General features: G+C 42.4%; 8 protein-coding genes and 1 pseudogene across 9 annotated transcripts; 5 read left to right on the top strand and 4 right to left on the bottom strand.

The window, feature by feature from the left end:
* Positions 1-9263: 9263 nt before the first annotated feature.
* LOC127756330 (adenylate isopentenyltransferase-like) lies at positions 9264-11065 on the bottom strand. The gene has a single exon (XM_052281700.1). It carries the CDS (start codon positions 10767-10769, stop codon positions 9633-9635), a length of 1137 nt encoding a protein of 378 aa, XP_052137660.1. The 5' UTR covers positions 10770-11065; the 3' UTR covers positions 9264-9632.
* Positions 11066-27079: 16014 nt separating this feature from the next.
* On the top strand, positions 27080-30469 carry LOC127752823 (caffeoylshikimate esterase-like). Its single transcript, XM_052278254.1, has 8 exons — positions 27080-27435; positions 27917-27946; positions 28279-28408; positions 28506-28652; positions 28745-28875; positions 29319-29456; positions 29716-29814; positions 29949-30469. The coding sequence occupies exons 1-8, from the start codon at positions 27157-27159 to the stop codon at positions 30156-30158; spliced, it is 1164 nt and encodes a 387-aa protein (XP_052134214.1). The 5' UTR covers positions 27080-27156; the 3' UTR covers positions 30159-30469.
* A 2820-nt stretch (positions 30470-33289) lies between these two features.
* On the top strand, positions 33290-37781 carry LOC127752817 (L-gulonolactone oxidase 3). The gene is made up of 2 exons (XM_052278239.1): positions 33290-34297; positions 36560-37781. The coding sequence occupies exons 1-2, from the start codon at positions 33596-33598 to the stop codon at positions 37640-37642; spliced, it is 1785 nt and encodes a 594-aa protein (XP_052134199.1). The 5' UTR covers positions 33290-33595; the 3' UTR covers positions 37643-37781.
* Positions 37782-38995: 1214 nt separating this feature from the next.
* LOC127784701 (DNA damage-repair/toleration protein DRT102-like) lies at positions 38996-40431 on the bottom strand (annotated as a pseudogene).
* A 2086-nt stretch (positions 40432-42517) lies between these two features.
* On the top strand, positions 42518-45683 carry LOC127762099 (uncharacterized). Its single transcript, XM_052286465.1, has 6 exons — positions 42518-42649; positions 43345-43477; positions 43577-43680; positions 43808-43979; positions 44102-44242; positions 44999-45683. The coding sequence occupies exons 1-6, from the start codon at positions 42600-42602 to the stop codon at positions 45356-45358; spliced, it is 960 nt and encodes a 319-aa protein (XP_052142425.1). The 5' UTR covers positions 42518-42599; the 3' UTR covers positions 45359-45683.
* A 328-nt stretch (positions 45684-46011) lies between these two features.
* LOC127758033 (uncharacterized) lies at positions 46012-48677 on the top strand. Its single transcript, XM_052283652.1, has 6 exons — positions 46012-46638; positions 46743-46794; positions 47237-47335; positions 47759-47823; positions 47931-48101; positions 48179-48677. Exons 1-6 carry the CDS (start codon positions 46060-46062, stop codon positions 48245-48247), a joined length of 1035 nt encoding a protein of 344 aa, XP_052139612.1. The 5' UTR covers positions 46012-46059; the 3' UTR covers positions 48248-48677.
* Positions 48561-53502, bottom strand: LOC127758028 (uncharacterized). The gene is made up of 12 exons (XM_052283640.1): positions 53363-53502; positions 53064-53261; positions 52880-52982; positions 52324-52394; positions 52135-52239; positions 51701-51734; positions 51390-51490; positions 50674-50733; positions 50420-50617; positions 50101-50337; positions 49730-50014; positions 48561-48622 (listed from the first exon to the last, which is right to left on the bottom strand). The coding sequence occupies exons 1-10, from the start codon at positions 53477-53479 to the stop codon at positions 50245-50247; spliced, it is 1080 nt and encodes a 359-aa protein (XP_052139600.1). The 5' UTR covers positions 53480-53502; the 3' UTR covers positions 48561-48622; positions 49730-50014; positions 50101-50244.
* Positions 53503-58684: 5182 nt separating this feature from the next.
* On the top strand, positions 58685-59900 carry LOC127759116 (acidic endochitinase-like). Its single transcript, XM_052283959.1, is given in 2 exon segments — positions 58685-59299; positions 59302-59900. Coding segments are annotated over 2 exon segments (921 nt in total). The 5' UTR covers positions 58685-58713; the 3' UTR covers positions 59637-59900.
* Positions 59901-63703: 3803 nt separating this feature from the next.
* LOC127754554 (uncharacterized) lies at positions 63704-68903 on the bottom strand. Of its 2 annotated transcripts, XM_052280137.1 has the most exons (5): positions 68326-68903; positions 67733-67851; positions 65505-67070; positions 65213-65238; positions 63704-64744 (listed from the first exon to the last, which is right to left on the bottom strand). In XM_052280137.1, the coding sequence occupies exons 3-5, from the start codon at positions 67039-67041 to the stop codon at positions 64013-64015; spliced, it is 2295 nt and encodes a 764-aa protein (XP_052136097.1). In that variant the 5' UTR covers positions 67042-67070; positions 67733-67851; positions 68326-68903; the 3' UTR covers positions 63704-64012. The 2 variants fall into 2 exon arrangements, with proteins under 2 accessions (XP_052136097.1, XP_052136086.1); XM_052280126.1 differs by lacking the exon at positions 67733-67851.
* Positions 68904-69704: the final 801 nt, after the last annotated feature.

The raw sequence follows: 69704 nt of genomic DNA, 5'->3' as shown, positions 1-69704 counted from the left end.
TGACGACGCGAGAGAGAAAACTCGGCATTCTCTCTTGAAGAAACATGCATGGTGGATTGGTGGCTTGCCACCGGTACGTTCTGTCCTAACGGGCCAAGCCCACCGCTATACCGTGTTTGATAGGGGTGGTTCGACACGGGTAAGGTAGAGCCGAGACGAGCAGTGACGAGTTGTTGTCACAGCCCATGTCATGCCATGTACATAAGATGCAAATAAGTCTAATTTACTTCCCTCAACTATTGTCCTTAGTCGAATTGCATCTCTCAACCACAAAACTGGGAATATTGCATCCTCCAACTTCAAAAACGGGTGCGAATTGACTTCTTTGGTGGTTTAGAAAGTGATTTTTTTTTGTTGATGTGGCTATTTGATCGTGGTTACACTCGCTAAATCAGCATGGGCTACAGTGGGACACATGTGTCAGTGCCCACTCCTCTTCTCCCATCTCTTCCTTTTCCCCTTTTTTCCTGACCAAGCCAGGTTGCAGAGGTGATTGGCGAGCCCCTCCAAGTGTGGCCGCTCGTCCACCATCGTCCCAATAGAGGCAGCCATGCCACGGGAGTTCAACACACCGAGGATGGGCGAGCTTGAAGCTCCCAGCGACCCCCCTCCTATAAGCGAGCTGACGGGCTTTGGGAGGCCACTGCACCGCGGGAGGTGCGGGAGGTCGACAGAGTGCTTACCGCTCATCCCCCAAGCCGACCTCTCTCCCCATCTCCTCCGTCACGTGCGCGAGCTCGAAGCCCCTAGCACTGTAGCAGTGAGTCAAGGGGCTTTGAGAGGTCAACGGAAGCCACGACAGCATGGGAGCTTAAGGCGCTCGCTACGTCATCCCAAGTCAACCCTCTCTCCCTATTCTCCAGCGACACGCACGCGAGTTGCTTGAAGCTCCCAGCGACCAACGACGGGGTAAGGGACGTCGGAATGCCACTATCCTCTCACAACACCGACACAACTGCCGCCGCTGCCGACTCCACGGAGAGAGTCACTTGTGCATAAGGATACTTCCGCTACAACCAGAAGTTCCTGCCTCAGGATCGGAATGGGTAGGATCGATCCATTTATCCACTAAATCTATCCATAAATTTATCCTAACGGATTTTTAGGGTCGCTCCAAAAATATAAATGGATCAAACGGCTCAAACCATTAGAACCTAGGTTTAAGGAGTTCGGCACAAAATAACTTCACATGTATAAATGTTCCAAAAATTTGTACAAAATTGCTTCTCTATATAATAAATCATTCCTACAAAATTCAACTAAATTTAACAAGTTTTCATAGTGTGAACGTGAGTTTGAAATTTTTTGGTCCGAGTTTTACACACATGTAACTAGAATTTTGAATCTTAGTAATGCATCGTGGGCCCTACATGTCTAAATGACTTAAAAATTTGAACAAAGTTGCTTCTCCATACAATAAATTATCTCTACAAAATTCAACTAAATTTGATAAGTTTTTATAATGTGAACGCGTGTTTAAAAGTTTTAGGCCCAAGTTTTACATGCATGTAATAAGAGTTTTTTCTTTTTGTCTACTAGGAACGTAGATGATCCATTTGGATATTCATGGATAAACTATTGATATAATGGACTCACGATGGATTAACCCTATTAAACCATGGATCAATAAACTCAATTGAAACGGTTTAGGTTCGTTCCATATCCTAACCATTCCCATCCTGATTCCTGCCGCAACCGAGAAATCCCGACGAGAGGAGGCGGTTGGTGGGGAGAGAGGCTCGTCCCCTCGAGGAAGATGGAGGCGGAGAAGTCTTGGAGGAGTAGGTAGAGGCCCTAGGTGGTGGTGGGAGCTCGGCAAGGCGTCCCGTCAAGGAGCTTCGTGCATGTGCTGCGTCAGCGTCGGCACCGATGCATCTTGGTGCATCTAAGGAGGACGCCCTTTGCTTCGCCGGCGAGGATGCATTGGGCGGAGCGTAGCGTCGCATTGTCCAGGGAGAGCTCGTCGAGGTGGCTGGTGAGGACCTTAATGCACTTGGAGTTGTTATCGAGGAAGAATACAGAGATGAAGCGTTGTGGTTGAAAGCAACCGCCAGAGGAATTGGGTGATGACGAAGGTGATTCCTGATTTGTGGTGGCTACTGCGTGACCGTGGTGGCGTGAGCTCGCCGGAGTTGTTGGCTCGCAATAGGAGGATGAATACTTAACCGACATGTGGGACCCATTGTCACTATTATTACTATTTGTCTAAAATACCACCTATGCGCCATGTAGGATAAAACCATCAACAAAACCACCCGAGGAGTCAATTTGAAGCGGTTTTGGAGATGGGAGAGGCGTTATATCCAGTTTTGCGGTTGTGGATGCGATTCGACCAAGGGCAAAATATGAGGGAGGCAAAATAGACTTGTTCCTATAAGATGCCCAATCCAAATAAGAAAGCCCAATCCTACGTAGGCGCCACATCAGCCAAAACCACAATCAAAGCCGCTGAGGGACCTGCTTTGCACCAGTTTTAATAGTTGAGGGATCATTGTATCTGGTTTTCCGGTTGAAGGACGAAAATCGGATTCGTTGACAAGTTAAGAGACCTTAAGTGAACTTATTCCGTGCTAAAATTTGTCAAGGCCCATTTGAAACTAACACTCTAACAGACGACGGCCTGTTAAGGTTGCTGCCAATGTGGGCCCGTAACCCAGGGCTTATCAGTTTTGCAGGCTTAGAAGTACACTACGGGCCAACATAGCATGCTCAAATCCCCAAGCTTTCTTCGTGCCGTGTCATCAACTGCCACCGCCTCCGCCGGTTTACACACACCTACACCTCGTCCTGTCGTGCTCTCGTCGTGGAAACAAAAACCTTCGCGGTGAAACGAATAACGAAAAGTAGGAGTACGCAAACAGCCTCTGCTTATCACCGTCAATGAAATCCCGGTCTCACCGCGTTATTGCACATCAAAAGTTTTTACCGAGACCCGCTGGTCAGGTCACGGAATCACGCCTTCTTCGTTCTAGATGTACCCAACGGATGACACGGCGGTCGGCGGAGGCCCGGAGAGTGGGTGTGGGTCGTCGTGGACTGACGGGCGGCGCTGTCCTGATCACTCGCAATTCTTGCATCGTCTCGCCGCGCTGTCCGCTGCCATATCCAGGCAGGCAGGCAGCTGCACGCAGGCTGCATCTTTGCCGTACGGCGGAGGCGTTCGGAAGCCAAAAGAGGTCGGCACGGCACGGCCACCAACACCAAGTCCGCGCGTGCCGCGGGGATGGTTGTGATGTTGAGACGGCGAGACACGCGCAGTCGCGCAGGATGTCAAAGGGGCGTGTGGAGACGGTTTTGAGACAGATTGATCGATCCTCCGCGTTTGCCACGTGACGACGAGGCTACCGCCGTGGGCCGCCGTTGTCTGTTGGTACGATCCTGTGTCCTACCAATCGGATGTGTCGCCGTCGCCAGTCGCCAGTCGCCTCGGCGCGCATGCTCCCCTTGTCGTCCATCCCTCCGTTCTAAGCTAAACTTCGCGATCACGTCGGCATGGTGTTGGTGGTGGAGATTGGATAGTTTGCATTTGCACAAGTACAGATCGAAGAGAGCGAAACCACAAGAGGAGTAGAAGACGCATCTCGATCTCACGATCATTCAAGGAAGCCGTTGCGTCTTGTCTTAGCTTGAAAATTTATTGGTCTCTCGCGAAAAATGGAAATCGAATCGTCAATCTGTCTGGGTTCATTTGATCGCAAGTTTGTCGTCAATCTTTTGCTTCCAGCACAAATAAGTACTATTTCTGTTCTAAATATAGAAATAGAACATGCGTTCAGATTCATAATATGTGTTTAATCTAATCTTAGGGTAGTATATTTTAAAACGGATGAAGCAGCCACGACTATAACTATAGCTTCAATTATTTAATAGTATGCGTGACTGTATATGATTGAAGCTACTTTAAACATGATTTTTCTATTTTTATATATTTACATAAACTTTTGACAAGATGAATAGTCAAACATACGTTAAATGTCAATGGTGTCATCCATTAAAAATTATAGATTGGGTATTTGTTTTCGTGTTTTTTTTATGTAGAGACAATATTGATTTCATAATAAAAAAAACTTCCCTTGGTCACAAATATTTGATGTTGACGATATTATTTTATCAAACTTTTAAAATTGTGACTATAAATAATATCTCGTATGTCTATTTTCCTTTTTTTAAAAAAAAAGTATGCGTAAATTGGAATTGAAAAGTATTAATTTCATAAATTTATTACTCTCTACGTCCCAAAATATAAACATTTTTAGCATAGTGACAAGTCAAACTTTCTTAACTTTGACTATTAATAGAAAAAAATAAAAAAAAACATCAATCATATAAAATTGATGCACTAAATTTATCATTAAACAAAATATCATAACATGCAACTCTTTTTATTTAAAACATCTTACCTTTATAGATACGGTTGGTCAAATTAACATCTCGGAGACTGTGTAAGGGTTTAAAAATGCTTATATTTTAGAACGGATGGAGTATATTTTATTAACTTATTCCAATCTAAATTGATGGTCAAAGTATTAAAAATTAGACCGAATTTTCTCCTAATCGTCAAGTATCTATGCACGCAGGAGTAATCGAAATATGAACGACGGAAACAAATACGATCACGAAAAATTCTTGCAAGGTGAAAACATTTCGAACCCAGCTCCCAAAATCAACGAGTATCATCTACTTGATACAATTTAGGTCAGAGCTAATCTGCTAAATGTACATAGAGCCTGAAGATTATGGGGGTATCGGTTTGTAGCGTTACCGGGGATTAGAGAAACTAATCTTCAGGAGTGATTTTACAGTTTTTTATAAGTACTAGGAGGTATCATATTTTATTGTAGCATAAAATTTGGCATATCTTGATACCTCCGATACCAGGTCATATGAAAATTTACACAATTTTGATATCTTTCGGTATCTCTAAAAACTGTAAAATATCTCAATCTTCAGTTAACTGTGAACACCACATGGATCACACAATTCAAAGCGACATAAGAGGTCGGCTGAGCCCGGAAGAGTGAATGAATGACAGAAAAGTGTTGAGCTTAGCGGCAGCGGTCCCGGTTTCGTAAGACCGGGATCAAGAAAAACGACTTTTTTTTTTTACCCCATCAAGCGGTTGCAATCACGCCAGAGAGCGCGCCCCTCCCGGCCTTCTCCTCGCCGCCGTCGTGTTCGTCATGGCTGCACCAAGTCCAACGCCCAACCACCGATGCCAGTTTGCTACCATTGCTTCGCTCCTGTTCCAGTCACATCGCTAGGAAAATGTTCGCGGTTTTACTGGACTTGGAAGGTAAGAAATACTAGCAAGGAGCATGACCGTGGATGTGGACGTGATGGTCGGCAGGACGCAGGACGCGCGAGCGAAACCTGCCGGTTAGGGACGACGTAGAGATGTTCGCGCGCGTGTCGGCGGCGTAGCACGCCTTGCGAACGCTTGCGGTTGCAGGCGGCAGCAATGCGTGACCGGCGAAACCCAAAAGTGAGTAAGTGACGCACTGCGCGGACGAGGCTAACGACTTTAGATGCGCCAAGGACGGTAAAGTGTGCAACGCGCGTTGTGTCGTCTCCTCTGCGCGTGTCGAGCTTCTGCAGGCAATTGGCGTCGCCGTGTCGTCGGGGTGTCTGCTGCGTCCGTCGATTTCAGGGATCAGTGACTAGATTGGGCACCGACCGTCGTGTGGATGGGAGTTCAGAAATGTTCAGTTTCTCTAAACTGTACCCTTGGAGAGTATAACCAAACTTTTTTATTAGAGTACAAACCGTGTTTCAGTTAGGACAGAGATGTCCCTGCAGATATACTACTGTACGTTTGCTAGCATATATACATTGTGGGTTGTTTCTTTGTTTGTAGCCCAAAAAAATGCATATCCAACCAAATATTTAAATACTGGTGTGGTCTGGCGCATAGTAATATTATGGTCTAAGTTTTTTTTTTATGTGTTTGCTTTGCTAACATTTAAATACGCTGAGGCAGAGCTATGGCGCCTGGCAAAGGCGGCCGTACCGGCGGCTTGGTCTCTAGTTTGAAGAGTCCCTAGGCCGTCCTAATCGGTTGTGAGATTGTAGCCTAAGTCCTGTTGCACTCCGGTACCCCCTCCCCTTTAATCTAGTATTTGACTTGTAAATAGCTTTTATTCCTCTTAATACAAAAATATGCTCCTAGCGTATTCCCGAAAAAAACACTTGTAGCCCCTCGCACATTGCTAAGCCCAAACGGCGTAATGTGCAATTTTGTTTCTGTACATGAAAACTTTACTTTTTTTTTTTTGGGGGGGGGGGGGGGGGGGGTATGGTTGGACTAATTCGTTGTATTTTGTAATCGTTTACCAAACTTAAATTATGCCTGTAGGTCAGAACAATTCGTTGTTTGACCTTCTAACTAAGAAAATGATATTTTCTATATAGGAAATGGGAGGAGTGATGAGATCAGTGGATATAGATCTTTACTCAAGGCATAAAGAAGTGTCTGAATCTGACGAATAGTCAGCCTATGACACGAGGTTGGATGGAATAACTTAATAGACAAAGAACCGAATGTATCAGTATCAGTTAGACGATCTGTTTTCTGAGAAGAGTATTGAGGAGTTTTCTGAGGACGACTATATCTATATAGTGAAAGACCAGGCTGGATCATACTTGTTTAAGCGAGAAAGAGGGCACAAAACACATCATTGGATCTTTTTGAGGAGAAGCATCTAGGCACTGACCATGCAAGCAAGTGGAGCAGTTAATCATCTACCCTGTCCTAATGCGTACACAACACACGGAAGCAAAGGCTAAATTCCTGTCCAGCAGAAATGGATCTGGGGAGGCTTTTGGGGGCGCAGCCGAGAGGAGGCATGGCTGCAGGGTCTGCCCAGGAGAACAGGTGCGAGATTTAAAATCGTTACCCTGCTTGCTTCGATTCGCTGCGTTCATGCACCTCAGCTCAGTGCAGCACACGAGCCCAAGTGGAAATAAATCTAGTGCAGCCATGGGGAGGAGAGAATCAGTTGATCATGTTCTAAGCACACCTTTTCGTACAGCATAACCAGCATGTCGAGACGTTGAGTAGACTTGTTTAGAGTACATGAAAACAAAACTGGAGGAATGTGTTGGCATGAGCAAGAACAGGCCAAATTAAAAGATTAGGAGCAAACCCAACGCTTTGTGGTCTCGGTTTGACTCTGAATAAAACACGATGCACATACGTGATCAAGACAGACGACGAAAGAAGGGGCCAATTTAGCTCGAATCTAGCCAGAAAGACGTGATCCTAAGAAGGCAACGAGAAGGAGCTGGGTTTTGGCAAGGAGTGGCTGCACTTAATTACTAGTAAACGGGCTGCAAAGCAAGAGGATTAGCGACAGTTAGACAGCGCCTGGGCGCCATGGTTGAGCCCTGGGAGGACAAGCGAAACAGAGGCCAGTACAGTGGAGTACTTGTATATTGTTACGATGCTGGCCGTGGCCTAGTACATGCACAGACACGCGCAGCTGGAGAAGGAGAAGCCTCACCCCCCTCGAGCGCCAAAAACAAGGCAACATCAATGATGGCCTTTGCCGTCTCAAGGGCCCTAGAGACCAGCAACCGCAACAACTACCAAGGCGGCAAGGCGGGTTGGGCGAGAGGCGGGAGCAAGTGCATGCATGCAGATGCAGGCGCAGCTCCTCGTCACCGGAGGGGGCCGCGCGTGCGGCAGCTAGTGCAGGTTCTGGCGCAGCTCGTCGCCGCGCGCACGCGACGCACGCAGCAGCGGCCGGCGCCCAGGCGGCCCAGCGATGGCGAGAGCCAGCAGCCATCATCAGGGCCTCGTTGTCTCTGCATCCTTTTGCGTGCCACGCCTTCAACTGTTCAGGTCAACACTCGTGCATGCAAATGCACGCACGGTGTAGGAATATTGTAGGATGGGTAGTATAGCTTCTATAGTAGTACTTGTCATCGGTTCGTCCGAAAGGAGCTTTGGTTTCGAGGAGTTTGTTCGGGATGGCAATGGTGGCGGCCGGCTTCTGTTCTGATGTGAATTCCTGCTGAGGCAGGAGGCATCTGAAAGTCACGCAGTGTTAGTAGTAGCAGCAGTATTATATTTGCAGCACGCAGGGGGTTAGTTGTTTGCATTAAGTAAACACGCATGAGAGAAACAGCTTGGCTACTCCAGAGAATAATACTCCAGTACTAGCTAGCAGTATGGTGCCACATCCTAATCGAGCGCAGGCGAGCGACATCATCAACAAGTCGCACATGACAACAGGACGACTCGCCACTACTCGATCGCAAGTGCTTGCTTGTGGTGAACAGAGAGTCTCAGAGGATGCCAGTCTCTGCCTTCTTCTCGCTCAACATCTCCAACCCACAGCCAGGTGTGGCTGCAGAATAGAATAACGACATCACACGCAGCCACGTCACCCAGGGCCGTCAAATCCAGCCGACTCACCAATCGTGTAACGGTTGGTGTCTTGGTGAGTGTAAAAAGGAGACAAAAATACTCATGCAGGAGAGGATCGTCAGTAGCTAAGAGCAGGTACAGACTATAAACCAGCCATAAACACATTTCAAAGAGATAAAAGAGAAAAGAGAATAGTAGCGAGCTATAAATTTATAGCCAGTTATAGCACGGACTACAAAATATGTGTGTATGACAGGTGGGACCAGATATTAATTGTGTAGTATATGTTTATAGATAACTATTGTATGAATTAGCTATTAAGTTAACTATAAATGATTTGGAGTCAGCAATTGGCTATACTATTAAACTTGCTCTAACATACCACGGCAATGGAAAAAAAGAACCCGGCGATGTCGGTGCGTGCGAATCGAACAGTCACACTGAAGGAATGTGAGAGAGAGAGAATGAAGAGGAAAACAGGAGTACGAGAATGCATCACACGTCTAGGCTCGAACTGCCTTGGTAGCTGGCACAACAAGAGTACAAGACACCAACTCACGCGGCCAGCACAAACCCCTCCCCTTAATCACACACCAAGCATGAGATTACGCACTTAATCAGCGGCTCCAGTGCACGCTACCAGCTGGAATGTTTCAGAGAATCCACCACTACATGTCAACAAGGGAAGCAACTAAACCCAGTGCATGCAACTAGACTACTCTGCAGATCGAATTAAAGAATCGAGTTCCAAGCGATCAACAGATAACCAACGCAATGGTCAAAAGCACAGGGTTCAGAGATGCAAAGCATGCCCCGATTACACATGGAGACAAAAACGAAAAAGGCCGAGCAGAAAACCAAGTGCATCTGGTGCATGGTGATGAATCCTGTAATATCCTCCTCAAGGTCAGGTTGAAAATGTAAAACTATTTCAAAATTTGAACAAGGGGGAGCAGTAGATTACACTGTATACAATGGTGGCTAGCTAGGAAAAAGGTTGATGAATCCAAAAGAAGATTAAGCAGCCTCCAGGCCAGGGAGAAGGAATTCACAGTCCTCTCTGCAAAACTTCACAGCTCTCTGCTTTTTCTCTCTATTTCTTGTTCCTGCTTGCTCTGTATTGTGCTCTGTCTTTCGCTGTAGCATGTCCTGTGGCCCCACCGACCTGTGTCAGATGAGCCATCGGGCCCGCCAAAATCGGCGGCCTATCGAAAAATTTTGAACCCAAAAGCTCGCAAGCTTTTTTTTTTTCCTCCGCTCGGGCTCAGCCGGCCACCATGCCACCGCGAAGGCATTGCCTCCGACTCCGCGCGGCTAGCTGGTCGACCGCTGCGGCGTTGAAGTCGGCGCGGCCGACGAACTGACGCATCGCGGCGAGGCCTGGCCCGCGCACGTCGCGCTCCCACGCGGCGGCCTCGGCGGCGCGGCCAGCGCCGGAGAGCCGCGCCCGGATGGTGGCCGTGGCGTCGAGGCGGCGGATGGGCCAGCCCCAAACGTCGGCCATGCGTCGGATCTTGCCGACCTGGCGGGCCGCGAGGACCCGCGTGTTGGCCTTGATCTCGTCTATCGCCGCGTCGAGGCTCTTGCGCCCGGCGAAGTAGTCGCCGAGCTCCGGCACGCCGATGGCCTTGCCCAGCCCGGCGTGCGAGGCCCGCTCCGAGGCCGACGTCGTCGCGAAGTATTCCTCGAGCTCCTCGACCATCCCCTCGCCGACCATGTCGTCCACGCGCCGGTCGAGGTATTCGTCGAGAACATCGTCGTCGACGTCGACCCAGAGGAGGCAGCACGGGAACCGGAGCGCCGGCCGGTACCCGACATCGGCGTCCGCGAAAGGGTCACGCGGCGCGGCATCGATGGGGTCAGCGAGGAGCGCGTGGATGAGCGAGTTGGACCCGCCGGCCACGACCGGCACGCGCCCGCGCGACGCGATGCCGGCCGCGGCGGCGGCGGCGAGCGAGCGGAACGACGACGGCGGCAGCTCCCCGGCCTCGGCGCGGATTGCGCCGAGGAGGTGGTGCGGGACGCCCCGGCGGTCGGCGAGCGACACCTTGTTCGTGGTGACGTCGAGGCCGTCGTACAGCTGAATCTTGTCAGCGTTCACCACCTCGCCGGCGAGCTCCTGCGCCGCGTCGATGGAAAGCTTGGTCTTCCCCGTGCCCGTGGCGCCGACGATCACCACCATCCCCGTGGACGGCCGGACCGCCGTAGTGGACGCCACCCCGCCGCGGCCAGAGCAGGAGCAGCAGCAACCGTCCCCGACTCTGCTTCTCTCCATTCTCACACTAACCCGACGTGGCCGCTTCTGGGAGGCGAAGCTACCATCCCTTCCGACGCCAGCGACGGCCGCGGCCGCCATAGGTGAGCGGACGACGGTGCGGATCTTCAAACCGAGACTGCTCATAAAGCCGGCCCACCCAAAAACACTCACCGAGCCCCAGTCGCCTCAGCACACTTATATAGGCAGAGCCGATATAACGCGCAGCGCAAGGAGACGGAGAGTCTAGTTTGCGAGTCCAAGTGTACAACTGTGCGGTTTCGCTCGCGCCCGTATAAGCTGATTATAATGATGGGCGAACACCTTGGCGCTTTTCGTGTCTCTCCGTTTCAAGCCTTGCGCTTGCACGCGCACGCCTGGTGGTTTGTTGCGTTGTTGGTGTGTGTTCTCGCGCTTGCTCTGCTCTTGGGGGGCTCTGTATCATTGGCATTCACACGGGCAATGCAGGAGGCAAACCATGCTTGGTTTATATATACTCAGGAGGCCTCAGGGGCTCAGCCGCTCAGGGCCTCAGGCCATGATTGCGAAGGCACGCTCCTTCACTTCGTTTCCATGGTTCCATTCGTTGCTTTGTTTTCACCTCCGGGGGGCGGAGAAAAAGCTGATCGCTCCAGGGAATAAGAATAAGAAGCAGCAGCCTTTTCCCTCTCCGTCGCGAGCAGAGGGAAAAAAAAAAACCGAGCTCATGCCTCGTGGAAGAGAGCCGCCCACGCCGCCGGTGATCCAGACGAGAGGGGGAGCACGGCAGCCGCGCGGGGGATCGAGCGGCGTGTCCGTCGTGCGGCCGCGTTTCGACCAGTCGCTGCCATGCGCCCATGCCACCGCACACAGCTCGTGCCCGATCGAAGGGAGCACACACACACACAGCGCATGCGTGTCCCGCTAACAAAAAGGCGAGTGCGGATTAACTGATGAGGCAATGCCGAGCGTTGGGGACTCGACCACGCTAATGCTGCCTGACTATATATCGATCTGCATCGTCGTGGCATTTTTCTGGTTACATATGTAGTACGTCGTGCAACGCAACTGCGGGAGCAAATGTAGCATTGCTTGCAAGTTGCCTCCGGACGATCGGTTCCATCAGCCTCCATATCATCCGTCCACTTGTTGCTGGTCCTTCCTTCCCCCCCTGCCCGGTTCTAGCTTCTCACCCCCAACAGGTAAAATTCGTTCGTGCATCCACTACTGGGCTACTGATGCCTGAGAAACTAGTAGGCTAGGTTGATATGATAGTTCCTACTTCCTACTCCATGCAAAAACCTGGACAAGAGGATTCATCAGGGAGTAGGGTGACAGCAACAAGTTCCCAACCCGGCTGTGTTCTTTCCTTCGAGTTCCCAACCCCTCTTCCTCGTTTTCCGCACGCACGCTTTTTAAACTGTTAAACGATACGTTTTTTTAAAAAGTTTCTATACGAAAATTGCTTAAAAAATCAAATTAATTTATTTTTTTTAAAAAAATTAGCTATTACTTAATAATCATGTAATAATCCCAGCCGGATGATAGGTCGAGGACCATCATCAGCAACCCATGCGAAATCAGCCTGGACAGGGGCGGTGCTGCTTGCCCTGGTGGCTGTAGCGGGAAGAGAAAAAGCGAGAGGTTGGATCATGTCCAGTCTCCCGATGATGGCCTTTCCAAAGATCAAAGATCAAGTGCGAACTTGGATTGTGGGCTTGAGGCAAGAGCAGAATTACTCACCTGGAGCTGGATGGCTTGTTTGGTTTGTTGCCACGTCTTGCCAACCTAAATGATTGGTACTATGTTACACGTTGTTAACCACATACTTGGCAAGCCAGTATTTGGTTTGTTATTATGATTGTCACAAGCCACATACTATACTAACTCGTTGGTCAAGATGGCATAGGCACATTTCTAACCCAAACATTGCTACATTTATCGACAGTGACGACACGCTTTAGTGATGTCTAGCCACATTTTACCAAAACAAATAGGTCCTCACTCTTAGGCTTAGTTATTTTCAGTTACTGGCTAGTGACTTATCGCGAGCAGACCTTTTAAACTGCTAAACGATCTGTTTCTTGCAAAAGATTTCTATAAATACGTTTTTTATTTTGGAAAAATCAAATAAATTTGTTCTAAATGTTATTATGGTTAATACTTAAATAATCATAAGCTAATGGTATGTTTCATTTTACGTGCGTCCGTTAAGCCTAGGCAAAACAATATTACCATCACAACCTTAGTCTTGCAAAATATTAGAGTGGTTGTGAATGAAGTGTCAATGATTTGGGATTGTGCCAAGGAATAAAGTTATTTTTATAAAACAGCAATAACTTGAAATAATTCCAGAAAAGTTACCACTTTCATATGAAGTGCATATAAAGTTGATAAATTTGATGAAAGTGATACATATTATACCTGGCCGGCTGGCCCATAAAGTATTGCTTAAAACAAAAAAAATATTTTTTACAGGATGACTAACGCATGCTATGTATATAGTGGTGTGCCGCAAATATTCACACTTATTTCTATTTATTATATATACTAGAAAATTGGAGCGCCTATTGGCACGCTTGGTAATTTAACCCATGTATAATTTTTTATAATGGAGCATGTGAATACTATTTAAATCTTATTTATCAGTGCGAGATTTTCCTATAGCAATTGGTTCAATACTCATAAATGTCGATAAACACTATTCTTTTTTTTCAGTTCTGTACTTGTAGACTATTGAGAAAAAGAATACCAAAACATGGTAGTAATGCATGCTACTAACAAACCGGTGAAGATTGTATTATAAGGATATAAAAGCGTATTTTATAAATATTCTATCTTGCTTTAGTAAATTTAAGGGTATTGAATAAAAGCTTTTATAATTTGTAAAATGATGAGAAATATTTTTTGTTATGCTTATAGTTGCTATTTATTGTTTCAGTTTTTTTTTTATAGATATGGGATATCAACATGGTTAGGTTACCTATTTTTGAATTTTAACATAGTCACTTAGAAATATTTTTCACTGCCTTTTCTTTAAAAATAGTAAAGTTTGTGAATTAGCAAAAACTATTTTTTTCCATTTTTCATTCTTAATTGTTTTTAATACTTGCTACTCTTTTGTACATTAAATTTCCTTTAAAATAATAAAATTTGTGGATAGAAAAATATATATATTTCATTTTTATTTTTTTAATACTTGCTACTCTTTTTATACACTAAGTTTTATTGTTTGTTACTTAAATATATTATTTCCATTTTAAGACGGATGGGGTATCAGAGTATAAAATGATATTCATCCTGAAGCTGTGTTTAGTTCAGCGTAAAGTTTGGATTTTGGTTGAAATTGGAGATGATGTGACTGAAAAGTTGTGTGTGTATAACAGGCTGATGTGATGGAAAAGGACTGAAGTTTGGATCTAAACTTTGGATCTAAACACATCCTGAGTTCTGATCATTATTATCTTTCGTAGTACACTATATCAGTAATAACTGGAAAAATAATATGAATCCAATCCTTCTTGTAAGTTTAAGATTGCCGCATAGATTTTGCACTGCATTCCAACTCCTCATAGTTGTATGGATGCAACTGGTTCAGCTCACAGTCACAACACATCCATGTGCTCCATCTAATTAATGTATTCACTGCCAACCATTGGTTAATTAGTGTGGCTAATTAGGGCAAGTTTTATAATAGAGGTGAATGCCACATCAAATTTAAGCCATGTCATCTTCTCATTAATTAAGAGGCAACACATACAACATACCACATCTAATAATACACAAACTTTAATATTAGTTTACTCTCACATCATCTTGCATTTTTCTTGGGGATTGTGTGAAGGTTGCCCCTTGCATGAGAGTTGGTTCATTCTCTCTCTTAAATTCTCTTCTTCACCTCATCACCTAATCCTATGTGGCAAATTTAGAGACAACATATAGAGACTTGTAGTTCTTGCCCTTAACCGTCGAGAGGGGGCAGCGTGCTTGTGTGGTGACTGGGTCTGGTCGAGTGGGTGTATTGGCCAAGGCACGCATACGCGAGAGATCCAGAAGGGCATGACTACTTATCTACATACTTACTCGGCAATGCATTGGATCGCTACACAGAACACATCATTTTATCATGTTGCTCGTGTCGTTAAGTTATATGGCCCTTTGGACCAATCAAATGCTGGCTGAACGGCCAGCTTTGAGATTAGTAGATTGACAACTACATAAAACAATATAGGAAAAAAAGATTCACAGCTTGTAATTCTTTCTTGTTTCTAATTAATATAATATCACACATGATTTAGTTGCCCTCCATTTTAATTCAACATATAATAGCCCATAGACTTTAATTAAAAGACCCTCAATCATATTAACTCTGAAATATTCAATTATATCCTTTCAACTTTGGAGGGGGTTGTATTGATGGCTGAATAATTGGAGGGATTTCAACACATGGCATATGGTACCTACAACAAGGTTCCCCGTCTATTGCCGTAAGATGAACATAAGTACAGTTGAGTATATATTCTAATAGATTAATCATAATAAAAACTCTGTCAATGTTGGGACTAAAAGAAACTTTTTGGCTGTACGAATGTCCTTATTTCTAAGGAACCGTCTAATAGTAGTTGGCTGTAAGTTTGTGGGTCGTAAACTTTCATATGTAGGGAAGATGAGAATTGAAAAAAGAATGTGAGAATAATCGTCATACAGGAACCAACTCTACGCATGCTCTCTTAGGGACACACAGAGAGAGATAGAGAGAGAGAGAGAATGGTGGGGGGGAGAGAGGGTAGTGTGTGTGTTCAGGAGACATATATATATATATATAATATCTACTATATGAGTTGTTTTTAATTAGTTACTCTCTTGATTATATACATGTAGTTCTTATATATAACATTAGTTTATCATTAGACATGTCCTAAGGCTATTGGATCAGGGCTATCAAAGTGTGCCACATTTTCAAAAGAAATTATGATATTTATTAAAGAAAATATGGATACTGAGTTTTACTTATGACACGAACCTAGATTCGCTTAAGAGGTCTGAAAACCCACTTCGCCACAAGATGATTGGCATGTTCCCAAAGTGCAACTACTTTTATAGGACAATAGTACATACACTTGCTAGAAAAGTATCAGCCTATATGCGGGGAACATTGAGGGGTTTGATGCACATTGGGAGCAAGTTTTTTCTAGAATATATTTAAAGAGGGAAAGGATACCTCGTCGTGCATGCATCTGTAGCCCATTATAACTTTTAGTCATCTCACAAGCATTTCTTGCAATTTGGGGAATAATAGAATACATACACAATATGCTCACTAGCTAGTACAGTTGACTTCAACCAAATAGGGTAAAACACACAAATGAAAGAGAACTAGAGAATCAAAGCTAGAGTGAAGCATACAAGGTGGGTCAATCAAATACAATTATGCAAAGGGAAAAATAGAAAGCGAAAGGTGAAAAGCTTGAAGACACATACACTTCTTTGCAATTTGCTCATAAACCCTACTACTTCCTTCTTATCATATATAATATTTGTCTATGCCCAATCAACAAACTTACCAAGACAAACTAGCTACAACAAATGCAAAGTGTATATTCATCTTTTGCCACCACAAATAAGGGTCCAAATATGATAATGTTACGGTAACTTTACTCCCAACTTACTACATGGAACATATTATGATATGCACATTCTGTGTAAGTAGACAAATATTGTGAAACATAAGCTCTATGTAAGTAGACAAATATTGTGAAACATAAGCAACAAAGATTAAAAATGAGGACTCGAATGAACACAATTTTATCGATTTTTTCATGGAATACGCATTGGAACAAGGGGTAATGCAAGTATCATAGCAAATTTGGAAGTGTAATAAAAGTTTTTTTAGAAGCCATAAATTTAATTTGTGCTCAGTTGAGGAGCCTTTATAACTGATTGGTGCACACATGTACTCACATTGCTATGTTAGCTTTTGAAATTTATCCATCAAACTAGATGAAAACACACCACACTTTTTCTAGAAAATTTATGCGATGAAATACATGTTTGTGGCTTCAGTATTACAATATTCAAGCTAAAGTTGGCATCCATGATGTGTCTTCTATTTGAGCATCAAGGCTTTTATCCAAAATAAAGGGGGTATCTTTGAGGCCCTACTTGGAGCATAGGAATATTTTTGTCCATTTTTACGGAAATAAGTGAACTAGATTATTTTTTAGAGAAATTTTTGTTTCAAAATGATGAATTAGACTGTTCTGGCAGTGCTAATTTGGTTTTCATATACATAGATTTTTTTTATTCTTGGCATTGATATCTAACCACCACACCAAAGTACAAAATTTGCGCATAGAAAGCACCAACCCATTTGCCCAAAGATAGTACCAACTCTCCTTTTTTGTTGATGCCAATGGTGCCCGAAGTATCTATCCACTTCAAACGAATATGTTATCATCACGTACTTCTTCTGGTTGTTTCCGCTGGTTTTTGCTAGTTGTGTAGCCACACTCACATAATGGGTATCCATCCCATTGAAAAATCTAGGTGCATCTCATTGCTTATGCTCTATAATTAGGCTTGCTATATCAATTTCACAAAGAAGATGTTAGTGTCATAGATATTGCACACACATATACCTGCACTTACTATCATTGCGAGAATACCACATACCTATTATTATACAAAATGGTGGTGGTGGTGGTAGTAGGGGGGACTAGGGTCATGCCTGCCCATATCTACTTGGGATACCCGAGTTCTATTTAGATAAGGGGTCATATTCCAATATAAATACATGGCCTCCAAGGAGGAGAGGGTATATCATAAGCCATACACCATGCTACACCCATCGAGACTAGTTTAATAGGCTAGATTAGCTAACTTAATTACTCTCCCTTTGTACTCAGTGTGATACACCCAGATCAATGCATATAATGGAATAGGGCTACTACCCGTCTCGGGGTCATGAACTAGTATAAAAGTCCTTGTCCCCCGTTCTCTTATTCCATACTCGCTTAAATCTTGCTATTAGTCATATTGTACGTCCCTCAAATACCGTGGTCAGGTATAACCCGTCGATACAAGAGCACCAACTATTTTTAACAATTGCTATTCCATAAAAAATTAAATACATTTTGTCATTTAACATCCCTATCACCTTGCGGTTTCTAGTTCTCCAAAAACCTAAGAAAAAAAATACAATGTATATGACACCCTCTTTAGAAAAAAACCTTTAAGAAGTAACCGATATCTATCTGCCTATGTCATTTGAACTAACCTAAATAGTGGATTTTATACCAGCTATTTGGAAGTCATAACAAATCGCTCAAACATATAATCACATGAAGTAGAAGTATTGTTAGAGTACTTGTGATATAAAATTAACTAGATGTTTCTTTTTGTTGCACAAGAAAGTATAGGTTTCTTTTAATGTGTGTGATCCCAAATAATGTAAAAAGCATATTCAATATGTTCTACCATCTAGGTTTTTTAAACACTAATATCCAAAAAAAATTAGGTAAATCACTTGAGAGTAAAATCTAGTATTCCTTGGAATTGAATACCAAGTATCACTGTAGGTAACTTTGGTTTAAGTAGAAAACTAAAGTGAACCGCTATAGGATCATGCCAAACCCGCGGTGATGGGCCAACATGGATAACCCTTCTTTGATAGTGGCAGCTCCAACTAATTCTTAGAAATAGTTAAATTAAGTTTTTAGGAGAACTTACCATCTGCACTTCTGCAACAAAATTGGGAAAATAGTTTTTATAGCAATACTAATAGTTAAGGTAACATATAACTATTACTTAAAGTCCTAATGCAAATAATTTGAAAACTAGTGCAAGGACCCTAACTATAGTGGTTAGTGATAAATCTACCACCACCCACCACCACTACCATGTCGGCCCACAAATAGTGAGGTAGGTGGATTTTCGTCCCTTTTCCAACCCCCAAGATATCAAAGAAGAAAATTTTATTTTAAAGCAACAATAAAAAATGATAATAAATATGACCTAAAGATTTACAATGGGATTTCTTTTTAAAAAAATTAAGGCTTTAAAGTGTACTGTGGGATTCTCTTTTTTAATTCTTGTTGTAGAGCACATGCATTAAGCTAGCTAGTATGTAAGACAGAAGCATTGAAGTTTTGAATAGATAGGAAGAAGTTTACACTAAGGCCCTGTTTAGATCACCTGGCAAAATTTTACACACTGTCACATGCAATGTTTGGACATATGCATGGAGTATTAAATATAGATGAAAAAAATAACTAATTACACAGATTGTGTGTAAATTGCGAGACGAATCTTTTAAGCCTAATTGTGGCATGATTTGATAATGTTGTGCTACAGTAAACATTTGCTAATGACGGATTAATTAGGCTTAATAAATTTATCTTGCGGTTTACTAACAGATTCTGTAATTTGTTTTGTTATTAGACTACGTTTAATATTTTAAATGTGTATCCGTATATCCGACGTGACATGCCAAAACTTTACACTTCTGAATCTAAACACAGCCTAAATTAAATTGGCTTCTCTCTTAATCCACCATATAGGTGATGTTCATTCCATGTCTACGTCAACTTTCTATCTAAATGGAAGAATCATCATGCAGTGGTGCATCAATGCGCTCCCCCCTAAAAAAAAGGAGCACTCCTAGCTATAGCAAACAACAGCACAGCAGTCAGCACGCATGTATTCTTGATGTCATATTGTCATTAGTTAGTATCGAGGCGCATTATGCCTCGCTGAGGCACAATGTAAGAACAAACAACATGTTTGATCAGGAGCTAATTAAAAACTTCACAAACATTTTCCCAGCTACTTTCTCCATTTCAAAATATAGCAAACTAATATAAATAAGACATATTTTAGTACTACAAAATCTAGATAGGAATCTCATTCACATTAGATTGTTATATTTTAGAACGAAAGACTACCTAAATAAAATATATGGGAGTTTGACCGAATTACCAAAAGGCATGCATGCATTGCACAGCCAGCTAGTTAGAGCAAGTATAATAGTAGGCTATAAGCCAACTATAAGCTTATGTGGAGTAAAGAGAATTTGAAAAATGGAGAGGGTTGGCTCTCATGCAAGAGCTAGCTATTCACATATTTCAAAATAGATACATTAAATACATAGGTGAGAGATAGAGAGAGGAGGAGAAAAAAAAGAGGTAACCTTATAGCCTATTTACTATACATGTTAACTCTAAGATAAGCTATAAGCTCATTGTTGGCTCTATCATAAAACTTGCTCTTATCGGGCAAAATCTCGCATGCATGGCGTAGGAACACCCAACGTCGTCGTAAGAGTGCGCACAGCATGCAGGAGAACGAACCCCGACGCTTTAATTTATCCCTTTCCACCGATTCCCCGGCACTTGAAGCGAGTGAGTCGCTTGGCCGGTGCTACCTAGCCGCTGGTATTCCGATCCCCTCTCCCTCTCTCGCTCGCTCGCTCTCACTTCCGTCCTTCTCTCGCTAGATCGCCGCGGTGGTGGTGGGTGCACGCCGAATCTGTACATCTCTTCTTCTTTCACGACCGATCGATCGACGTACCGACGTAACCGGGCGGCGGGCGCGCGCCCACCACGACGCGCGCTTGCGCTTTTAAGTCCGGGCGCTGGCCGGCCGGACACACATCGCGCTCGCCGGAATCGTATGCCGCGCCCGGCGCGCGTCGGCCCCAGCATTTCCCTCATCCACAGTTGATGCGACGGCGCCGGCCTTTCATGCATGCATATGGATGCAACTGATCTGATCTGCCTGGAGCTTGATAGCAACTGCCAATTAGTTAAGCGCACACGCATAAGAGATCCGGGCAGGCATGCTTGCAATGCTGATGAATATATCCTAGCGCGTAGCATCAGTGTCCCCTCCACTGGGCGCTTTGGCTCTCCAGCTACTGAAAGCTCTTGTTTTAGAAGCCATAAAATGAGGGGGGAACGATTAAGAACGAATCTTAAGTAGTGAGGAGTGAGCCAATGGAGAACATGGATCCTTAATGAAATAGCAGTACTGTGGAAGTATACAAGCGAATTATACATATTTAATTTCTCAGTAATAATCAAGATTTTAGGTGAAGTACTGTGCTGCTACATGCGACTTAATCAAAACAGTATTGCATGAAGTAATCGGATTTTTTTTTTATTTTTTTTGTGAATGTGGTCAAAGTTTATTATAATTCAATCAATTTTTTCTAAAACTGAAAATAATTTCATGCAAAAAAGTTCCAAACGTTCCAAAAGTGTAAATCCTGTTTCAGTCTTTCAGAGCCCAAATGTGAGATCTTGAGCTTGAGTCGTAAATATTGGCCCAATTTTAACATGAAATTTGAGTAAGGCTGGAAATTTCACAAAGAACCCAACTAATAGACACTAGTTGGACGTATTATTATTATTGTTATTGTGGAACCAAAACAGTTTAATTAGACTATAATAAGAGTCCACCTTAGCTATCTAATTATTAATTTTGAATTTCAAATGTAAATTAACAAAATGCTAAACTGAGTGTCCAAGGCAAGTTATTAATTCTGAATTTATTTCTGAAATACAGCAGATTTGACTGAACTAGGAGTCCATATCGACTAAAATTTGCTACTTATTAGTAATTTCATATATTTGTGAATTACATTTATACAATGCTAAATTAAGAGTCAAATATACATGAACAACTCCACATTAATTCATTCCAAATTGTTAAAAACATTTTATAGAATATTAGTGGTATTTCCTAGATATGTTTATTAACTCTCAATATGATTTACGGTCATGATATAAAAATCCACCTAATCAAAGTTTGGATTTTTCTGATTAATGTGAGAGTTTCCTTGAAGTGTTTACTTACTATAGATCTTTTTATCACTCTAAACAGCCGTACAATATATATGGGAGAGATAGTTATGTAACACTACATTTGTGTTTAAATACTTGACAATGTTGACTAGATTATATACACATTGACCACTCATTTCCCAATAATATGCTTATAAGTTATAACTACTTGAAGCTCCACGGCACTATTATAAAATTATTATGTGAAATAAAAGTAACAAAGTGATTGTTAACCTACAAAACGTAGTAACATATAAATTAATACACAACATAGTTTGACTAGGATATATAAGTCAACTATGACAAATGCACCGCTAGAGAATGCATTTTCACTGCCGGTTTAAAACCCCCCTTTATTCTCGGTTGTAGCAGCCGAGACTAGTAAAGCGAGACTAAAGATAACCTCAGTCCTCACGCATGTTATCATCCCATCTACTACATGTCTAACTTGGATGGAGATCTTTTTTTAACTAACCTTAGAGACATCTTTAGTACCAATTGATACTAAAAGCATCATTAGTACCGGTTGGTAACACCAACCAGAACTAAAGATTGGTCTCGGTTGGGGTTACCAACCGGTACTATTTTACTACCAGTTGGTAACACCAACCGGAACTAAAAATGATTTTTAGACTTGTACTTTTAGAACCAACTCTAAAATATCTTTAGTACTAAACCTAACTGAGATATTTGTGTTTTGGGCACCACGATAAAAGTTCGGTTGTCCAGTAGTGATGGTTTGCATAGGTTTTCTCCTATTTTTGAAGAGGTATATACCTCCCTAGTCCCCATTACTTGAAAGTCGAGGCAGTAAAACAAATCAAAATGTATAAAAATGTGTAAACAGTTTAACTTCCGGTTCATCATTTAGCCCGAGTGCTTAATTAACCAAATGACGCCAGTCCGTGTCATGCTGAACTGATTGAATACCACCAAGCTAAGTGTCTATTCTATGGGCATGGCGGCATGCACATATAAAAAGCAGGTCGAGAGAACTATATTGATGACGGCTACAGGCTGCCTAGTTTATTCAATCGACAAGTCCCAATTATGAACTGATAACCATCAAGAACGGATAGATCAAAACAAGGAAATTAAACTCAAGGTCATGGTGGAGTCAATCGCTGCTTGTAGCTTTCAGCAAGACGGAATGATAGGAGCTGTGACAGGTGCAATAAGTTATTTATATCCAGATAAAATCAAGATGCTGAGCAGAGTAAACCGTCCCTCGTGTGATCGATCCGTGGCCACATATACCGACATGCATTTGATTGATCCGTTTAATTCATCTGTGAATATCCTAGCTTAATTCAATATTCTCTCTGATCCAACGTAAGCGAATTGCAGAGAACGAGTGTGGAGTGAAGCACATGGCGAGTAGTCCTGCATCTCTTCTAAGCTAGTTTCAGACTTCAGAAACTTCAGACTCAACAAAGATAAGACAAAGATGAAGCAATCTATCTATATAGCTTGGTGTGTGTAGTGCTGTCATCTTGTTATCGGTGTGGTAGTTGTTTAGTATATAAGCTCATATCGGCATTGCGTACATAACTAAAAGTCTCTGAGTACTTAAGAGTTGACACAATTCAAGCAGATATATTGATATATATGTCAGTGGACTAACAGTATTAGAAAACTGAAAATAACAGGAGACAACTTGCAGTTACCCTACAATATCCAACAAATACATTTAGCAATAAAAAAAGCACACCGTACTCATCCAGTTTTAGACTTCCAGGAAACTAACCGAAGTCCCTGGTTTTTCTACCTAGTTTGGGGGTTAACTAGATGGTAATTGGGAGTTGTTGTGTGTCACCACTATCACGTGATACACAACAATAACCAAACCGAGAGGATCATAATTAAATCATTATCATGCAGAGATGGTCACATCAGAAGTTTAGGAAACTAAAGAAGAGGAAACTTATCACTGAATAAACAAATATTATCAGTCACGCACCGAAGGATGGATGCAGACATGCAGACTGCTGCTGCGACGACATGGGTCAGCTTTCACCCGACCCGAGCCGAGCCGAGCCGAGCCGAGTCTCCCCGGCCCAGCTACGATTTATATAAGGAATCATATATAATAGCAATCTCCTTATAATATACTGCAAGTTTTAAGATCGCAAAGTGGTCGCTGAGCTAGGTTGACATTTAACAATGATGGTGACAAGGGCATATGTTGGAGTTCGAACTCCAGCGCCTCCATTATCGTTATCATTTTCTCTATGTATATAGACAGGGAGAAAATGGCAATGGCAATGGAGTACTAATATTTTTGGTCTGGAGAGTAAGTTAATTTACATTTTCACACCATCATTTCGTTGTCTTATGTGCTTTCCAGATAAATTTGCCTAGAGTGGATGGAAGTAGAAAATACAACCTCTTCTTCTCTCACATCTGACTAGTATATATGTACAGTTGGAGCAAGTATGAGTGGCCGTATAAACTAAGCGAGGTTGACATCCCCATCGATAAATTTATACTTGGATCTCCTTTCCACCTGCTGGCTAGCTAGATGGTCGCCGATGCAGTGCCCGTTTTGTCGAGCTGGGGAGAACATCATCAACCAAACTGACAGCATCGATCTCGATCATCCACAGCGTTGGCGTCGCCAATCGCTGTCGAGCTGCTAATTGTTTAGGCAACGGATCGAGTGCCGGTTAAACAAAACGAGCAGATATGCGAAAGCAGCAGCTGTGAGAGAGAGAAGGTGCAGGCATGTCGAGCAGTGCAAGCTGTGCAACAAAACGAGCCGCGCGCTGGCTCTCGTCAGGGTTGCATGTCAGGTTGCCGCATTACGTACGCACCAATGCTTAGTTAAATGCAAGGTCAATGTGTGGCTCCATGTATTTATGTGTATATATATTAAGTGTGGCGCTAATTGGTAGCAGTTGCTTGGGTGTCAGTTGATCCATCTCCTGTATGTCTGTATCGATTGGATGTATATATATGGTACAAGTGGCGGAGCTAGACATTCTTTACAGTTCAGACAAATGTAACTACGTCAAGTGCTTGAAAATATTATCTTAAACTAGCTGGGTGGCCCGCGCAATTGCGCGGCTAGCACCCAAACAAAATCATATATTTTTTAGTATGATTTTACTTAAAATTTATTAAATAGCTATCTCATTGTCTTAAGACTTTAAAAGACCAAACCTTATCATCCTCGTGTTTCTAATTATATAGTTTTTAAAAGTCACACAGTTGCTACCCCTTATGTTATTTCCTTCTTTATTTGCTTGCTCGATCTACCACTATTTCTATTCATTCTTGTTGGAACCTTTAAAAATTGGATTTTATAGTTTTTAGAGTTTATTGTCACGTTGGGTTTGTTTTTATAATTTCTAGATGTCCCGTCAAACGTTACCTTATACTCCTCTTCTCTTTATTATCATTGAGATTTTAAAAACCGAACATAATTATCGTTTGGGTTCATTTTTACTTTCTAGAAGTCCCGCCAAACCATCAGTGGCTTTGCCATTGTACTCCTCTACGGCTCGCCCGCTGCCTCCCTTCTTTATTGTCATTGAGATTTTAAAATCGAACATGATTATCATTGGGTTTTTTTACTTTTTGGAAGTTTTGAACCTTTAAAAATTGGACTAGTAGTTTCATTTTTTATAATTTTTAGAAGTCCCATCAAACGATGTCACTGTGCCCCTCTACAACCTGTCCGTTGCCTACTCTTTTATTGTCATTGTGATTCTAAAAATCGAGCATAACTATCGTTGGAATTCATTTTTAATTTTATAGAAGTCCCGTCAACCGTCGGCGGCTCTGCAACTATAGTCCTATACGCCTCGCCCGCTTCTTCTCATTTTTATTGTCATTGAGATTTTAAAAATCGAATATGATTATCAAATAGGTTTTTTTTTTACTTTCTAGAAGTCCCAGCAAGTGCCTTACTTGTTTGCTTCACGGCCTACCTGAAATTCCTCCTTTTAATCGTCATTAGGATTCTATTTGGTGTTTTATTAACAATTTTTATATGTTGTATCAACCGCCACCACTCTACTCCTTTATAGGCATGTTACTTAATTTATCTCGTCATGTGTTTTAGATGGTCTTTTTTTTTTTCAATAGTCTTTATTTTTATCGCAAATTTTAGTTATTTATAAATTGTATTCCTAATTGAAATCTTATTTTTCTTTTTCTAATTTCATAATTTTTTTAAAAAAATTAGTTACTACCGTATTATGTTCTTTTAATGTTTTAATTTTTTATTTTCAATTTCAGTTGTTTCAAAATTGTATTCCTACTTGAGCTCTCCTTTCCTTTTCTAATTTTGTATTTTATTTTATTTTTATTTCGAATTTTGATTAATCTCATATTGGGTTCTTATATGGAAACTTCTTTCAATATTGCTTATTTTTTACTCTAATTTTCAGTTATTTTTAGATTGTATTTCTACTTGGACTCTCCTTTCTTTTTCTAATTTTGGATTTTATTTTATTTTTATTTAGAATTTTGATTAATCTCGTATTGGGTTATTATATGGAAACTTCTTTCAATATTGCTTATTTTTAATTCCGAATTTCAGCTATTTTTATATTGTATTCCTACTTGGACTCTCCTTTCCTTTTCTAATTTTGGATTTTATTTTATTTTTATTTCAAATTTTGATTAATCTCGTATTGGGTTCTTATATGGAAACTTCTTTCGATATTGCTTATTTTTTAATTCCAAATTTCAGCTATTTTTAGATTGTATTCCTACTTAGACTCTCCTTTCCTTTTTCTAATTTTGGATTTTATTTTATTTTTATTTCGAATTTAGATTAATCTCGCATTGGGTTCTTATATGGAAACTTCTTTCAATATTGCTTATTTTAATTCCGAATTTCAGCTATTTTTATATTGTATTTCTACTTGGACTCTCTTTTTTTTTCTTTTTCTCCGATTAATGTGGAAATTTCTAGCCTCCACAGCGAACGTGGTGCCTCCTTTTTGAGCTATCTTAATAATATAATCGATCCCTTAATAGCACCAAATTGTATTGTGCACGCGCCGACGAGCCCGGACAGCCGGTCGTCGAGCTATGGCTCCACCGCTAGGTGTAGTGTTAGTGTTTTTTTTTAACACCAATTCAATGGAGGGAAGAGCTTCCCCACCTAAATTCTATTTCCTTTTAGTATGTAAAAAGGGGTACAAGAACAAATTACAACACATTCAGACTGTAGATAGAGCTTGTAGTGTTAGTGTACTACAAGCTCTTTTAAAAGGATGATTCAGTAATTTGCTATACTCTTTAGAAATATTATTACTTGTCACAGTCCCGGTAACAACACGTGGGGCACTTTAAGTCAACGACATGTCTGCAAATCATCAAATCCTTTTAGATTGGTACGTATATAACATCATCAAACCCTCCTTAAAAATACCCAATAGTATACAGAGCAAGAAAAAGTAAAGGAGAAAAAGAAGACATGTTGCGTGGAAGTCCAAAGACTTTCAAAGCCCAATAGCCTACCTAAGCCCATCTGGGCCCAACATGATGCAGCTTGCGACTGGGCCCAATGGCCCGCGCGGGCCCACATCCGCGTGCGCACGCTCGGCAACCGCGAAACAGTCAAACGCACCAGACAAAGAGGAGGAGACAACGCCCACCAAAACCAAACTAACACAGGTGGAAAAAAAAAATTTTGATTCGCTCGCTCTCAGGTCGGAGTACGCCCACTCCGCTCCGTCCCCCCACCACCTCCGAATCACATGGCGGCGATCTTGCAGCCGCCGCGCCACGCCGCGGTGGTGGCGCCGCGGCGGGCGGGGAGGCTCGCGAGGCCGGGGTGCGCGGGGGGGAGGAGGGCGGCGGTGGCGGTGGCGGCTGCCGGCGGCGCCGCCAGGGACAGGAAGCCGCCGAGGCTGGAGGGCGCGAGCGAGGAGCTGAGGGCCGCCGCGGCGCAGTGCCTCGACTGGGCCCCCGCGCGCCGCCGCGTGCGCGGCGCCTTCGCGCCTGTGCTCCCCACCCTCGACCACTGCCTGTTCAAGGTCCGTACGCCTGCCACTTGAAAAAATGGTTTTAGATTAGCAGTAGAGTAAACAGTTAAGATGAGGTGAAGTCGCTCTTGGATCGGTGGTACTGTTGATTGTACTGCTTGGGTGCTACTACATATTCATTTTAGCATACTGGGTTCGTAATGAACTCATAAGAATGGCTCTAATCATGGGATAGAAGTATAGAACAGGGAGCTCTAAGCTTGAATGCCGCAGTATATGTAGTTAAGTCCTGTTGGTTGAGCTATTCAGTGAGAATGTCAGATCCTTTGATTCTGTAGTTTATGCCAACCGAAAGATACTTGTAGCGTGTTGGGTTTTGATCAATGCTGATAAAATTCGAAAGTTCATCGCCCTTGAGAGCAGAGCGTAACACAGAGTCTAAAATCAATGGTTGTTATCCAGTAATGTTGTTGTGTGCGATGCCGGTTGGTCTTGCTTTCTAATCATTTATCTCTTAATTCTCATTCTGTAGATGGCTCCCAAGGGAATCCAGATGGAAGAGGTAAGCACATTGATGGAGATCTTGAATTGACCTTACCTTGTATTTGGTTCAAGTAGTTCCCTTGCAGAAATGCAATCTACCTGTGACAGCATGTTTTCTCTGTTGGAAAAGATGGCATGTCGGCTATCCATTAAAAAGTGAAAGTGGTGTATTCAGGCCACTAAGTAAACTTTTTACAGGGAGTGGCATACTGGCATGAAGTTACTTGCATATTGAATTTGCAGTTGACCTCAAAAGACAAATCTAAGTGCAGTAGGCACTTTCAATCTTGAATGAGCTGTTTAATTGCTTCTTTTTTCTTTTTGTAATAAGTTATATTGCTTTCTGTGTAGAATTTTGAAACCAATTCAAAGGGGGTTGAGATTTTCTGGAAGAGTTGGCTGCCTAGGGAGGGCACTGCCACCAAGGCAGCACTTTTCTTCTGCCATGGATATGGTGATACTTGCACTTTCTTTTTCGAAGGTGATTATTCCGCTACTGCTACTGTTATGTTCTTCTGTTGAGTTCTCTTTTTGTTGCCTGCTTGTTTATGCATATTTTACTTTCTTGGAATTATCAGGGATTGCGAAGAGAATTGCAGCAGCAGGATATGCAGTATATGCTATGGATTATCCTGGTTTTGGTTTATCATATGGTCTTCATGGCTACATTGCCAGCTTTGATGGAATGGTGGAACATGTCATTGAACAATACTCACGGATAAAAGGTTTTTGATATATATCTCCAGCATACAAAGAATCGGTGTGCTTTACAATGATACAATCTATACATCATAATGAAATGCTTTGTAATGTCTAGGCAGGAAGGAGGTCCGTGGGCTCCCACATTTTCTATTGGGACAATCAATGGGAGGTGCAGTGGCTTTGAAAGTACACCTGAAACAACCAAAAGAATGGGATGGAGTTCTTCTTGTTGCACCTATGTGCAAGGTAAGGTTAGAATCTAGAAAAAGGTTCACCAAATCTAGTGATCTATAACATTTTTATTGTTTTGGGTGTTAGTTGTATATTGTCCAATGTTCACTTTCAAGTCATGGGAAGCACAATGCATTGTAAATGAAGGCTTATCAATTACTTTATCACCAAATGTTATATTAAATTGGCAGTACTAACTCAATGCCACTGTTAAGTTTACTTGAAATGGATACTAACTACCTGCGAGATGTCCCCTTTTTTGGTTTTTGTACTGCAATGTGCAATAATACTTGCAACTATACTTCATGCATGAACAAGTTACCAAAATTTGGTGATCTTTATCATAACAACCATCTTCGGTTACGCTGATTTGTTGCAAGCGTTTAAACCAATCATTATGCTTGTTCTATATTTGGGTGTATGATATGTCTATATGGTTCTGACTTTAATTTGGCAAGATTTCAGAAGATGTTACACCACCAGCGCCAGTGTTGAAGGCATTGAGCATATTGTCATGCCTTCTTCCAGAAGCAAAGTTATTTCCACAAAAAGATATTGGAGATTTGGCATTTAGAGATCCAAGTAAAAGAAAAGTAGTAAGTTTCTTGGGCCAATTTCATGCTATCATCTTCAACTTGCTTTGTTTGAATGTACTGTAATAGCACATTATCGGCAAGATTTCAGAAGATGTTACACCACCAGCACCAGTGTTGAATGTACTTATTTTTTTGACAAAATGCTTATTTTTCAAAAGTTAATAGCAAGAATCATAACACCTTGGAAAAAAAGCATCAGTACTAGAAAGCTGGTTGAAACATCTAAATGCTATAAATCCTCTCTATTTTCAACTTCCAGGCTGAGTACAATGCCATTTCATATACCCAACAAATGAGGTTGAGGACAGCAGTTGAACTTTTGAAGGCTACAAAGGACATAGAATCCCAGTTGGAGAAGGTCAGTGTTGCTTTTACCTTATCTTTTTAAGCGGTTGAATTCCCTTTTCTAAATTATTCAGTGCCTGGAAGCAACCATTGCCATCACTTCTTTTGAAAAATAGTTACAAATGCGAAACCCTCTTTACTTGACAGATTTGTTCCCCATTGCTGATTCTCCACGGAGCAGCAGACATGGTTACCGACCCCCATGTCAGCGAATTCCTGTACGAGAAAGCTAGCACAAAAGACAAGACTCTCAAGCTCTACGAAGATGGATATCACTCTATCTTAGAGGGTGAACCTGATGACCGGATTTCAACTGCCATTAACGACATCATTTCATGGCTGGATTCGCACTGCTGAATACCATTATACATTGTCTTGTTGATCTGCTGTGCTGTCTCAGTTTAAGTAGGAAATGAATCGCATAATAAATAGGAGTCGATCTGTACGTGTTCGCTTCTTTAAGAGAGTAAAATAATGCATAAATTTTGGGAACATGAAAGGCTCGAAACGTTCTCTAGTTTTGTTTGTTGTTGGTGTTGGCTGACTGGCTGGTAGCGTGATGCTGTCAGCATGTATTTGGTTCTTGCCAATTGTGAAAAGTGTGTGTTTTTTTTTGTAATAGTTTCAAAATTAGGTTTCAAAGCATGGATTAAAATATGAAAACTTTAGGGCCATGTTCCGTCGTCTTACTCAAACGTGCTTATTGACGGCCCTGTGTTTGAAAGCCAATTACCGAATGTCATGGTTGAGGTAGTGTAGGCATTCTTTTTAGTTTCCATTTTAGTACCGTTTCATTTTCATAAGCTACAAAGTTGTGATAGATAAATCAACCTATGGGATACTATCTCTGTCTCAAAATATTATAACCTAGATTGAATGTGTCATATCCTAGTAAACGGATTTGAATAAATCTTTGTTTAGATTCATTGTATTAGAATGTGTCATATCCTAATACAACGAATTTGAATAAATGTTTATTCAGATTCATTGTATTAGAATGTGTCACATTCAATCTATTAGGCTATGTCTAACGCATCATACTGGATAGTGGTCTGGGCCTCCACGTCGGAGCCAAGTGCCCGCGGTAGTGGCGACCGGGGTCTCACGAGCTCAAGTGTGAGATGCCACAACTCTGGGTTGCACGTTGAGCAATTCCGGAGTCCCACGACTTGGGTACCGTTTAGTTCCAAAAATTTTTTCCAAAAACATCACATCGAATCTTTGGACACATGCATGAAGCATTAAATATAGATAAAAAGAAAAACTAATTGCACAGTTATGGAGGAAATCACGAGACGAATCTTTTAAGCCTAATTAGTCCGTGATTAGCCATAAGTGCTACAGTAACCCACATGTGCTAATGACGGTTTAATTAGTCCCAAAAGATTCGTTTCGCGGTTTCTAGGCGAGTTGGGAAAAACATCACATCGAATCTTTGGACACATGCATAAAGCATTAAATATAGATAAAAAGAAAAACTAATTGCACAATTATGGAGGAAATCACGAGACGAATCTTTTAAGCCTAATTAGTCCGTGATTAGCCATAAGTGCTACAGTAACCCACATGTGCTAATGACGGTTTAATTAGTCCAACCCACATGTGCTAATGACGGTTTAATTAGTCCCAAAGATTCGTTTCGCGGTTTCCAGGCGAGTTCTGAAATTAGTTTTTTCATTCGTGTCCAAAAACCTCTTCCGACATCCGGTCAAACGTTCGACGTGACAACCAAAAATTTCCTTTTCCCCACCTAAACACACCCTTGCTTTGGGGGAAAGGAGAAGCAGAAGCAAACTTGTTCGTGGTCATCGTCACTCGCCGACACCGAGGACTCCTGCCGAGGTCGAGTCGCCGCTCCCCCACATCCGCCGAGAACTCCCGGTGAGCTCTTGTCCAGATCTAGAGAGCTCGCGTGCCTTGGCCAGATCCACTGCCACTGCCGCTCGAGGAGAAGGCCGGCGAGCTCGCGGCCATATCCTCTGCCATGGGGATCCGGCATCGCCACCGCGATGATCCGCCGCTGACACTCGCGAAGAAGGGGAGGTGGAGAGGATCTATCGCCACCGCCGTTGTGGTCGCGTTGCCGCTCCCCACCAAGGTCGCCGGATCTAGTGAGCTCGCGAGCCGCGACCAAATCCGCTGCCGCTGTCACTCGAGAAGGGGAGGGGGAGAGGCCAGCGAGCTCGCGGGAAAACCGGGCGCCACTGCTTGCGAAGAAGGGGAGAGGGAGAAGCCGGCGAGATCGCTTTGGATCCGGCGAGGTCACGGCGGGGACGGGAGGGATCCCGCTGACCGGGGTGGTGGAGGGAAGCAGATTGAGACCAAGGGCGGAGGTGTCAGTGTCGGCGGCGGTGGAGAAGGGGATCCCGCTGACCCTTTGGGCATGTTTAGTTCACAAATTTTTTTTCCCAAAAACATCACATCAAATATTTGGACACATTTATGAAGTATTAAATATAGATAAAAACAAAAACTAATTACACAGTTAGAAGAGAAATCGCGAGACGAATCTTTTGAATCTAATTAATCCATAATTAGCCATAAGTGATACAGTAACTTACGTGTGCTAATGACGGATTAATTAGACTCAAAAATTCGTCTCGGGTTTCTAGGCGAGTTATGAAATTAGTTTTTTCATTCGTGTCCGAAAACTCCTTCCGACATCTGGTCAAACGTCCGATGTGACACCCAAAAATTTTCTTTTCTCCAACTAAACATGCCCAAATTTAGAGTGCACACTCCATACGTCACATTCTCAGATGGATTGTCTGCCACACAATGCAAACGCGTGTATTGGAGTTTACAAGCTATGCATTTAGCATAGGCCCTGTTTGGGGTAGCTTCTAGCAAAAGTTCATTTTTCCAAAAGCTGCTTCTGCTAGAAGCTACCCCAAACAGTCCACAGCTACGGATTCTGAAAAATGAATTAAGAAGCTAGAAGCTTGAGAAGCTGGGTTTCAGAGCTTTTCCAGATTCTCAGAAGCTGGCTACCAAACAGCTACTTCTCAGAATCTAAAGCTCCCCAAACAGGCCCATAGTCTCATATCCCACACAATCTATCCATTAAGAAATAATAATAACCTTACCAGGCTTACCTCCTTAGAAAAAGGGTGATTGATTTTTTTAAGTAAGGTTGACAGATAAGGTTTAACACTATCACTATTTATCTTTTAAAATTTTTGAATTGAAAATAGGACTTATATTAAAAGAACAGAAAATAGAAAAAAATATCAATAGGGACTAATTAAACCAATTGCATAAAAAAGTGATAATTTCAAGAACCAATTAAGAAACCCATTACCATAACCATTATTTTTAAGTGATTAAATATTAATGACCTTCCCTATAAGCTATAACATAGCAGTATGGGTTTCTTCATATATTATTGCATATACAATCGTATAGTTGATTTTGAAAGTTATATTATTGCATATACAGGGAATACCATCTGTCCGTCACTCCCCTCGTGAATGTCCGGGTTACATTTCTAGTTTTTCTACGCACATAGCCCTCTACATATGATTTATATACTATTAAACTAAAATTGATCGTAATTGGAAACAAATTAAGCCAGACTGTCAATGCCAATCCTTTCCAAGTACAGAAGAGCTGAGGCATTACTTGACACGCACAGCACTTCCCCCGTCCCCGCGGCCGGCCTCGCCCGTCGCCACCACAAAAGCAAGACTGCAAGAATCGATCGAGCATAACCCCCCATTGCTCACCAAGGCTGGCACCCAAGCAAAGCAAAAAAAAAAGGCGCACCCAACCCAAGATTGAGAACAAATTAAGCAATGGTCGCCACCTTTCTCCTCCCCCTCCTCCTCCTCTCCACCCTGCTTCCCGCCGCCGTCCCGCTGCCGCCGCGCCCGCCTGTGCGGTGTGACGGTAGCGGCGGCGGCGATGGGTCGGGCTGCGTGCTCTCCAACGCCTACGGCGCGTGGTCGAGCGACCGCGCCGACTGCCCCGTCGCGGCCGTCGCGTACCCGGCGTCCGAGGCTGACGTGGTCGCGGCCGTCGCCGGCGCCAGCGCCAAGAACATGCCCGTCAAGGTCGTCAGCGGCTTCGCGCACACCATCCCGAAGCTGGCGTGCCCCGGGAACGGCAGCGGCAGCAGCGGCGGCGCGGCCTCTTCCTTGCTCATCAGCACGGCGAGGTACGACGGCGTGGCGGTCGACGCCGCCGCGCGGACGGTGACCGCGGACGCCGGCGCGCCGCTGCGGGCCGTGATCGACGCGGCGGAGGCGAGCGGGCTGAGCCTGACGGCGGCGCCGTACTGGGAAGGGGTGAGCGTCGGGGGGCTCGTCAGCACGGGCTCCCACGGGAGCTCCTGGTGGGGCCGCGGCGGCGCCGTGCACGACCACGTGGTGGCGCTCAGGCTCGTCGTGCCCGCCGGCGCGGCGGACGGGTGGGCCAAGGCGGTGGCGCTCCGGAGAGGCGACGCGCTCTTCAACGCCGCTCTCGTCTCCCTCGGCTTGCTAGGGGTTATCTCAAAGGTAAGCGACTCAGCACCAGGTTTCCCAAACTTTCCCAAACTGCAGGGCCGGGTTACCGCACTCCCGCGGCAAGCACGGTTACCGCGTGATAACCGTAAAAAACCGTACGAAACTGTACAGAATTTAACAAAAAATTAAATTATTTTTTAAATGTATTTAAATTTAAGGAGGTTACCGCGGTTTTTCTATTACCGTACCCCGCGGTAAGGCTGGTATCCACGATAACCACACGGTTACCGACGGTAATGTAAACCTTCTCATCACTAAACCTTCTCATCACTCCTACTGTCCTCCTCCACGGCTGCACGTATGATTGGTTGTACTTTTCATGTCGTATACTCCCTCCGTCCCAAAAAAAAGGCAAACCCTAGGTTTCCGTGTCCAACTTTGACTGTTCGTCTTATATGAAAATTTTTTATAATTTGTATTTTCATTGTTGTTAGATGATAAAACATGATTAATATTTTATGCGTGACTTGTCTTTTTAATTTTTTTTCATAATTTTTTCAAATAAGACGGACGGTCAAACGTTGGGCACGGAAACCAGGTTTTTTTTTTTTTTTTGGACTAGTAGCGACCATCTGCATATGCCCCCGTCTGTATTGGCTGTATTTTCGGAAGGACAGCAAAGATCTCTTCGTTAAATTTGTCATCGGGCTACACCTCACATGTCTACCACTCCATGCATTGAGCAGCATGGTGGCAACAATAAATGCTATGCTAATTTGTGCAAATCTTCATCTTTAAATTGGTAGAATGAGGAAAGACAATTACTCCGTAGAATAGTATACTTCATTCTTCCCTTGTTCCTGCTCACATAAATTAGTGCCGTTTTTGTTAATGACAAAAATATCGATCACCATAGCTATAAAGTTTGCTAGCTGTCACAAAACGTACTCAATTGAGTATATATCATGCATTTTGACTTAATTACTACGAATTGATGATATAATTCAATTGCCACGGTAGATTATTGAGAAATATACTAGCTTAGCGTGCATCATGGCTGGCCAGTCGATCTTCATCATGACACACGGATCGCACTAAATATGTTTACCCAAATCGTTTTCTAAGCTCGGATCTTAGATGCTCTCTATTTGTACTTTTGAGTGAACATTAAATTCCAAATTAAGATTTACATGACGGAATTATTTATCATTTATTAATGTATATTGAACCATGAATATATGGTCTGCATTTCTGCAACACCTCCATTCACGGTTTGCTACCGCAGAACTGTTGCAAAGCTTGATACTACCTAGCTGCAAATGGCGAGGATTGAGAGCAAGTACAATAAGCTTAGGGGGTGTACACCCCCTTACATATCAGATTTTTGCCTAATTGGAAGAAAGAGAAAGGCAGAAGAGAGAGAGAGAGAGAGAGAGGCGTCAGCGACTATTTTGCCGTCGGGCGGCACACTGCTCCCCATGCTGTGGGCCGAGCTTTTTTTCGTGCACGTGTGACTTGCTGCATCCTTCGTGAGCAGCCAACCAAACAATACTACTTGAAACTAACAAAATAAAAGCTACTACTCCGACCCATAAAAAAGCAAATCCTAGCTATAAATCTGGACATCATATGTATGTCCAGATTCATAATTAGAATTGGATTTTTTTTTGGACGGAGGAGGTATGCATGAGAAGTGGGTAGAGATAATCATAGAGCTCATTAATGTATCCGTTAGCTTTTGAAATTAGCTGTAGTAAAATGATGTGTTATTTTTTAAACCAATAGCTAGCTGTACTATTAACCTTGCTACGATAGGAACTAATTATCACATTCACAGTCAAATTTGTTTATCTTTTTTGTAATTTATAAAAGTTACATCTAACATTGATACTCCCTCCGTTTCAAACAACCTTGCTACGATAGGAACTAATTGTCACATTCACAGTCAAATTTGTTTATCTTTTTTGTAATTTATAAAAGTTACATCTAACATTGATACTCCCTCCGTTTCAAAATGTTTGACACTGTTGATTTTTTAGTACATGTTTGATCATTCGTCTTATTCAAAAAATTTAAGTAATTATTTATTATTTTCATATCATTTGATTCATTGTTAAATATATTTTCATGTACACATATAATTTTACATATTTCATAATTTTTTTTAATAAGACGAACAGTTAAACATATATTAAAAAGTTAACGGTGTCAAATATTTTGAAACGGATGGAGTATATTACATATAACATAAACAAGGAGAGATCTTTTCCAAAGAGTTTAGAATCATTTCCATAGTAATGTGGGAGTGTGCAGGTGACTCTGGCTCTGGAGCCAAGGTTCAAGAGAAGCATAAGCTACGAGTACAGGGACGACTCCACCTTCCAGGACGACTTCGCACGCCACGCCGCGAACCACGAGTTCGCCGACATTACCTGGTACCCGTCGCAGCACAAGGCGGTATACAGGATCGACGACCGCATGCCGCTCAACGCCACGGGCGACGGCGTCAACGACTTCATCGGCTTCCAGTCCACGCTCATCGCCGTCTCCTCCGGCATCAGGGCCCTCGAGACCGCGCTGGAGGCGTCCAGGAACGTGAAGGGCAAGTGCAAGATGGCGGCGGCGGAGATCGCGGCGAAGAGGCTCGTCGGCAACGGGCTGCGCGGCGCCGGCGGGCGGCTGTTCACCGGTTACCCCGTGGTGGGGTTCCAGGGGAGGATGCAGACGTCGGGCTCATGCGCGCGCTCGCCGCCCACCGACACGCTCAGCGCGTGCCCCTGGGACCCCAGGTACAAGGGCCTCTTCTTCTACGAGAGCACGGCGATGTTCTCGCCCGCGGCGAGGTTCCGCGACTTCGTCCTCGACGTCAAGCGGCTGCGCGACGTCGACCCGGACAGCATGTGCGGCGTCGACGCGTACAACGGCCTCCTCGTCAGGTTCGTGAAGGCGTCGGAGGCGTACCTGGGCCAGCCGGAGGACACCGTGGTGGTGGACTTCAACTACTACCGCGCGTCGGACGGGTCGTCGCCGCGGCTGAGCCAGGACGTGTGGGAGGAGGTGGAGCAGCTGGCGTTCGTCAAGCACGGGGCGCGCCCGCACTGGGCCAAGAACAGGCTGGCGGCGTTCCGGGGCGTGCGGGGCAAGTACCCGAGCTGGGACAAGTTCGCGGCGGCGAAGCGGCAGCTCGACCCGCGAGGGCTGTTCGACAGCCGGTGGTCCGACGAGGTCGTAGGCGGGGAGGAGCAGCTGCCCAAGGCCGACGGCTGCGCGCTGGACGGACGCTGCGTCTGCTCCGAGGACAGGCACTGCAGCCCGAGCAAGGGGTACTACTGCAGACCGGGGCTCGTTTATTCAGAGGCCAGGGTCTGCAGGTACTCCGTTTCGCAACTAGTCTAATACTGTATGTTCGAAACAAAAATTGGTATAGTTTCTTTTTTTCTTTTTTTAAAAAATGCTGCGATTCATACGTGTTCTTGAATACATATGTCGGTGGTGGATGCAGAATGTCGATGATGGAGGCACAGAGTTACTAAAACATCATCCAGTGAGAGGGAAAAAAAATAAAGTGCTAATATCTCCGTTCCAAAATAAGTGCAGTCGTAGAAATCCATGCCCAACGTTTGACCATCCGTCTTATTTGAAAAATTTGTGAAAATTTTAAAAATATTTAGTTACACATAAAGTATTATTCATGTTTTATCATATAATAGCAATAAAAATACTAATCATAAAAAAATTTCAAATAAGACGAACGGTCAAACGTTGAACGTAAATAGTGCAAAACTGCACTTATTTTGGGATGGAGAGAGTGTCTTATTAGTGCAAATAAAAAAACATTATTATAGAACACTACTTGAAAAACGTTTCTTTTTTGCCATACACGAGCTCTTCCTGCAAAATTTTAATGAGGGATGGGGGTTTTTGGACCTTCATAAAAATAGATCTTCGCTGAAGGTTGTTTTATGATGGCCGCCACATGAGATCTTTGCTTGTGGATTGCCGCCACTAGAGAAAATGGTGCTTTATCTATGCCGGAACGTTTGGTCGCCTACGAAAACCTATTTTGACCATCACAAAAAAAACGTTTTTCTTAGTAGTGGAAAACAATATAAATAGCTAAGGAAAAATGATAATACTCTTTGAAAATATGATTTTGTGTTTAAGAATGGTTCTTTTGACCAAACTGATTGTGTGTACACATACTATATTAAATCACATCAGTTGGAAAAAAATTGGGATACGTGTACCCCCATATCTGGTACACCCCTTGACATATGTGAGTAAGGATCCCAATGATGAATCCATAATAAAATTGGTGGGTGGGCTCAAAGTCGAAGTCTCGGTACAATTAAAATGACGGACATACCATAGCGCAAGTCAAATTCAATGCGTACGTGATCAAAGATAATGGGAAAAAATGAATTGAGTACTATGTCTTGGTAGTAAAATGCGCACTCTCCTACGCCTTAGCAAATGGTTAAGTTAGCAGCTACACATATATAAATTAGCACAATTAGTACTACTCCCTTCATTCCATAATATAGGGCGTAATTAGTTTTTTAAAGTGTACCAGAATATAGGGCGTGCATGCACATGCAGCAAGCAGCATTAAAACAAAGAGAAAATTCGATCCATAGCACATGAAAGAAAGCGGTACCAAAAAATAGCACATAAATTTTTCGCTTTCGGCGAGAAGCATAGTCCACCGTTTTTCCTTCGTCCAGTAGCACTTCCGTCGCATTCATCCATCTATTGAAGTGTTCTGCTGTTAGTCAAGAGATAAAAAGACCAAATTGCCCTTGTTCTGTGCTGGTTTGGCTGCTTGAGCTCCACACTACCGGCTTTGAACCAGACGTACGCCGACGTGGGGCTCTCCCGCACAATCCGTATCACGCTGCCGGGCATGATCCGCATCTCGCCGCCGGGCATCTCAGGCAGCAGATGGCGCATGCAGAGTTGGGGAGAGGAATGGAGGTGACAGAGCCCTTGGGGATGGCGGCCATCTCGGTGGGCGCGGAGTCGAAGAAGCGCTGGATGTCCTCTGGCCAGGGGGTGTCGCCGGAGGACGGGCACGGGGCATGGAACGGGGTGGCCAGCCAGGCGTCGGTGATAGCGGCGGCGACGTCGGGTGGGGTGGCCATGCCCAGGGGCAAAGCTACATACAGCTATGGGGGTTCCTAGGCACCTGGGTAAGAGAAAAGTTTTAGCTATGGTTACCCCATCTCCACCATATATGTACCCTCCTCATCCCAACAATGTGTACCCCCAAGCAGACCATCAGGCCGAGCAAAGGTAACAAGGCCAACAGAGAAGCGCACAGCCATGAGGATTTTCTTGTGGTGCAGCATGTTTAGTTGACAAATTTGCCCTGCATAACAGCGCTGTTAACTACTTCACGGTGAAACAGAATGCACTCGATGGCCAACCGCAGCCTATGGTCTTATCACCTATTAATCGTATCAGGCAAGGGGTGACGTCAAAAGAAAGTTTTGCAATTTGCTTTCATAGTTTCATTCCATTTTTTCGATAATTTCAAACGAAAAATTAAGCTGTTTTGTCTTTTTTTTTTCTTGAGATGTTGATGTTGGACGAGTAGTTCTTCAGTTTTGGCCACCTATTGGTTGTGATTTTAATCTTAACTTCTTCAGTACACTGCACTGATAACTATCGTCATTGGGAATTCCTATTTTGGCAAGTAGTTTTATAATTTACCGCTAAGTTTTCGTTCTTATATCACTCGTTCATGTTAATGTAGATACTGAAATCAATGGTTTTAATATTGTTTACCATAATGTTCTTTGATAAAACATGGTAGGTCGTACGTATATCATTTTCGAACATGGTAGTATATTGCTACTATAGTGGTGCACTACCCTCTGTTTTGCTCTAGCTTCGCCACTGGCCATGCCAGGGAGCGCTAGGACATTGCAGGCGTTGATGGAGCGGGTGTTGACGGCGTCAGCGGCGGTGGCACAGTGGGTGGCGTAGATGCCTGGGTACTTGTTGGAGAAGATGGCGACGGCCGCACCCGTGCCGCAGACCTCGACGCCGCGGGCCTCGAGCGCGGGGTCGGCGTCGGGGGAGGAGACGACGAACGAGCTCAGCGATGGGGATAGTGGAGGCAGAGCTTGGAGAGTAGTGGCGACAACGCCGAATGAGCTTGGGGATGGGGGCTGCGGCAACATGATGCGAGGGCCATCGCTGTCGGCCACCCCACCGCCTCGCCCACACCCAGTCGCCCTCGCCGTCCAAATTAAGGTTTGGAATAAAGGGCAAATTTGTCTTTTCACGCTCCTAATCATGGCTAACCGATGGACTTGGACGGAAAATGTGACGGAAGTGCTACAAATCGAAGAAAAAATAGTGGCATGTGCTTTTAATGGAAAGAGGAAATTTTTTGTGTTATTTTTTGGTATCAGCTTTTTTTTTGTGCTATGGATTGAATTTTCTCTAAAACAAAAGCATGAAACCTGGTCGACTTCCGTGCTTATGCACGCACGCGCTTTTGATGCGTGGAGTTAGCGCTTTGTTTCCTGCGTTGCTTATCTCTTTCATGCATGCAAAGGCAGATGCGAAGAGCTGTACGCATGCTGTACACGGGCAGAGCAAGCGTTGCATGTATCGTCACCCCGAGAAAACAGTTAACCCTCCTTGGTATTAGGGTCCGTAGCAGTTGCGCCCTATATTAAGGAACGGAGGGAATATATTAAATCATATCAGTTGAAAAAAAATCAGGATACAAGTGTACCCTCCATATCCGGTACACCCCTTGACATATGTGAGTAAGGATCCCAATGATGAATCCATGATAAAATCAGTGGGTGGGCTCAAAGTTGAAGTCTCGGTACAATTAAAATGACGTACATACCATAGCGCAAGTCAAATTCAATGCGTACGTGATCAAAGATAATGGGAAAAAATGAATTAAGTACTATGTCTTGGTAGTAAAATGTGCACTCTCCTACCCCTTAGCAAATGGTTAAGTTAGCAGCTACACATATATAAATTAGCACACTTATTAACAAATGAATATAGTAGGAAAAAACAAATAAACTAACCATTACAAATGAATGTTGTTTTCTTCTCCATCACAAATCTACCAATAAATTTCATAAGTAATAAATATTTATCTCAATAGAGAAATTCATTAGAAACAAGAAGTCGTATACACTCACATTATGCAGCAGGCAAGCAGGAAGAAGCGCCCTTACCGCCATGCCATGCTTCCCATTCACCACTAGCGGCCTCACCGGCACAGGCTACAACCCTTAAGTCTCCAGTTCAACCCTCCAAAGAAAAAGGTAGATATAAGGTCCCTCGTCTTGTCATCCGATTACAAAATTATCCCCAATTGTAAAACTAGATATATGCTCTCAACTTAGAAGATTGGGTCATTATGGGTCCTTAGGCGGTTCTAACCTTAGTTTTTCCGATGTGACAGCTGAGTTAGCGTGTGACTCACATGGACCCCACATGTCATTGTGTCCACGTCATCTCCCTTCCTCCCCCTCTCTCACCCTCTCTTTCTCCTATTCTTTCCCTTCTTCCTTCTCCTCTCTCTCTCACTTCTTGTCGTCTAGTGCTATTTTTTTACCAACCTATCGAATTTTCTCTAAAGATAAGGTGCCACAACTCTTAAGGTCTGTTCAGATTGTAGCCAAAATAAACATTATCTAGCAAGATGGTAATATTGCTTTTTTTTTTGAATTACACAGTACAACGCAGACACTCACAACGCACGCACGCACGCAAACCCCAAAATAAACCTTACCAAATTTTAGCAATGCCAAAATTTTGGCAAGATGGTAATATTGCCTTTTTTTAAGAATTACACAGTACAACGCAGACACTCACAATGCACGCACGCAAACCCTACCCCTATGAGCATCTTCGAAGATTGGGTTAGCAAATCCATCTTGTAGATTGAGGAAGTCACCACAAGCGCCTCGCTGTAGACGGGTACGTCGCCTACCACTAAAAGTAGAAAGCCGTTAAATCCTAGAAAATTCGCTCCCATGGAAAGTCGAACCCAGGATCTAAGGGCTACTGAGGCTCTTGTAACCACAGGCTACATGCCATTTCGCAATATTGTCAATAAATTCTGGCAGGATTTCTTATGTATTTATTAAATTTGGCAACAAACTAAACATAGACATTTTATTTAGCAACTTTGCCAAAAAAAAATGATATGGTTGAAAATGGCATCAAAGTGAACAGACCCTTATTTTAAAATGAAAAAAAGAGGGTATAACCGCAAATATCCACACAGCAGCCAGCAGGTCCGTCATTCCTCCCCTACCTCCCCTTTGCGCTTGACATCGCCGGGTGGATCAGCGGCGGAGAGCTGCCAGCGATGTCGTCTCTCAACTCGCTCTTCAACCGCTCCACCTTCGGTACCAAATGGTTCGCCTCCTCGCCTTCTCCCTCCTCCCAGATCCAACTACTATCCCCTCCTCTGCTGCAATTTGTCTCTCGGATTGGGTCCGTGTTGCTAAGATCGGCGACTTTCATGCTCGTGCTTGTGCTTAGCAGGAGTTCTAGATTTAGGTTCCGGTCCGCAGGTATCGACGGATAGTTTTCTATGGAGACAGATGAATAACATAAACTTAGCTTCCGTCTGGATCCGAGCGAGTAGAGAGATAGAGAGCAACCATCTTCACCTCTTCCTGTAGTGAATTGCCATTGCTGAATGCTTCTGTTCATTATTTCCTTAAAGGGTGTGGCTAATTCGCGTATATTGCATTTTTTTTTTGGGAGATCTTAGTCTATTCCACACAGTCAATGTTTTGATGATTGGATGCTAGCTTCATTTTTTTTTCAGAACTCTGACTGTAAGTGTCACCGTAATGGATTAAACCAGCAGAACTCAACTAGTATGCACTGGCGTTATCAGATCAAAGGAAGTCGATGAGTTCATTAAAATTACTGTATTAGAGTTAGTGAGATCCAGTTACTAGTAATTGCTTACCCACGGCCACAACTACTTTGTGTTTCATGTCGTTCATACAGTGAATGATTGCATTGCCTATGCATACATAGATAAACAGTGTGGCTTTATTTGTAACCTCAATTAACAGAGGTTTCTTGCTTTCTTTTAGCAAAACATGCTTGAATTTAGTCATTTCGAGGATCAAGCTGCTGCGCAACAGGAGGGAGTTGCAGCTAATAAATATGCGCAAAGAGATGGTTCAGTATCTTCAGACAGGCCAGGAATCGATAGCAAGGATTCGGGTAAATTTACTGCTATTTATGAGCTAATAAATATGCGCAAAGAGATGGTTCCATTTCTATTTTTTCTGCATTTCTCTAATCTATCATTTTTATTCATAGGTGGAGCACATTATTCGAGAGCAAAATATATTGGCTGCATATGAGATTGTTGAGCTTTTCTGCGAATTTGTGCTGGCAAGGGTCCCTATTGTTGAGGTCCAAAAGTAGGTCCAGTTTTATCAAGTGTCTTCTCATTAAGTTACTGTTTTGCCATCATGCATATATCATGATTCTTTGTTTCTCTCACTTAATACAGTATCATAACAGTTTACTGGCTTTATCATGGAACAGGGAATGCCCCTTAGAACTACGGGAAGCAATAGCTAGTATAATATTTGCATCAGGGAGATGTTCAGACTTGCCTGAGCTAATGCATCTCCGTACTTTGTTCACCACCAAATATGGCAAGGAATTTGTTGCTGCAGCTATGGAATTGCGTCCTGACAGCGGTGTTAATCGTACAGTAAGAAGAAGCATCTGTTCTTTTCAGAAAACTAATTTGTGTTTTTGCTTGCAAGTTGAGCATCTTGTATTCTTGTGTCAATTTTAGAAAAAGAGGAATAAAATTATCCATCTTGTATGCAGATAATCGAGAAGCTCTCAGTGAAGGCCCCATCAGCTGAATCAAAGCTGAAGGTTCTGAAAGCTATTGCTCAAGAGTATGGCCTTGAATGGGACTCATCGAATACTGAAGCAGAGCTTAACAAGAAATACGAAGATCTGCTGGTAACATTTGCTAAGTTATTGTTTTTCCTAATTATCAGAACCAAATGGTATTTTTGCATGTGACAGCTTCAAAATCAACTGTTTGCAAATTGTACTAGCATAGCTAAAGCCTGAAAGACTAAATGCTCATATGCAATTTTGTGGAATTAATGTAAAGGAACACTACTGTTTTAGGACACCCTTTTCACTTATGTTTTGTTCAGACTAGTTTGGTCTTGGTCTGGTTAATACTGAGAATACATAATGTATTTTTACATGTTAACCTAATCAACACGAGGCACCCTTTTTTCGTCTAACTTTTGGCTAGTAAATCTAGGGCTGTCAACTGCATACTTGATTAGTTCTGTTCATGATTTCTGTAGTCTGTACGATTGGGGCACCATGTCATGTGCCTAGGTTCTGTTTGTAGATTATTCTCCTCCGATCTAATTCTTGGTTCCAGCTCTGTCTTCCATCCTTATCTCTTGTTCCTAATCTCCCGTGACTATATGCGGTAGAAGGGTGGGACCCACATACCAGTGACTGTAATGGTAGTGATATTATGGTAGAGGATCCTCACCCCGAGTGTACTGGTTGATTCGGACTCTTACATTGTGGGTTACAAACGTGATGTTTTAGCTCTAGAAATTTACAGGAACGAGCAGAAACAGCTTATTTCAAACCTCTCTAGCTCTATCTAAAATCTAAATGTTCATTTTCGCGTTCGACCATAAAGACACTGGACATTCACTTCATTTGTTCTGTACTTGTTTACAGGATGGATCAGGATCCTCAGCACGCCAGGGCCAGTTACCTATAATCGAGAACTCTCCAGTTGCTTCCATTTCCAGAGATATGCCATCGTTGTCCATTTCACCTGTCGAGGACACTGGAAAATACCAAGCTGCTCCCCAGTCCCCAAGCTCACCTGCTGGGTCTGCAGTAATGCATGCGGCTACCAAGAGTAACACGGTGAGCCAGGAGCATCATCGCTCCCCTGCTGATGAGATATCGTGCGCAAGCCCAAGTTCGTCGGACGTTCTTGAAAAAGCCCGAGCTGCCATTGCTGCAGCCAACCGCGCCTCCGCCGCTGCCCGTGCAGCCGCGGACCTTGTAAAGGTCAAAATTACAAGCTAGTGACGCACTGACGCCTGCTGTTGTGGCGAACCAAGGCAAGTTGCGTGGTTTGAGATTGTGGCAACTCAGGTTTATTACTGACTATACACATGCTTAATTTGAATGACAAAGTGTGGCTTAAACAAACGAGAAAGTGTATTACTGTATACCACTCTCTTGGCATTTCAACTGAGCTTTGTGTGGCTTTCGCCTTTCTGTTCCTTGCATCATGAATGTACAATGTACATAAATAAAATGAATGTACCAGTGCATGGATTATCTTGTCAACCAAAAAGTGATGACATACTGTATGTTACATGTATCTACATCTGACATCTCTCCAAACTCGTAATGTCTCGAGCAACCTGGAACCCTGAAGTGCTGCAGAAATGGAGCTAACAACGGTTTAAAGATTCGTTTCTTCGAATTATTCCTGACTAAATCAAGTTTAAACAACTTCCTTCGAAATTATTCATGCGTGTCCTGGTAAACGAACTCTTTCAGGATTTTCATGCGTGTTGAATCAAAGGGAAAGGTCATCTCTTATTTACGGCATATACTTCTGGCTTATGCGCTGCTGATTGGAGTAGGGAATACTCACAGTATCGCTTGGGCTGGGCTTAGCAGTGTCGTGCAAAAATTCAAGGAGAAAAGCCCATTCAAGGTATCGCGTCGTTGCGAGCCTACGACCTAAGCCCACAGCCCCAGACTCGCCGGAAGCCATGGAGGAAGAGAAGGCGGCGGCGTACTACGACGAGCTCAACCGCAAGGGCGAGGGCGCCCGCCGCTTCAAGCAGGGCCTCGGCTTCTCCTCCTCCGATCCCCAATCCACCTCCTTCCCCTCCAAACCCCCCTCCACCTCCTCCTCCTCCTCCTTCCTCTCCGGCTTCGTCCGCGCCGGCGCCACCCCCGCCCCCGCGCAACCCACCAAGCCGCCGCCACACGAGCCGTCCCGCACAGGCCGTCACTCTCGGTCTCCATCCCCGTCGCGGCGGCATCGGACCCGCTCCAGGTCCCCGTCTCGCTCGCGGCGCCACCGGTCCAGGTCGAGGGAGCGGAGGCGCCGGTCCAGGTCCAGGGAGAGGGAGAGGGAGGACCGCAGGGCCTCGCGCCGCCGCTCCCGGTCTCGTTCTCGGTCGCGGTCGCCTTCTCGCCGAAGCGGGAGGAGCTCGTACTCCGAGGACCAGCGGGACCGGCGGCGCGACGATGGTGGCGGCCGCCGTGAAAGCTCGAAGGGGCGTGGTGGCAGGGAGGGTGGTAAGGTGGATTACTCGCGGCTCATAGAAGGTTATGATAGAATGGTTAGTTGCATCATATCCTTCTTACTGTTACTGCCCTGTAATTATACAATTTTGTTGCTAGGTTTTTGGTGCTTGGGAGTGATGGTTTGTCGATTTTCTTTCAGACCCCAGCGGAGAGAGTGAAGGCAAAGATGAAGCTTCAGCTTTCAGAGACAGGTTTTGGCCCGCTCTATGTATATGTTCTTGTGTTTCCAGTATGTTCTGTTAAGTGATTCAAGTCACTTAAAAGTTAGTAACGTGGTTACTAGCACAATGCACAAGTTTGGTGATGCAACTAGTTGTTTTCCTGATTCTGTCACCTGGTTACACTGGCTTGATCAGTTGATTGCATATATAGCTGATAGCTCTAGGCAACAGGGAGTGCAATGTCTATCATTTTTTTTAATTGTATTTCTGTTTATATGTATAACTATGTCGTCTTATATGCTACAGCTCTATGCTCAAAATCAACTCTCAAATGCATGAGGAATTTAGTTCTATGATTCAATCTTGATGATTCCTACTTTCCTAGTAAAATGCTCACATATGCAGTATTCATTGTTTGCCTATGTTTTTTTTTCCAACATTCTGCATTGTGTTCACTATCAATTACTAACAGCTTCAAAAGATTCCACCCTTGGAAATGCCACTGTGGGGTGGGAAAGATTTGAATTCAATAAGGATGCTCCACTTGATGAAGATGACAATGATGTTGAAGGTCAGTCTTGATAATTTTCTTGAATATTTCTTCTCTCTTTTTTTGTGGCATTGCATAACTCTTAATCTAGTATGTCCCTCAATTTCTTGCAAGTCCACAACAACATACATGCTCAATCATAGTCCTTTTTGAGGAGTTGTAGAACACTTTAGTGAGCTATTCGCACCAAGAATCAATTCTGCATCAACTAGACCAGAGATTTCATCATTGATCATCATGCAAGTTCTTTTCAAAATACCATTTTTTATGAGTTGCAAGATTCACTCTTGGAGGTAACGTTTGCAGATTGTAAAATTGCAGCCTGATAAGTGTTTGCAAGTTTGTTATCCTCTTATCTTATTGTTGGAATGCACAATGAGATTGTAAACAATGTGCCTATGCTGTTTGACAACCCAGACCTTATCTCATCATTTTCCTCCGCAGTTGCTAATGATGACGCTTCACTGGTGAAGCACATAGGAAAGAGCTTCCGACTTTCTGCTGTACAAGTATGAGTATGACTTATGTGAGCAGTTGTGTTTTTTTTGCCATATTCTGTACTTCTGTTGTTTCTGAGCTGCATTGTTGTACCCATGTTGTTCTTCACATATCGTAGTCCAAGCATGAAGATACGGTCAGAGATGCACATGAAAATGCTATATTTGGAGTACCTGCATACCCCATTGTTGATACTGAAACTACGGAGGCTGAGCCTGAAACCAATGACGAAAGCGAGAAAGCTAAAGATGTTGAAGCCGAACCTAGCAGTTCCCTTATTAGTGATAAAGTAATCTCAAGTTCCTCTTTTCCTGGAATGCGTATTTATTTCTTGTTCCATAGCTACTCATGAAACCAATTTCTTAGGTTCTGGCAACGCAAAGCGGGTCATGGAGAGAAAGAGCTCAGAAATTACGGCAGAATCCAAATGCGTGAAGTTCTATCCATGTTCCATTTATGCTGCTCTGCTGAATTTTGACTCCGGAATTTGTATAATGATGACTCCATGATGTGCAGAGCGTTAAGCAGCAGTTGACAGTGATACTTCGAAGCTGAACTCTGTTGTATATGTATCTTAGGTGTGAGTAGTGCCGTACTATTGCATTGCTTCTCTAGTTCTATGACGCCAAAAGCTTAGGTCTGGTTTTTGGGTAGCACCAGCTGCACTAAATTAATGTAAGATTTGTCCGTGTTTTAATTTCTTCAAATCAACGCATAGATGTATCCATAGTTTTAATTTTGGCCCCTGTTGGCAATCAGGAATTGTACTGGTCAGCACTCTGTCTCTCCTTCCCAATGAGATCTAAAAACCTGCAAGTTTTTTAAGGGAAAAACTTTTAAATCTAACTATAGTATAATTGTAATATAATTTCACTATAACTATATTATAACTTGTATATAAGTATTAAAATAATATATGCAACTTTATATCTAACTTATATAGAAATTATAATGTAGTTACAATGTAATTATAGTGCAATTACATTGTAGTTACACTATATCTATACTATAGTTACATTGAAAGTTGTTTGCCCAAAAAACTTGCAACCGTTTTTTACGATTTCGTGGAGAAAATGTGAAAGTTGTTTGCCCAAAAGACTTGCAACCGTTTTTTACGATTTCGTGGAGAAAATGAGACAGTGAAGCAGGAGAAATTTGTTTCTACAAGAATTTGTCTCAGCTCCCAGTATTTGGCGGGGAAAATTTTTTTCCACGAGAGGATGTACACTGTACGTGCCAATTAAAAAGTCGTCAATTTTTTTTTAAAAAAATAGTAAGATGGATCAATGTGTGGTATATCAATTTACAAATTTGCAAGTTTAAATTTAACATACACAAGCAGAAAAAATAACAAATAGTAAAACTAAGTAATATACACAATTGGTATTTGTTTTTTTATTGATATAAGTATTATTTTATCCTGTATGATTGATCTATTTCATATTAATTCTTTTACGAAAAAATATATCATTTTGGATGAGGTGCATAAAATGAGGGAGAAAACTACTTTCGGATTTGGTGCAGCAAGTTCTACAATCCAATAAATTACTCATTCTATTTCAAAATATAGCAAACTACAATTGTATTAGACTCAACCTAGTACTATGTCGAGTCTAATCCGGTGTTAGATTGCTATATTTTGGGACGAATGAAGTTGTCAGTAGAGATCTTTAAACATAAATTCAAGGGAAAAAGTGAAATGCATTTCTAGCTAGGGGGGTAATAGTGTAATACTTACTTACCCTCAATGGTAGGTGATTGAAAAGCTGGTTATTTATGAGAAGGGTAATTTTATCATCATTACGAAATTCATATTTTTAATGTAAAACTTGACATCTCGTTTAGTGTCATATTTGTAACGTAAAACTTGATATCTCAAAGATACGAAAATTTTACACTGAAAATTTTGGTACATACAGCCGTGGAATGGTCAGCTTGAGAAAGAGCAATTGCACGGTCAGCTTGAGAAAGAGCAATTACACGATGTCCTCAAGACAGCAACATATACATACTGTCTTAGTACAATGCAATTTCTGTATTTCAAAAATGGTTAAGTGGTCACAAGCAGTGCAACACCGCCATCATTCAGTAAAAATATTTCAAGCGAAAGGGGGCTTACAAATAGTAGCTAACAATTGTGCACTCTTTCCCAAAATTATGGAGATAATACAGATTCCAATGGCGAATGGAGGTATGAGGTATCTAAAAACACGAAGTAGCATGGAATTTTATCTTCACAATGATACGATCTGAAAAGTAAAAGATCTCGTCGAGTAATGTGCCTCTACCTGTAGTAGCATTCTCCTGAAAATGTTCTCCATTGACAGCATCAGTTTCTACCATGACTTGTAGAAATCAAGCGCATATCACATACGATCGTCTTTGTTGTTCATGCAGTGGTAGTATACGCTGTGATGATCATGGTAATTCTTCTATGGTGATTTCAGCAGCTTTTGACCACGCAAACCATTCCAGAAGTCCCTTGCTGTCGTCACCTTCTTTCCAGGGAGTTGAAGCTCCACGACCTAACCATACAACATCAGAGTGAACTTGGAGAAGGCCACAAGGAAAGAAACATATTCATAACCTGTAAGCTGGAATACAAACCTCGAGACAAGATGATCCACCGCAAGGAATCAGCAATGAGTTCCCCGAGAAGAGTACCTCATTTCCATCTCCGGTTTTGTCACAGGATGCGCAAGCCTTCGTGCTGATAACCTTAATCTCAAGCACATCGGGTTCCCCATTTTGGTTCACAAGCTGCAACTTTGCGCGAGTTCCTGGCCAACCTGCAAAGGCTCGTACCTACCAGAGTTGGTTGGCAATAGCATGGATGAGTATGCTGGAAATAAGGAACTCACCTTGTTATGGAGCAATTTAGCTTCTTGGTTGAATAACAACCATGACTCATCAGAATTCAGCTGGAAAACAGAACTTCCATAATAAATACCTTGGGATATCCGAAGTGTACAATATCATTTGAATGCTGGACTCCTAAAATTCAGATGGAAAACAGAGGCCATCATGATAAATTAGCTAGGTATAACTATCTGCAGAGAACCATTTGAGTGTAGATTTGGAATTTCCTGCAGAGTGCTTATAGCTTTGGAATTTTGGGCTCCAGGTCTCATTTATAGTAGAGGGTTCAACAGCGTGATTCAGATTTCATAAACATATACAAAGCCAAATATAAAAGGAAATATAAGCTTCAGTATAGCACAATCCTAGAAAGTGTATATCAACATTAGAAATGCAGGGTGGAGTTCCCAAAATGATGGCATGCGAACTGTAAGAAAAGAGGGAATAAATAAATGCAACAAATCGGTATAAATATTTGAAAATAAACTATGATAGATTTAAGCAGTTTCAAATGAAGTATCAAATGTAAAATAAAAACTAAACTGCAGGCAGGACGTATGACAAAGGCTCATGTAGCTATGCTCAAGTCTTCTTATTTGTTTTGCGCATGTTCAGTTGAGTGAGAATTATAGCAGTGACTTTTCGTATAATTCTCACTGCTATAGTTCTAAGTCTGAATTCGGTAGCCTCCAATTCAATATTGCCATCCTATGCATACCTTCGGTGCATGTGTAACTTTGGAGTCATCTTGTGGTTTTGCCTTTTCTTTAGCCGTTCCATCAAGAATAGAGGGTAGTTCATGAAGCAATAGCTTGGATCCTATTTAACACAAGAATCCAAATTACAAAAATCTCAAAATCATATAGCTCAGAACTATATTTAGAAGAAGATAGTATCAAAAATTTGAAATAAGGTCTGTTCCTTGGTAGGTATAATCAACTAATCATAGTTACCAGAAAAAGAGTTAGGAATAAGCTGTCTAGAAATATGACCATTAATAACACATAGTGAATAGTTTATAGTCTTTACCTAAGTTGAACAATATAGCAAGCAGCTCCGGTGCCTGCATATGAAGAAAGTTACAAAAACGATCAGTATATTTTATGAAACTTAAATTATCTCCAGTTTATAATTTGAACTAAACGAGCTCCTTGAATAATGGCCAAACGATTGTTCATATTCATCATCACTAAAATTACAACCACATAGCAATAGTCTATAATGGACCAAAATTATCAACATTGTCATGCTTTTTTTTTTTTACCATGAGTTCTCATGCATTTTCATTAACTAGAAACTTACAATAAAAGTGCAGTTACATATATAGTCTTGCTTATGTTATGTGACTGAATAGCATGGAGAGTCCCATGTATATTTTCATTCAAGCAATGGTTGACTTCTGTTCTATAAATTTAAACTGTCAAGATGATAATAAAACCAGCAAGACAGTTAGAACCACCTACCTTAATATACTCATCTACAGCAAACTTTTCAGAAGCAATAACTGGACCCGCATCCAAGGCACGGACAGTATATGCAAGGGAAACACCTGTTTCTTCAACACCGTCCTGCAGTTAAAATTGATAAATATAAAATATTCCACAGCTAATAGCTTCACTGGCTCATAGTTGTAACAGGTAGATCATTAAAACCTGCAATGCTCTCTGCACAGGTGCTGCACCACGATATAGAGGCAGCAAACTCGGGTGTATGTTAACAGTTCCTGGTATGTAGATAGAAATGCCAAATAGTCAATGTTCAGCACTCAGTAGACAAAATTCAACATGTCCCAGATTGATTTGTGGCAAAGTAGGCTGCTTTTAGCACCAATTATAAGGTTGACTATGAACTCAGAAGTTATCACGTTTTGGTTTTGGCAATTTATAGACTGGAAACAGAAGACCAACCGGTTAACATTGGTTCTCCTATAAGTTATCCAGTTTTGGTTTGTTACTTTGCATCTAATTTGACAAGTGCGTATTCAACAAATATAAGCCATTCACAGACAACTGGACATGGATTGTAGCAGGAAAGCAGAAGTCCCCAGTTGCTAGTCAATATCAGCTAATTTCCAAGAGAACTTTTTTTGAAAGGAGCCAAGAGAACTATTTCTGCTTGAGCATGAGACGGTACATGTTCGTTGCGCACCAGAGCAATCAAACAGTACGAGAGAATTGGCTAAGCTGATGCTTTGGCAGGCAGACGTACCATAAGGCGGAATATCAAGAAACCTCTGAGGCAGAATGTTTCCATAGGCAGCAGTGATGCAGAGCTCTGGTCTCACCTCCTTCAGGTCTGACAGAAACGCCTCCTGCATTAATCTTTGTGCGACTCAACACCATTGTAGCCTCAATGTGAAAGTTTTCCCAGAGAACGATTCAGAAGACATTACCTCCCCAGCGCGCTCCGGAGTGAAGATGAGGTCTCCGGGGAACCCGCGGTCGAGCGCGAGCTGCGCGACGGCCGACGGCATCAGCTTCCTCCCCCGGTTCTTGGCGGCCGGCGGCTGCGTCACGACGGCGGCAACCTGGAATGCGGAGTCCGGCGACTCCGACGCCACCAGCAAAGTTTCCAGGACGGAGGCGGCTACCTGAGGCGCGACACGCCGAGCTCTTGGATCAGACAACAGACCGGAGCACGGGAGTTGGCGAACCGAGAGGTGAAGAACAGCTTGCGGGGTGGGGGTGGTACCTGGGGGGAGCCCAAGAAGACGATATTCTTCTTGCTGGTGCCGCCGGCGGCGGCGGAGGCGGGTTTGGCGGCGCAGCAGAAGAGGCGGCGCAGCAGCGGCGGGGAGCAGCGCGCCATCTCTCCTCTTGGATTGGGAACCGTCGGACTGGGGATGGGGAGGAGGAGGACGCGTTAATTTTGCTCTTCATGTTACTACCATCGAACGGCCGAGATTTCGTGTTTCTTTTTTCTTTTTCTTTTGGCGAGGAAGTGTTTCTTTTTTCTCGGAAAAATAACACATAAGTTGTATAATGGGTCCAAAATAAGAAATCTACCTTGTTTGCATAGTATTATTTTTAAAATAAAGTACAAACACAAAAGCTTATATACACGCGTGCACACTTGCCCTTGCTGAACAATGATAAAACCTAAAAGCAAGACATTGCATTCGCTTTTAAGGTTTAGAAAAATAATCATTGTTTGTGTTACGGATTAGGTGTATATCTCTACACTTCGATTTATAGCCATCGGAATACCGTATATTTAGCTTTATATGGAAAGGTATACTTGGAATATTACGGATAAAGATGTAAATGATATGCACTAGGGTGTCCCGATCTTTCAATGAGAGGATAAGTCGATTGATGGGCCGACGTTGGTGATCCGAACAACTATCCAAGGATGTTGTGCCTTAGTAATCGTTACACCAACTCCAGAGCCGGTCGTGAATCTCAACGGATGCACAGTCAGCCCAACCACGAGGGTATTTGTTCCTGTAAGCAATTGAGAACTAGCAAGAAAAAGATGAACACAAGAAACTCAATTTGCAAATTAAAGATGTAGTAGGATCGAATTAACAAAAGTATTACAGGTGGGGTTCCGTAACGAGCAAACCGGTGATCTAACCGATCACGGGATTACACGATAAAGTAGCAAAGCTAAACTTTGATCTAAACAAAACCCAAGAAATCCTGAAGGGGTACTTAGTAGGGATGCAAGCGGGGCGGGCAAGCAGGCTTTTTTGTCCCGCTTATCCCACTTCTAGTTATTTTTTTCTTCTAAATTTTATACTACCATGCGTAGACTAGAATGCGGGTTTTTTTGCGGGTAGCAGAACTACCCAGTTGCATCCCTAATAACTAGCTATTTATGGAAGTGGGAGGATGACCAATGGGTCCCTAGGTCGTGCTCCACCTGGTTGGGGCGCACCCCACATGGGCCCCATATTGGTAGGGGTCCTAAATGAAGTTACAAAACCATAGGCTTATTATAGGCGACACAACACCTTTGTATCTTCAATTGCAAATGACTGTGGTGTTTGAATCTCCTGGAGATGAAGATGAAGATGAAGATTAAATGTTTCACGCAAAACGATGTGATAATAACGTGTGACTAATTGGGTTTTAATTATTACAAACTTGAACAATGGATTAATCTGATGTTTTAGAACAACTTTCATATAGAAAGTTTTCGCACAAAACACACCGTTTAGCAGTTTGAAAAGCGTGCCACGAGTATCTAAATTTTCATCCACCTATTACATAAGAAACGAACGGGACCTAATTAAGATAGAATTTAGCGATGAGGCTGGATTCGTTAGAAAAAGGACTCCAAGAGCTTTACATCAAGTACTCATGGATCCAAAACGGAGCTCGTATGCACATGTGGTGGCCGTTTGAAGTCAGCACTCTATCAGGTGGCTGAATTGGATTCTAGAACTAGAGGACTTGATCTTGAGTCTTCTTGTTAATTCATGATATGAGCAATGCTTGTATCCACAGTAGCCATGGTCACATCAGTAAACTTTGTTTCAAGTAAGTAAAGACGTCAGACTTTGACCTAGGTAATACAAGGATTTATCTTCATGTATCCCCCAAGGAATCTTAGAGTTCTTCTTGGACAAGAGGTTGCCTACCCATATAAATACAACATTGAGCATTGAATTACAGACCATAGCCACAAGCTACATCGACAATCAGTCGAGAAGAAGCCTACAGCTAGCTGCCAACTCCAAGTTGCCAGATTAGCTCTCGACAAAGACTATTTGGTGGGCTAGAATAGCTAGTTTATTCCTTCGTGATAATCGGTGTGATACTTACGCTATACACATAGACAGAGTAGGATTATTTCCCATCTTCAGGGGATCCGAGCTTGTATAAAAATTCATGGCAACCGTCTTTGCATTCCAATCTCACGTATACCCTAGCACCAACGCACTCAATACTCCAAAAGTACCATAATCGGGTCTAACACTTCGACAATCATGTTGTTGGATACGTCGACAGACAAACTATGCAAACTTTGTAGGCGATTCCGCTAAGTATCACCAATAGGTGCACAATATAGTTCCATTTCCTAATTTTAGGATTATTAGTGAAAATTCAGTCCAACCGTTACTCCAATTAGCTACCTAAAAATTAGAATCACTTTCCACGTTCTTCTTGCTCTCCACTAGTGGGGGAGGGGGGCACACGATCACACGGGGGAGGGAGATTGACGACTTCTGTTGGTAGTTTAGATATGGTCCACTTTGATGGAGCCAGGTTTAGTTTAACTCTTTAAGAAAATTATATCTTTTTTAATCCTTTAAATCCTTATCAGAGATCCCCAGAAAAAAAAATTAGGGAATAGATTTTTGGGTAACTGTAGTGATGCTCTAGCTGTAGTTTGGATTGTCTAACCGTTCTTTGAAGTGGATGATTTTTCATGAAATTTTAGAGGAACAAACTAAATCTATCTATCTATCTATTATTATATACTAAAAGTCCATTAAATTTCATACAAACGCTCCTAAACCGTCACATAGGACTCCTACAAACGCTCCTAAGCCACCACGCGGTATTCTAATAAATCGATGGACCCACTATTTCAGATTTTCAGCTATTAGATTTACACTTATATGGTGAACCCAACATTGTATGGAATTAGATCTATTTTTGAAAAAAAAAAATCCACATTCCATGTACCTTCAAGTCCTGCTTCGTCCGTGCGTACGGGAGATGTGTACGCCCTCCCCTCTATCCCCCCTTTAATTCTCTCCTATTTCCATGCTATATTAGTTCCTATTTTCATACTATATTTGATACATGTAAATCACAATTTATAATAATAGGGTGTGTTTAGTTCACGTCAAAATTGAAAGTTTGGTTGAAATTAGAACGATGTGACGAAAAAGTTAGAAGTTTGTATGTGTAGAAAAATTTTGATGTGATGAAAAAGTTAAAAGTTTGAAGAAAAAGTTTGGAACTAAACTCGGCCATAGTTTTTTAAAAAAACTAAATCACAGTCCTATATAATACGTACAAACATGAGTACTGCCTGATGTTCCACAGCTGGCGTCCACTTCTTTTTCTATATTGATTAAGTAAAAAATAGAAAACCTAAAAAATTATAACATATAAATCAAGCTACTAATTTAAATTATTACAACTAAATTTATGGTGTGAGAAAAAAAATATACTTCATAGGTATTATTGAAAAGGAAACATGTTGTACTCACTCATGTTCCATAATTTTACCGGTCACTCAAATAATCATAAAAATGTAAAAGAAAAGGAAAATAAATTACACCTACTACTATGAAATCATGATATGTTAAAATAAATTTACAATGTGATTTATAACGAAAACTATAAGAAAGATAAATTCATGTATTTATAATTTTAATATATATTACGAATAGCACATATCTTGATGTCAAATCCTAACTATCATAAAATTCTAAAAACATGATAATGTTGATTACATAATTGTATAAAACTCGATAAATATGGATAAATAAATTATATCTACGATGCCATAAGAAATAAAATGAACCTAGCTTTGAGTGATCGATATTCCGTGAAAAATACTCATTTCATTATGAATTCATAATAACATTGTTAAATCTGTTATGATAATTATTTTTCATGTATACTGTTGACGGTCGTTAACGATCAGTTTCGACCGTTAATATTATCAAAATAGAGGAGAACTAGTTATGCTTGCAATGCATATACATGTTAGAATAATAATATTTCGCTAGTGTTTGGATCACTAACCTTTTGCAGAGAATAAACATAAAGTGGAGGAAAATCGACATCGAATCAGTTAAGATGAAATTCACTGTGGGAGTTCGCTTGGATATATATATTTTTAGAAAATCATGAGCTGCCCGCAATTAGGAGTCTGATCGTCTCAAGTTAGCATGCGAGTTTTGTTAAACATATTTCTTATATGATTCCTTCTGTATTACTGAAAGTAAACGATTTTAAAAACCGACTCAAATACGGATATGTATTTCGAAAAGCAAACGAAGTTAAAAACCGACTGATACACGGATGACGTACGAAAATACCGGCAAAAACATTTTCAATTTTTATAATAGTAGAGATTTATATAATTTCACTAGTCTATTCAAACCGTCATTTCGATATCTTTTCTATCTTTTGCTTGTATTTCTGACAAAACTGTATGGTCTTTATATTCCTATATTTTACTCAATCTTGCGTTCTAAAGAGGATGTTGCTTGTAATAAGAATCGGTCAAAGACTCAGAAGGGACAAGTAGAAAGCATTGGCGCACAGTTTGGATTTTTTTTTCATAGTTAAGAAGACAGTAACCTGTAACCGCAAGCAAGTAGTGCAGAGTAGCAAGTCTTCAATTCGATCTCCTGGTAAAATTTTTCACCCAATCAAATTAAATGTTTGGACATATGTATGGAGTATTAAATATAAACGAAAAAAATAACTAATTACACAGATTACGTATAAATTACAAAACGAATCTTTTATGCCTAATTGCTCCATGATTTGATAATGTGATGCTACAATAAACATTTGCTAATGACGGATTAATTAGGCTTAATAAATTCATCTCGCAGTTTACATGCGAAATAGTCTACATTTAATACTTCAAATGTGTATCCGTATATCCAATGTGACACGCCAAAACTTTACACTATTATGTTGTTTCCTCTTCCCTCCTATATTTAGGTGTATTTATTTTGGACCAAATAGTATATAGGTACACTTAAATTCGTCCTATTATGTTGTTTCCTCTTCCCTCCTATATTTAGGTGTATTTATTTTGGACCAAATAGTATATATTATATCTTATATTAGATTAATTTATTTTGAAAAGATATGAGTACAAACGACTCTTGACTTGGTTCCAACTTCCAAGTCAGTCCACACTCCACACCAGTCTCCATCACAGTTTCCCAACAGCCGCGTCCCGAATCGCCGAATCTTCCCGTGCAATTCCACTGCTTCGGTCCCCCCTTCACCTACGCTCATGGAGACTCTCACTATCTTTATAAGATGCCACCCCAAGCGTAAACAAATCAAAGCAATCAAACACACAAACGTAAGGGGTGCAAGACGGAGCTAGAAATGGCTCCCAGGCTCTGCTGCTCTTCTCAATTCTTGCTCGCCGTCTCCTTCCTGGCCGCCTTCGCGGCCGTCTCCAACGCCGGCAAGGTGGCCGTCTACTGGGGGCAGGGGGCGGACAACGGCGACGGCACGCTCGCCGAGACATGCGCCACCGGCCTGTACGACTTCGTCAACATCGCCTTCCTCAACGTCTACGGCAGCGGCCTTACCCCGGTGCTCAACCTCGCCGCCCACTGCAATCCGGACGCGGGGACCTGCAAGTCGCTCAGCTCCGAGATCAGCTCCTGCCAGCAGAGCGGCGTGAAGGTGCTCCTCTCCCTCGGCGGCGAGAGAGGTCAGTACTCCCTCTCCTCCGCCGACGACGCGCGTGGCGTCGCCGACTACCTCTGGAACACCTTCCTCGGCGGCAGCTCGGACTCGCGCCCCCTCGGCGACGCGGTGCTCGACGGCATCGACTTCGACATAGAGCAGGGCGACGGCGCCCACTACGACGAGCTGGCGACGGCCATCGCGTCGAGGTGCAACAGCGCCGGCGGGTGCCTGCTCACGGCGGCGCCGCAGTGCCCGTACCCCGACGCGCACCTCGACCTGCGATCAAGACCGGGGTGTTCAGCCACGTGTGGATGCAGTTCTACAACAACCCACTGGCGCACTGCCAGTACGCCGACGGCGACGCGAGCGCGCTGCAGGCCGCGTGGGCGCAGTGGACGAGCGGCGTGCCGGCGCCCGCGGACGTCTTCCTGGGCCTGCCGACGGCGCCGGCCGCTGCACCGAGCGGAGGCTACATCGACGCGGACACGCTGCTGTCGCAGGTGCTACCGGCGGTGGAGGGCGCGGCGGCGAACTACGGCGGAGTCATGCTGTGGAATCGCTGGAGAGACGTGACCGCTGGTTATGGCGCCAAGTTGAAGGGGAAAGTTTGAAACAAATTAAGCTACGCCTACGAACCATTCATATTCACAGGCGTTTGAAATAAGCATAGCCTTTTTAAATAGTTTTATGGATGTTTTCCGTGCTCCGGCCTCCCTCCGGTAGGGATAGAATGTACACCGACCGGACCTTGTTGATTTAATTTTGCAAGTTGCATTTAAACTATGTGTCTATGTCTGTAATGAACTATGTCCAAATTGCATCTAAACTGTCTGTAATGAACCATGTCCATCAGTCCATGTTACATCTAAACTATGTTTGTACTGAACTGTTCAATCAATTCAATGTCAGTGTGTGCAAGTTTATGTATGTTTCTCCTTATGGTAATTAATCTAAAATTTGGAAATGTTGATACGTTCTATTAAAAAAATAACAAGTTATATTTCTTCGTTGATTTGTGAAGCTTAAATTTAAGGGATTTTATGTTCCGATTAATATTCGTCACCGTATTTATTTTGAATTGTATACATTCGTATTTGTATTCGATAATATTCGACTTTATTTTCATATCCAAGATTTTTTATTGCAAAAAAATAAAAACAAATATGATAAAGCTATCTCCGACAGTATTCAATCCGTTTTCACCTCTAACTGCGCCCACACCAATTTGTCATTTTGTCATGTATCATGCTTGGTGGTGCTCGAGCATCATAAGCTTCTGCTTCATAGCACTTCCGATTCTTCATTTACGCATTCAGCAAGCAGATGCTAATTAACCACCATGAAGTCAAAGCTTACACTAATACGTGTTCTCTCTAATGAATGGAACCATTCCATTCAAAGTCACATTTCCTGGGTTTTTAAGCGATGCGATGTTTACAAAATCTTTCTACAAATGAACTTCTTATAAACATGTTTTAAATTTAATAATAGTAAATTCATTCGTTTATACCCTCAAATAGTTATTGCAAAATCATCATTCAGATATTCCTTGGAAAAAAAGTTATTTGGAGCCATACCATTGCAAATTTACCAATTTAAAAAAAATACTACTATTAGTGATATCAGTGTGTGCCATATAAATTTTGCAAAATCAGAACCATACAACTCCATCACAATTTCTATCAATACCCTCGTCAGCTTCAACTCCGGCCAACGCCTCTGTTTCTTCTCCAACTCGAGCGAATCTACGGTGGCGATCACGAGGACTCGTGGACGACAACGCAGAGGGGGCGGGCTCAGCACCCAACATGGCTTCGTCGGCTACGGCCGCGAGGGAGAAGACAAGGTTGCGCGGGTCTCTGTCTCCAACTTCTCCTCTACCATAGCGTCGTTGGCTGTGGCGCACGGGGCTCCACCAGCAACCGCATTGCCTGTGCAACCTATCACCTCTAGAAGCCGCAACCGATAGTCCCCTCCAGGTCCACCACTGCGTGGGGTTGGGCCCGTCGAATCTGGAGGCCGCGACTGGTGTTTGCCTCCAGCTCTACCTCCTTCCACCTGGTGTTGAGCTCGCCGTTGTCATCAGATTTGTATCGCTGCAACCGGAGAAAGCCCCCTTTGCGTCACCATCTACGAGCCTGAGTGTTGAAGGATATTTGCCTGAGTTGGAGAAGAAACGTAGGTTGTTGCCGGAGTTGGAGCTGACGGGTGTGTTGATAGAAATCGTGATGGAGTGGCACAGTTCGAATTTTGCAAATTTCCAGTGGTACACACCCGATATCGTGAATAGTAGTGTTATTTTTTTAAATTGGTAAATTTTTAAAGGCATGGATTCAATTAACTAAAAAAAATACATAAAAGATTTATACATCAGACCGCCTTGAGCGATGGTGCTCGAGGACGAACCTACGGTTGCACCCTCCTCTCTGTTCCAGCCAGAGATAGCAGCTACGGAGTAGCACCTACCTAGTTCCTGCGCATTTGCACCGTCACCACCAACGCCAAGCTCGCTTTACAAACACGATCCACCCCAATGGCCGTGCTCACCACCTTCAACCTCGTAACCTCGTGAACAAAGTTAGCTCAACGTCAATATATAAGAGGCAAGCTTTTTTTTTTTGCGCAAAATCTATTTCGAGAGGCATCTCGAGTTAGACTTAACCAGCGACGCCTACAATACGTGCGAGAAGTACTACTGACCTCACAGACATGCAAGTATTTTTTGCTATTAGGTTATACATGTCTTTTTTATCTTCTTATGAAGTTTTCTCTCAAATTACTCATCCGATCTATAATTAGATTACACCATTATGCTCGTTGCAATTAAATCTTCAGAACAAGATCTTACATGATTATATTACGACGAAACAATATTTATATTTGTAAATTACTTTTATTACATATGTAAGTTACTTTTATCATATGTATAAATTACTCTTAGATTTGACTAAATTACTTCTTAGACATATAAAAGTAAATTCAATGAAGTATAAAAGTAATTTACATATATTATAAAAGTAACTTAAAATAAAACGGAAGTAACTTTGTTACGGCATTAGAAGTAAATTCGTTGTAGGGATAAAAATATGATTATATCTAGAAATTAAATTTAATCAGCACATGTAACTTTAACAATTTTTAAAAATAACTTCAATGTTAATTGGAAGTAACTTTTGCGTGTTTCAGAAGTAACTCTCTATAAATCTGTTTAATCTCCGATTGTTTTTTCCTTTTATTTTTGTTTTTCATGTAGGATGAGAAAAGAAGATAAAACCTTTATGGATTATAAATAACATTGATGGAATAACTAATGAGAATTAATCATGTATAAGATATAATAGTTACTTTCTGATAATATGGAAGCTACTTTCTAACATGTAATAAATCACTTTTAAATTAATAAAATGTTTGAATATATTCAATATGGATCTTGTTTTGTCACATATTTTGAGTGGAGTACAATGATGCAAATAGATCTTAAATACAATATGTGATTTAAAAGATATAAGTTATTAAAGAGATTAATAAAAGATACATACTATTGCATTTTTCAAGTTGAAAGGAGACACTAGATGGAGTGGTAGCTGGTTTAGACAAACTAGACAAACCAGCTAACACTAGCTGTATAGTCACATCAAATGATAAAAGGCATGCATTAAAGTTACTTTCTTTTTTTTTTGTATAAGTTACTTCTATAATATATGTAAATTACTTTTAGGCTTTATTGAATTTCCTTTTATATGTCTAAGAAGTAATTTAGTGAAATCTAAAAGTAATTTAGATATATTATAAAAGTAATTTACAATTTTTCATCAAAATATAATCATGTGAAATCTTGTTATAAAGATTTAATTGTTACGAAGATAACGGTGTAATCGGATTGTAGATCGGATGAGTAGTTTAAGAGAAAATTTTATTTGAAGTATAAATGGATAGGATCTCTCATAGATGGAGTGGTAGCTAGTTTAGACAAACCAGCTACCACTAGCTGTATAGTCACTTTTTTTTTTTTTTTTGCCCTTCTTTCAAAAAAAAAAAATAGCTCAACGTTGCTTTTCTCTGGTGTGTGTGTGTGGGGCTGTCGCGAAAAAAGCGACGTCTCCTTCGTCCTTCCCCTTGGTGCTCGAATTTCACTGGCCGATCGAGGAGAGATCGTAATTTAGACCCTTCTCCACACGCAGTTCGCGACCGACGGCGACCTGCCCCATCCCGTCTCCATGTACGGCAAAAGTACCTGGCGCAGCAGATGATGTATCCATCATCCAGCTGCCGGTGAGCCGGACACCAGCGACTTGTCCTCGCACTGGCGATCTACCAGCCACCGCCCGGAGATGATGCACTCACGTGAGGAGGGGCTTGGCGCCACGCCGCAGACTAACTACTGCGGCAGCGTGCTTTGCCATCCGCCCTTGAACCTCAACAAATCATGTGTACAAGTACAAGTAAAAATCGGACACATGTTAAGGCGAGGTATGCATAGATGTTCCTTCTCTACTCTGTTTGGCTTTCTTAGTGGAAATGCAATTTGAACCACCTAAATTGACCCAGGTTAACCAATCTTGTAAATACTAGATGAATTGCAAATAGCAACAGAAGCAAATTCGTGCTCGCTCGAAGGCACACCTCGCACACACGGACGTGTTTGCTGATGGTAGTGTGCGTATGGCACACTGGAGCATATCAAAATCAAAACCCATGGATTATGAAGCAACAGAAGCAAATTCATGTGCGAGGCCAGTTCATCGAATTATTTGGATACAAAAAATAGGGTGCCCCTTCAGGGCTTCAGGAGTTAGGATAGGGCAAAAGAGAATCACTTAACAATTGACCAATCATCATGGTATGATTGATAAAAAAACCACGCATACTTTCTCTTTTGAAAAATGATAATCACACGTTGCGTTTACTAAAGTATCCCCTACCTGCAGAATTTGAAGACTTTTTTACATGATAGCTGATGGCCGGCAAAACATGCACCATGCAAATTTCACAGCCCCTCTGTCCTCCAGACTACAGAGGGACCCCTCTTCTGAAGTTCACATGGCCGGAGCTTGTTCATTACACGCCCCATCATCGCCATTGCTGCGATGCTTGGAAACTGACCTTCAAGATCATCCGATGGCATGCCAGACTTGGCTTCCTGTCTTTCTAGATTTGAAGTTCCATGAAAAACAGGGGTGCCTCCTCTGCACCATCTTCCTATCCAACGATTAAGACTTTTTGCTGACATAGGAGAACCTTCTTGGCTTTGTTGATCAGTGAGTCCTTTACATATTAATTTGTTCTTCACATGGTTGATCATGCCAGTACTGTCGCTGTCACAGTCAAACACTTGACCAAACACAGTACATGTTCCTCCAGCCAATGGACCATCTCCAACCTTTGGTTTCTTGGAACAAGGAACATGAGAGTCTGAGGTATCATGTTGCAGGCGTTTCAGCCACTTCTCACTTGGATCTGGACATGCTGGCGACTCATTTAAAGCATTAGGAATTGGATTTTTCAGTCTGCTTATTTGGAAAAGAACTAAATCTAAGTTCATGCTTGATGTCTTTGACATGCTCCATTCTTGATTGTTGGCACAAGTTGCTTTTGGATAGAAGTCGCGGTGTTCTGCACTCGCGTTGACTGCTTCATTTCCTTTACTGCCGCTTGATACTCCTTTAACTGATGAAGTCACTAACTGTTCAGTTTTTGCAGAGGATGGATAACCCAAGTCCTGTGGAAAAATTGTTACATATTGATAACATATAGAAAAGAGTATAAAGTTTAGGATATGTTGCGCATCAACACATCTACATATGTTCAGATTCTGACAAAACCGTTGGAGAGTATAACTGGCTTTGTGATCTTATCGACGTATTTTAGGACTTTAGGTTATTTCATAATAAGAAACTGCAACATCCATAAAGGCAACACACTTGTGAGCCTGCAATGCTTTTAAACTCTGAAATGGAATAAGCTGATTAACTTGCGACTAAGCAAATTGAGTTGTATTCTTGAAGGTAGACATTGGAATGTTGATTTATGTTGCAGGCACATACAAAGTAAGACACATTCTCTTCATGGATTTTAAAATATTTCATGCTTTCCCACATGATATTTTTCACTGATTGCCTGAACTTGTTTATAGTTGCATAAACTAAGCTGATACAAAATGTAATGTGGACTTGTGGAGTGCTAATACCTTTTGCATTGATGCTGAAGCAAATCCTACAAAAAGAAAACATAACAATCATATCATTTAATATTTGATTAAAGCTGTTACAATATATTCTTCATTTGAATTAAACTGCATTTTGACATTAACAAGTAGCAACATGTGACACAAAAATAGCCTGGAGAAAATAGTTTTTGGCTTTTTCACCATCCATGTGCGCCCTGGGGGGGGGGGGGGGGGGGGCTCAAAGTCTTAACTAAGACTTTCCAAAAAAAAAAAAGTCTTAACTGAGACTAAATTGTATAATAGCAAGTCTCACCTGCTGTAGATTTTGATGCATGGTGAGCTTCACTGTAAAAGGTATCAGTTTTAGTTGAAAACTGTTTCTGTGCTCCCAATAAACCACTGGTCATGTTACCACAAGATTTCCCTGAAGATGTTCGATCTATGGAACATTTGGCATTTGATTTCGTAGGCTGTGTAAACATTTCAAATAAGCAGGGACCCTTCCGTTTGTTATCTATCAATTTGTTGTTTGTTCTCTTTTCTTGGGCCAGGGATTCGTCCTTGCTCTTCAGTATCATTGCACTATCAATTGCATCAGGTGTCTTGCAGGATTCTGTCAAATTCACTGCAGAATCTTCTGTGTGTTTATTCAGATACTGCTGATCACTTTGTAACAAATTACCAAAGTCCACATGATGGCCATTAGTGTCCATATCACCCTCGTTGGTAATGGCAGTAGTTTTAACTGACTTGATTTGATGTTCTCTATGCAGTGCAGACTCATGGAAAGCAACTCCCTCTAAATGCTGTTTCTTTTTGCATGCTCCATACACTTCTGATTTATGTTCCAACAAAGAACCTTCAACAAATTGATTTTCCATTTTGCTTGCTGAATACACAGAACTGTTCTTGCAAGACCGATGAGGTGACTTCTTTGAATTTGGGATATAATGGCGAGCATGGTGCTCGTCTGCTAATGAACATGATGAGTCAGTGTCATCCTTGCTGCAAGAGCATGGTTCTTCAATTGATAAATGGCCTTTCAGCTTTTTCCCTGCATGGTCAGAATTGAGGCCAGTGTAATTATCAAGATGAGATAGCATGCCCCTTGCAGATTTGCATTGCCTATTCTCATCAGTTACCTGATGTGTGTGCAGCTGATATTCCTTTGATGAAAATGACATCACATTAGACGTAGACATATTTATCTTCACTGATTTTTGTGGTACAAAAATCTTTTCAGATGATGTGACCAACGTAGACCGCCTTGGGTTAAGAATACTGTCGATTTTCCTGTTGATTTCAAACATTGGAAAGTGATTCCACTCTGAACTCAGATTTTCAGTGCCACAAAGTTTACGAGAATCCACCAATATATCAGATATCTTATGAACAGAATATCTTTCAGATACCACCGTCTTAGCAGCATATAAGTTCACATTTTTCTGCATCACAGAACTTTCAAAGGAGCTACCCATCTGATCAACATTCTTGCATTGAACTTCTTGGCAAACATCACGTGCTACACCCCTCATATTAGTACTGAATTGCCGAGTATTTACTGCAGAGACACCTCCATGGCTCACTCCCACCATCAACCTTTCAGCTACTCTAGCTTTCATGAGCTCAAAAGGTAAAGCCCCGCAATCTTTTGAATAGCCAACATCATCAATTTCCTTAAGTGGGCTACAGCTCTGGCCATTTTGAGGTTCTGGACTGATGCTTGGTCTGGCCCAATGTGCCATCCATAGGGAGTGCTTGTGGTAAGATGATTCTCCAACGTCACTTCTGCTTGGCAGAACTTCTAAATCTACCTTCTTACAAAATCTGTTGGTAGAAGACTCTGGCATTATCGGCTTCAAAGATTTGGCTTAAGATTCTGCAAAAAGAAAACAATTGTTAGAAATGAAATTTAATTTGTGGAATGCAATAAAGAACAATTATGCCCAGTGAAACTAGTTAATAGAGGGGTGGAGTATCGCAACAGTACATACTATGAAGAGACAAATCTAACCTATTGAGACCGCCTAACAGTACAGTACATAGTAAACTGATTTCTAAACAAACAGAAAAATAGTTAACATCTAGAATACCAAACAAATCCACTGTCAAGACATATTTCGCAGTGAATTTTAATAAAATTAATTTGATGTTTTAGATATTGGTGCATATTTTTATAAATTTGGTCAAAGTTAGAGAAGTTTAACTTAGAACAAAACTTAAACACTTTGCAATATCAATATGGAACATAGGGAGTAAATAGAAGTTGACACTAACTAATACAGAAAATGCAAGTACAAATATTTTACTCCCAAAACACGAAAAAAAAAAGAATGTACTGTCAAAACACGAAGAAGTCTGGGAAATTGGCTTGTAACATAGTTTGTTAGGACCTTTGGTCCTGTTTTGCCTTTTACACTGTACAGTTTTACTCCTTCTTGCCCATTCGTTTAAAAAAAAGATGCTGAAAGGTGTTCTACCAGCTTAAGTAAAAAAAAAACAAATGACTAGGTAAATCATAGAGTACAATCAGCTACTTGCCTAATTCCACCGAAGACTTGTCGCCAGCAAGACATGACAGAACTTTTCACGACATTCCAAAAGAATATGAATGAAATCCGATAGAGGTGCTTGCTATTACTTGCGACTTGCGAGGCAGCCTGCATCCATGATCAGCTTATTGCCCAACTTCTGTTATGCTACCACACAGTGAACGGTAAACTCTACAGATTTTATCTTTTGGTTATCTATTTCTTCACCTTGATACTTCCTCCTGACGTGATCTATCCATAATTGCTCCATGAACAAAAGGACATAAATGATTTTTTTCTCGCGGGGCCAAAATGACGGAAATGATCAAGAAACACCTTCTTGCCGCTCAACAAGAAATCTTTAGAATGGGAGGAGAAACTAGAAAAATCTTTCCTAGTTGCGTGAAGCAGGGAAATCGCAACAAAAAGAAAGATATTTTCCGTGCCATCTTAAAAAGCTAAGATGATCCATCAAGCTTATGGTAAAGTCTACAACCACCCCAAAACAGGGGACTTTTCAATTACCAGTTATATTACCACAAAGTAGGATAGCAAATCAGCACAAGTGCACAAGCAACAACCAGCAGGGAACATTTCAATTACCTGAGAAACCCCTCGCCTCCTTCGCCGCGCGCCCGCCGCCAAAATTCAGATCCGAGCGTCTCCACCGCGGAGCAACCACCACCAAACACGGCGAGAGCAGACCAACCCAAGAACAGGCAGCAAAAAACCAACCAAGCAAGGCCTTTCGCTCGCCGCTACCTCCTCCTGGTCCAGAGCAGAGAAAGACACAATAAAAAAGGGCAAGTCCGCAGCGCCCGCCCAGCAGCAGCAGCAGCAGCAGCTCGCTCCACAGCCAAGAGCGGGGTCGGAGAGCTCAGCCCCACTCCTTTCTTACACACACACACACACACACACCAGCGCCGTCCCAATCACCACCAGCCCAGCTGAATCTATCCCTCTCTTCCCGCGGAATAAAAGTGAGCAAGAGGAGAGAAACGTGTGGGCGCAAGCCGCCCCGCCGCGGTCGCCTCGCGCGAATTGAATTGGGGCGTCGATTCCCTCCTCGTCGGCTGGCTGGCTGGCTGGCTCGTCGCTACCCAACCATTCGCAGGTAGGGGTACGCTTGGCTGGCGCGGACACGGCCGCGTCGTCGTCCGTCGTGTGGCGCGGCGGTCGCGGTCTCGCGGGGGGGGGGGGGGGGGGGGGGGGGGGGGGGGGGATAAAAGCCGCCATTAAAGGCGGATGAGACGGCGAGGACGACGTCGGACGGGTTCGTTGGTTGGATTGGATGGAGCGGTGACGTCGCGGCGTCCCAGCCATGTATCAATAAGCGCGCATTTGCTCGGGGGTTTTTTTTTTAATTATTTTGTGTGGGGATGGGTGGTGGGTCAACGAGTCAGCGAAAATATCTTGGGGGAGCTTTTGCGCTTTTTGGTGTCCCCGCTGCTGGGCTTGATATTTATGGATCCCACGTTGGCACGTTCCTTAGCCTAATCTACTCAGCTACCCGCCAAATTGCGTAGTGTTTAGGATGTTTTAAATTGTACCAGTTGCACAATGGGCATAATAGTGAAAGCGATTCGAATAGTATGGATAAGTTTGCAAAACAGTGGACGGAGTAGATAATGTGTTAAGAGCTTCATAGACCGTTTCTAACTTTCTGTGGATGTGTCAACCTCTTGGGTAAGCTGAATTAACTAGAGACGAGAAAAACCTTTAAGCAAATCAAGTATATCTTGATATATCTCAAATTAATATTAGAAATATTAATACATTTGCATAATAGGGTGCTACTATGTAATGTACCATCCCATTGTGATCTGAGCGTGAGTAATTGCGGATGCTTAGGATGATGATCGGTTAAGCTATACTACCTCCGTCCCAAAATGTAGCTATTTCTAGCACAGTACTTTGTCCTAAAATGAAGCTATTTTTCTACCTACCTTCTCCTCTCAATCAATCACAAACATTTTTTTTCA

This window comes from Oryza glaberrima, chromosome 1, assembly GCF_000147395.1.
Source record: "Oryza glaberrima chromosome 1, OglaRS2, whole genome shotgun sequence".
Lineage (NCBI taxonomy): Eukaryota > Viridiplantae > Streptophyta > Magnoliopsida > Poales > Poaceae > Oryza > Oryza glaberrima.
Note: the sequence above shows the minus strand (reverse complement) of the source record. Positions and strands in the feature narration are given on the sequence as shown.

Excerpts from the sequence above, each read along its gene's own strand:
- LOC127756330 (XM_052281700.1), bottom strand. The coding sequence starts at position 10,769 with ATGAGCAGTCTCGGTTTGAAGATCCGCACCGTCGTCCGCTCACCTATG.
- LOC127752817 (XM_052278239.1), top strand. The coding sequence starts at position 33,596 with ATGGTCGCCACCTTTCTCCTCCCCCTCCTCCTCCTCTCCACCCTGCTT. Across the intron at positions 34,298-36,559 it reads TGCTAGGGGTTATCTCAAAG|GTGACTCTGGCTCTGGAGCC; the intron begins GTAAGCGACTCA and ends GGGAGTGTGCAG.
- LOC127758033 (XM_052283652.1), top strand. The coding sequence starts at position 46,060 with ATGGAGGAAGAGAAGGCGGCGGCGTACTACGACGAGCTCAACCGCAAG. Across the intron at positions 46,639-46,742 it reads TAGAAGGTTATGATAGAATG|ACCCCAGCGGAGAGAGTGAA; the intron begins GTTAGTTGCATC and ends ATTTTCTTTCAG. Across the intron at positions 47,824-47,930 it reads TCCGACTTTCTGCTGTACAA|TCCAAGCATGAAGATACGGT; the intron begins GTATGAGTATGA and ends CACATATCGTAG.
- LOC127752823 (XM_052278254.1), top strand. The coding sequence starts at position 27,157 with ATGGCGGCGATCTTGCAGCCGCCGCGCCACGCCGCGGTGGTGGCGCCG. Across the intron at positions 27,947-28,278 it reads AGGGAATCCAGATGGAAGAG|AATTTTGAAACCAATTCAAA; the intron begins GTAAGCACATTG and ends CTTTCTGTGTAG. Across the intron at positions 28,876-29,318 it reads TTGTTGCACCTATGTGCAAG|ATTTCAGAAGATGTTACACC; the intron begins GTAAGGTTAGAA and ends TAATTTGGCAAG.
- LOC127762099 (XM_052286465.1), top strand. The coding sequence starts at position 42,600 with ATGTCGTCTCTCAACTCGCTCTTCAACCGCTCCACCTTCGGTACCAAA. Across the intron at positions 42,650-43,344 it reads TCCACCTTCGGTACCAAATG|CAAAACATGCTTGAATTTAG; the intron begins GTTCGCCTCCTC and ends GCTTTCTTTTAG. Across the intron at positions 43,980-44,101 it reads ACAGCGGTGTTAATCGTACA|ATAATCGAGAAGCTCTCAGT; the intron begins GTAAGAAGAAGC and ends TCTTGTATGCAG.
- LOC127758028 (XM_052283640.1), bottom strand. The coding sequence starts at position 53,479 with ATGGCGCGCTGCTCCCCGCCGCTGCTGCGCCGCCTCTTCTGCTGCGCC. Across the intron at positions 52,395-52,879 it reads TCTTGATATTCCGCCTTATG|GAACTGTTAACATACACCCG; the intron begins GTACGTCTGCCT and ends TCTACATACCAG. Across the intron at positions 52,240-52,323 it reads CTGTGCAGAGAGCATTGCAG|GACGGTGTTGAAGAAACAGG; the intron begins GTTTTAATGATC and ends TTTTAACTGCAG.
- LOC127754554 (XM_052280137.1), bottom strand. The coding sequence starts at position 67,041 with ATGCCAGAGTCTTCTACCAACAGATTTTGTAAGAAGGTAGATTTAGAA. Across the intron at positions 65,239-65,504 it reads TGCATCAAAATCTACAGCAG|GATTTGCTTCAGCATCAATG; the intron begins GTGAGACTTGCT and ends TTCTTTTTGTAG. Across the intron at positions 64,745-65,212 it reads CTTCAGCATCAATGCAAAAG|GACTTGGGTTATCCATCCTC; the intron begins GTATTAGCACTC and ends ATTTTTCCACAG.